The 69,455-nt window shown below is 54.6% G+C and overlaps 2 protein-coding genes across 5 annotated transcripts; both read right to left on the minus strand.

Annotated features, from left to right (window-relative positions):
• Positions 1-8,362: 8,362 nt before the first annotated feature.
• On the minus strand, positions 8,363-11,970 carry CD79B (CD79b molecule). 4 transcript variants are annotated; one of them, XM_012501412.1, is made up of 6 exons: positions 11,817-11,970; positions 10,959-11,009; positions 9,697-10,008; positions 9,393-9,511; positions 9,057-9,098; positions 8,363-8,947 (listed from the first exon to the last, which is right to left on the minus strand). In XM_012501412.1, the coding sequence occupies exons 1-6, from the start codon at positions 11,881-11,883 to the stop codon at positions 8,849-8,851; spliced, it is 690 nt and encodes a 229-aa protein (XP_012356866.1). In that variant the 5' UTR covers positions 11,884-11,970; the 3' UTR covers positions 8,363-8,848. The 4 variants fall into 4 exon arrangements, with proteins under 4 accessions (XP_012356866.1, XP_003262692.1, XP_003262693.1 ...); XM_003262644.4 differs by having other exon boundaries at positions 10,959-11,012; positions 11,817-11,952; XM_003262645.4 differs by lacking the exon at positions 9,697-10,008 and having other exon boundaries at positions 11,817-11,947.
• A 6,206-nt stretch (positions 11,971-18,176) lies between these two features.
• On the minus strand, positions 18,177-52,566 carry SCN4A (sodium voltage-gated channel alpha subunit 4). The gene is made up of 24 exons (XM_030799590.1): positions 52,217-52,566; positions 51,999-52,117; positions 51,784-51,873; positions 51,370-51,498; positions 50,811-50,902; positions 47,659-47,991; positions 46,121-46,184; positions 45,745-45,886; positions 44,112-44,321; positions 43,316-43,469; positions 40,803-41,041; positions 38,901-39,074; positions 36,809-37,165; positions 31,060-31,536; positions 29,020-29,155; positions 28,243-28,397; positions 27,521-27,694; positions 26,677-26,799; positions 25,008-25,286; positions 24,663-24,716; positions 24,329-24,466; positions 23,415-23,519; positions 22,489-22,759; positions 18,177-21,639 (listed from the first exon to the last, which is right to left on the minus strand). Exons 1-24 carry the CDS (start codon positions 52,487-52,489, stop codon positions 20,417-20,419), a joined length of 5,511 nt encoding a protein of 1,836 aa, XP_030655450.1. The 5' UTR covers positions 52,490-52,566; the 3' UTR covers positions 18,177-20,416.
• Positions 52,567-69,455: the final 16,889 nt, after the last annotated feature.

The following is a 69,455-nucleotide window of genomic DNA, read 5'->3' on the forward strand; positions in this document are numbered from 1 at the left end:
GCTGGACTGGCCAACATGGCAAAACTCCGTCTCTACTAAAAGTACAAAAATTAGCTGGACGTGGTGGTGTGAGCCTGTAATCCCAACTACTCGGGAGGCTGAGGCGGGAGAATCACTTGAACCCAGAGGCAGAGGTTGCCGTGAGCCAAGATTGCGCCACTGCACTCCAGCCTGGGCAACAGAGCAGAACTCCGTCTCAAATAATAATAATAATAATAATTTTTTTTTCTCCAGAGCGGGTAGTGTGATGCTACTGAGTTATTTAGTTATTTTAGCTTCTTCCATGTTCTTCCAATGTCAACTGGGACAGGGAGCCCCTGATGACAGGGCCTTTTTGCTAGTGCTGGGGACTTAAATGTGGATTTTTGGCCATGGAAGAAGTCTCCAGCCTCCCTTAGGAATGAGGGTGGCAGGGGCCCTAGTTGGGGACCACTGCATAACTCCGCAGGTGGGCACAGGGGTGGCGAGGCTCCCCAGACAGGTTACTGCCAGGAACACGTGGGAGCAGCCAGGGCAGGGGAGTGTCTCCTCTCACCTCTCCACTTCTGTTGACCCCAGAATTATGGTGACTCAGAGGACTCTAGGGACCCCTGGGGAAACACCTTTATAAGGGGTTACCATGGCAACCATGGACCAGAGGGAAGAACTGAGGCCCACAGGTGTGGGTAGAAGTCGGTGATCCTTTTCTCTAGTCTAGGTCTTCCCAGAGCCTTGAGCAATGGAGACCATGTCCATCATTCATTGCTAGTAAAAAATCAACTTTGAATTAGACTTGGGATTCTCCTGACAGTACTGGGAAGTCACCCACTGTTGGGGCGTCACTTGAGGCCAGATCCCTGGCTCCTGCAGGCTGGAGCCTCTCCCCACATGGCCAGTGGGGAGAGGCTGGGCTTCGCACCTCTGGTGTCAGCCTCAAAAGGCTCAGGAAAGGTTGGGCGCAAGCCTGTAATCCCACCACTTTGGGAGGCCAAGATGGATGGATCATGAGTTCAGGAGTTCAAGACCAGCCTGGCCAAGATGGTGAAATCCCGTCTCTACTAAAAATACAAAAATTAGCCAGATGTGGTGGCAGGCGCCTGTAATCCCAGCTATTCAGGAGGCTGAGGCAGGGAATTGCTTGCACCCACGAGGTGTAGGTTGCAGTTAGCTGAGATCATGCCACTGCACTCCAGCCTGGGCGACAGAGCGAGACTCCACATCCAAAAAAAAAAAAAAAAAAAAGCTCAGGATAAATCTCAGAATCATCTTGGTTCTTTTAAAGAACCTCCCTTTATAATTTAGGATCCATGGTTTTCTCTGTGTGTTTGGAAGCCTTTCCTATGTCCAACCTCGACTAACTCTAGGGTTCTGTGTGCCTGCCGTGGAAAGTCACAGATCTGCTGTTGACCCTAAAGTGGTGTCTTTCAGGCTTTGCGGTCTCCTGTTAGGCTCAAGACTGTGGGGTTGAGGACAATCACATTTTTCGAAGCCATTCTCACCGGTCTTAGGGCTCGCCTCCGAGGGACTGCTGGGTGCTCCTTCCACTCCCACTTTGGTGATTTGAGGCTCACACTTCTCACCTGCAGCTCTGTTCTTTCTTCCTTGAGATCAGAGGCTGGTTATTGTACTGGGACATACTCTACCTCCTTTTGGCTTCTAATGTCCTTTCTATGAGTTTGCTACCAAGTCAATTACTCGGCTCATTGGATTAAGGTCTTCAGAGAATATTATGTGGGTCTTCCCAAGGGCTCTCCTAGGGGAGGTGAGGAAGATGATCAATGCTTCTGCGTGTCCACCATGTGCTTGGCACTCTACTGACCATAGGGATGTGAGTGAGGATACTGAGGCCCAAAGAGATAAGGTGCTTGCCTGGAGCTCTCCCAGTTCCTAAGTGACGGCTCTCCAAGGGCCCCGGGCTTTCCTTCCATGCCAAGCTCTTTAGAAACCTCATCTAGTAAAGGTGGTGGCACTACTAGGCATGGATAGAACTTGCCTCGGTGCAAAGCTAGCAGGACAGGGGTCAAGTCCCTGCACAGAGGATGTTCAATGAAGATGGGGGGAGTTGAACACAAGGAACTTCAGCTGCAGAATGAGGTGTCCATAGGCATTAAGGAAAGTGGTAGAAAACAAGCACCCAGCGTAGCTCGGGTTAGTGAACCGAGGCACTTCATGCTGCATATTTGTATTGCACGTTTCAGTGTACATCGTGTTTCACTTCCTGTATCTCGTTGGACCCTTCAGTTTGCCACATGGTATGTCCAGGGGGTTCAGGCACGGAGGAAGGGCCTCGGAAGGCTTGGGGAGGAGAGGGGCAGGCACTGCTGTGTATATTGATGGGGGGATTGTTTGCACTGGTTGATGATCTCTGAACAACCAAGAAGTACACAACGATCTACCTAACCGGACGTGCTAAGTAATTTCACTTTGGGGATTATTCTCCAGGGAGACAATCCATTGATAGAGAAGTGAAAAGCATCGAGATGTGTCTAGTAGTTGTAGGAAGTCTAGGGTGCTTTCCTGATGGGGTGCCCTCAGCTGGAAATAGTCTCTCCTTCCTTTGACCTGTCCTGTGGCTATTTGCAGACATTTTATTCCGCTTACCAGACTGTAAGCTCTTTGAGGCTGGATTTCTTTATTTTTTTGAGACTGAGTCTTGCTCTGTCACCCAGGCTGGAGTGCAGTGGTGGGATCTTGGCTCACTGCAAGCTCCGCCCCCCCAGGTTCATGCCATTCTCCTGCCTCAGCCTCCCAAGTAGCTGGGACTGCAGGCACCTACCACCACGCCCAGCTAATTTTTTGTGTTTTTAGTAGAGATGGAGTTTCACTGTATTAGCCAGGATGGCCTCCATCTCTTGATCTCGTGATCCACCTGCCTCAGCCTCCCAAAGTGCTGGGATTACAGGCGTGAGCCACCGTGCCCGTTCTGAGGCTGGATTTTTGCCTTTCGTCTATTCATTCATTCACTCATTCTTCTGTTGGTGCATTCACCGATTCTACAAGTAGTTGTTGCCTATAACATGTGTGAGAGATTGTACCAGGCAGATGGCATATCTAGATAAACCAAAGACACGATCCTTTCTCTTCTGGAGCTAACAATCTACTGGGGGGGCAGAGAAAACATTTTACCATTACGTAATGTATATATATATAAAATGGTAAAAAAAAATACATTATATAATGTGTATATATATATATAAAATTGTAATATATACATATTTTTTTTTTTTGATGGAGTTTTGCTGTTGTTGCCCAGGCTGGAGTGCGATGGTACCATCTCGGCTCACTGCAACCTCCACTTCCTGGGTTCAAGTGATTCTCCTGCCTCAGCCTCCCGAGTAGCTGGGATTACAGGCATGTGCCACCATGCCCGATTAATTTTGTATTTTTAGTAGAGATGGGGTTTCACCATGTTTGTCAGGCTGGCCTCGAACTCCTGACCTCAGGTGCCTGACTCCACCCGCCTTGGCCTACCAAAATGCTGGGATTACAGGCATGAGCCACCGCACCCGGCCAGGTATATATATATGTTGGTAATATAATGGTAAAATAGAAATTTCTAACTGGGGACATTCCCATGAAGAAATTGCTAAGATATGGAGGGAGAGAATAAGCCAGGAGGTGAAGGGACGAGGCAGCTGGCACAGCCCCAGCCCCAGGCATTCAATAAGCATCTACTGAGTGGACCCAACGCATGAGAGGACAGTGCCAAGCAAAGAACTCAAATGTCCAACCGGCTGGGCATGGCCAGGTAGCCCATGCTGTGTCTGGACGTCCTCCTGCTGGTATAATTATTTTAAAATGACAAGGACAGGGAAGGGCGCAGTGGCTCATGTCTGTAATCCCAGCAATTTGGGAGGCCGAGGCGGGCGGATCACCTGAGGTCAGGAGTTGGGACCAGCCTGGCCAATATGGTGAAACCCCGTCTCTACTAAAAATACAAAAATTAGCAGAGCCTGGTAGTGGGCACTTATAATCCCAGCTACTTGAGAGGCTGAGGCAGGAGAATCGCTTGAACCCAGGAGGTGGAGGTTGCAATGAGCCAAGATCGTGCCATTGCACTCCAGCCTGGGCAACAAGAACAAAACTCTGTCTCAAAATAATAATAATAATAATAAATAAAATAACAAGGGCAGGAACTTGATTGTCAAATGCAAAGGGTGACAAGGCAGAGTGCCCAAGTTCCCAGGAATGTTCTATACAGACTCATAACTTACACGAAATTCTGCCTTCCCCTCCTGCCACATGGGGAAAGTGGTATTAGGTCTGGAGGGGTAATGCCTTTTTTAAAAAATTGAAAATTATATCAGGATCAGTCTAAGTGTGTTTTAACAAACTACACTCTGATTTAAGTCAGGAGATAATGCTCATTAATTTTTGTCCTCTGCAGTCACCTGTTTCCAAGTAAAGGCTTTTGGGTGAGAGAGGCGGGTGTCCCAAGTGGAAGGTTTATGGTTGTTTGCAGCTGAGTCAATGGCAGGACCGGAAGATGACATACAAGGAGCAGCTTGTAGATCTGAGACACACTCAGGAATGTCGCAGATGTGGGCTCTGAACCCACTTCTTGAGGTGAACAAAAGAGAGCAGACAGGGATCCAAATACCATGTTCCAAGATGGCTTTTTGTTGTTGTTGTTGTTGAGATAGAGTCTCACTCTGTCGCCTAGTCTGAAATGCAGTGGCATGATCTCGGATCTCAGCTCACTGCAACCTCCCCTTCCTAGGTTCAAGTGATTCTCCTGCTTCAGCCTCCCCAGTAGCTGGGATTACAGGCATACGCCACCATGCTTAGCTAATTTTTTTTTTTTTTTTTTGAGACTGAGTTTCGCTCTTGTTGCCCAGGCTGGAGTGCAATGGCGTGATCTCGGCTCACCGCAACTTCCGCCAGGTTCAAGAGATTCTCTTGCCTCAGCCTCCCAAGTAGCTAGGATTACAGGCATGTGCCACCAAGCTTGGCTAATTTTGTATTTTTAGTACAGATGGGGTTTCTCCATGTTGGTCAGGCTGGTCTCAAACTCCCAACCTCAGATGATCTGCCCGCCTCGGCCTCCCAAAGTGCTGGGATTACAGGTGTGAGCCACCACACTGGGCCTAATTTTTTTTATTTTTAGTAGAGATGGGGTTTCACCATGTTGGCCAGGCTGGTCTTGAACTCCTGACATCATGTGATCCACCTGCCTTGGCCTCCCAAGGTGCTAGGATTACAGGCGTGAACCACCGCACCCGGCCCCAAGATGGCTTTAGCGGCCCCTCAGAAAATCCTCAGCCAGACCAGATACCTACTAAGGGACCGAAATAGCCGCCGTTTTTTTGCGTTTTGTTTTGTTTTTCTGTCATTTCCAATTCTGCTGGAAAAACACCCAAAACCTCTGGTCATATCACCGCAACCCTAGCAGCACCTGCAGCAAGAGGGGAGGAAGTCAAGCTAGAATGGAGGAGGAACCAGCCTGTGCTTCAACCAGGGTCCCCGGGGAGCTGGCTGGATTCCCCCAGTGGGCAGTGGGGCATGTGCCCACCAGGGGCCTCATAGCTGTGTTCTGGGGAGGAGGCAGGCAGAGGGGGCAGCTGCAGAGCTGGGGTCCTGGAGGGATGGCACAGTGGCTTCCTCTCGAGGGTGCTCAGAGGCCTCCTACTAGGCCTTGGCAAGAAGGGGTGGGGCCTTTGGGGCCTCAAACCTTGTGAATCACAGGAAAAGCAAATCCCCCTTCAAAACACAAACATTTGAAGATAGCCAAAGTTGTCCCCGGATTCCCTCCTCCTTTTCCTCCTCCTTCAGTTCAGGGTCTTATTGCTGCAACGCCCTTCAAGAGGGGCGGCCGTGATGTAGTGGGGAGAATGCTGGACTTGGAGCCAGAAGGTCTAGGTGTGATTTTGGCCAGTTATGGTAATTTCCCTGGGCCTTGATTTCCTTGTTTGTAACAATCAGATAGTGCGACCCCCTTCCAGGGACATCAGGCAGAGTGTAAATGAAGATGGAGGTGTTCAATCCAGTTTTCTTGCATTTAAGAGGTGCTCAATATGTATTTGTTGGGCCCAATAAAAGCTTTTGGTTCATATTCTGTGTTCTGATTGTGGTGGTGGTGATACAAATCTGTACATTTGCCAAAATTGTGTACACCCAAAGGAAACAAACTCAATTTTTTTTTTTTTAAGATGGAGTTTTGCTCTTGTCACCCGGGCTGGAGTGCAGTGGCACAATCTCGGCTCACTGCAACTTCTGACTCTCAAGTTCGAGCAATTCTCCTGCCTCAGCCTCCCAAGTAGCTGGGATTACAGGCACCAGCCACCATGCCCGGCTAATTTTTGTATTTTTAGTAGAGACGGGGTTTCACTATGTTGGCCAGGCTTGTCTCGAACACCTGACCTCAGGTGATCCACCCGCCTAGGCCTCCCAAGTGCTGGGATTACAGGCATAAGCCAATGCGCCTGACCCTCAATTTTATTGTGATAATGTTTTACAAAACAACGTCCGGTCCAAATTCTTTCCCTCGGATGGGGTTTAGGATTCCCATTTCGCAGATGAAGCAACCTGAGATGTTTCTTGTTCCCATTGCCTATGTCAGTTCTGGGGAGACAGACATGATGTCCCCCAGAGTGTAAGCCCTTAAAACAGAAAAACAGACCGGGGAGGGCTCCTACGTTATAACCCATGAAGTCAAGCCCTTTGGGGTGTCTGGTGGAGGGGCCAAGGTCTATGCTCAAATGATTCTCTGTTGACAAGAACTTCGGGCTGGGTGCGGTGGCTCACGCGTGTAATCCCAGCACTTTGGTGGGAGGCCAAGGTGGATGGATCACTTGAGGTCAGGAGTTTGAGACCAGTCTGGCCAACATGGTGAAACCCCATCTCTACTAAAAATACAAAAATTTAGCCAAGCATGGTGGTGTACGCCTGTAATCCCAGCTACTGGGGAAGCTGAGGCAGGAGAATTACTTGAACTCAGGAGACGGAGGTTGCAGTGAGCTGAGATGGCGCCACTGCACTCCAGCCTGGGCAACAGAGTGAGACTCTGTCTACAAATAAATAAATAAGTAAATAAATAAATAAAACAAGAACTTCAAAGTCTCAGGGAAACTGAGTTGTTCAAAGGTGTTAAAAAGTCTTTAGGTAAAGCCAAGGCCTCCCCCAACCCAGGGCAGCCTCAAGCAGGTGGAGACCCTGCTTGGGGGAGAAGTGAAGCCTCCTCCCACCATCTACCCGGCTGCCTAGGTCCCCGGTGGAGGTAGGAGGACGGAATTAGTGCCATTATGCAAAGCAGCAGGAAAGGAAGGGCTCCGGCTCAGTAGAGGCTGATGCCAAAACAACCCGGTTCCCTCCAGCAGCCCAGAGACTGGGGAAAACACAGGGGCCGCCTGGCTTGGCCCAGCCTGGCCCAGGGTGGCGGAGAGATTTACCTGAAACCGCAGGCGTGGGGGCCTTACCCACCTGCCCCACCTGGAATTCCAGAGGGAATCTGGTGAAAATTGGCACTTTTCTCACTAGTTCCCATGTGCTGGTCTTGATTCCCCAGTTAAACTGGCAGCTGCCACAGCATAGGGGCTCCCTTGCTGGAATTCAGAGCAGGAATAGCAGAGGGGCCTCGAAGGATTCCCTCCAGGGTCAACAGGAAGTGGAGCACAGCCTGGCTTGGGAGGGAGGCTTTGCACATGCAGGTTGATTGCACTTGGCCTCCCAGCTGGGAGCTGTTCCCAGTACTTCCCACAGCTGGTGGGCTGGAGGGCCCTAGGGACCATTTTTTGAGGACCCTGGGGCCATAGGGGACCTCCAATGTGAGGCTGGGAAAGTCTGAAGGGGTCCCCTAGCTAAGAACCCCAAAGCTTCACCATACAAAGCTCCACTCTTCAGGATCTCACTCTTGATGGCTTTGCATCAAGCTTTCCTAGGCTTCCTGGGAGGTGGGGGTGGGAGTGTTGTAGAGGCAGGGAAACCCCTACCCTCAGGGAGCTTCCAGTTTGACTGGAGAACCAAGGCCACTGTGAGTAGCACAAGGCAGTAGCTAAGTCGCCGCTGCATAGGCTGGTCTGAACAGGGCTTGGACAAGGAGCCAGGTGCTTTGGGAGGGCTTCCTGTAGGTGGAGGCAGAGTGGGACTCAATTGCTGCTTTTTGGCTGAATGGAGTGCAAGATGAGGGCGTCCCTGCTGACGGGAAGGACAGGCCCAGTCACTGGCCAGCTGCTCTGGGTCCAGCTAGGGCCTGGCATGCAGCCCCGTTCCAGGGAGAAGAAAGGGCGATGTGACCACAGGCTCCAACTGGGTCTTCAGAGAGAAGGGGTGGCTGTCACCTTTCCCACACACTTGAGGGCTCACAGGTGCCACATTCAAACAACAGAAGTGCCCACATAGATGTTCCTATCCACCCCAAACCCATAAGATGCCACGAGCCTGTGTATGGTTTCTCAGGACACACCGTTTATTCCACGGGGGAAGGCAGTGGAGGCCAGGGCCTCCCTGGGGTGGGAGCGGTTGCGGGAGAGGAATGATGTTCCCGTGGCTCTTCTGGGGCCCAGTTGGGTCCATGGCCCCTCCCAAGCTCTGCTGGGAGGCCCTCGGCTCCGAGTCCATTTGCGGGTTCTGGACCAGTCTCTGCCTCCCCCATCCCATGCGTGGGGATGGATCCCCTCATAGCACCCCCAGAAGCCTGGGTCCTGTTCATCCCCAGAGAACTCCCTCCAAGTTGCTGCCCTGTTGTCCTTCTACTCCAGGCCCTTTGGCAAGAGCTGGGGACCAGGGGCTGGAGATGATTGGCAGCTCTAGTGGGCCAGCTTCAGAGGCCAGCTGGGGGTCCGGGAAAGGGGTTGGGCCATGAGCCAGGCAGCTCCGAAGCAGTCACTGAGGCCGGGGAGCCTGCACCCAGGGCATGGGGATGACCTGGCTCTCACTCCTGGCCTGGGTGCTCACCTACAGACCACTTCACTTCCCCTGTCCGCAGCGTCACTATGTCCTCGTAGGTGGCTGTCTGGTCAATGTCCAGGCCCTGGAGACATTAAGTGGAGCTCAGGCCGGGGCCACACCCTGACCACACCAGCAGATAGTGGCCACTGACCCCAAGGACTCAGAGCTGCTGGGCCTGCCCTGCTCCTTACCTCGTAGGTGTGATCTTCCTCCATGCCAGCCTTGCTGTCATCCTGGGGACGGAGAGGGATGGAGATCAGAGTGTTAGTGTCCCCCAGCCCCATCCCCTGCTGGGCCAGGCTGGGGAGGGCCAGGGAGAGGGGTAAGGGGTCAGGAGTGAGGTGTATTCTGCAAGAACAGCTGAATGAATGAAGGAAGGAAGGAATGATTGAATAGGTGAGCCAGTGGGGACAGGCTGGGCCAAGAAGGCCACAATGAGATCTGGGGAGATGGAGACCCTGCATATGCCTGGCCTATGCAGTGGCCTCCTCTGCAGCCCCCCAAGGCTTCCCCCGCCCCCTGATCACCTTGTCCAGCAGCAGGAAGATGGGCACGATGATGAAGAGGATGATCAGCAGCGTCTGGATCATGATGATACCATCCTTCAGTGTGTTCCTCTGCTTCAGCTGTGCCAAGGTGCTGAATCCTGCAGGGACAGGGGTAGGGTTGCGAGCCTAGGCCAGAGTCCACCTTTTAGGCCTATAAGGGCAGCTCCCTCAGGTCCCAGTGGCTCTCCTGAGTGCTCTAGGGCCATGACCATCGCCACAAGAGGCAGGCCGGGCTAGGGTAGGGTGGACAGCTACAGGAGCGTTGCAGCCTCCTGGCACACACCCATGACTCGCAGCTCCGTGCCGCAGCCCAGGTAGACCTCCGAGGTGTTGTTGCACTCCTGCTGGCAGAAGTAGATGCCATTGTCCTCAAACCGGATGCCTTGGATGGTGAGGGTGGTGACAGATTTGTTGTGGGTCTTCTGCATGTGGCCCGGTTCCAGCTTCAGCTGCCGGGGCTCCTCGTCCGTCTCCCGCTTCCAGAGCCAGGTCACATTGTCGGAGGCGCCGTTCACGTAGCAGTGCATTTTCACCGTGAAGCCCCGTTTCCTGGCTATGAAACGTGGGGTCTGCCAGATCCGAGAACAAGCACTACCTGTGGGTGCCAAGGCCAGGCTCAGCATTCCACTTGGCATCTTCCTGACTGCCAGCCCCAGCAGCAGGCCCCTGCCCTGGCTGGCACAGACTCCCTGGGCTTAGTCGTTGCTTCTCAGGGTGTGGGACAGGCAGGAGGCTGAGGTTGGAGTTGGGAAGCAGAGCCACGTGAGAGGCTGAGCCACATGAGAAGCCACGGCCAAGCTCTCAGACGCCACCTCTTCCTGACTGCCCCACCTCCCCTTCGATTTTCCTTTGCAAGAGCCCTGGGGCCTTGCCATTCCTTCCTATGACTATTACAGCAGCCTGACCCAGGCCACACCCCCAGGACCTGGAGGCCCACAGGCCTGGCCCCTCCTTTCACTGGGCTGCCCTGCACAGGCCTGAAATCCTCAGTCTTCCCCGTTCCTCTGGGGATAAAGGCCAAATTCCTAGCCTGTCAACTGACACCTTCCTCAGTTGACCCCCTCCCTGCATGACTTCCCTCCATCATCCCCCTCTTCCCTCCTGCAGGGACTGGGTCCACTTCTTGTTCTAGAACCATCTTTCCAGCTTCGACTGCCTTGTTCTTAGCGAGCACTCCCTGGGAATCCCTGAGCCCCTCACATAGTGACCCTGCACTGGAGGGCTCACCTGAGACTCAGCCAGATTCCCAACTAGACAGGCCCGGGCCTGAGTCCTAGAGGAACACCCCAGGCTCCCCTGCTGTGACCCAGAGTTTAGCCCAGCCCTTCAGTGGCCAAGGCTGAAGAGCATGTGTCTGATAAGGATGACAGTGGGCTGGGGGTGGGGCTCAGAAGAGGTCCTAAGGAGGCCTGGGGATGGGAATCCTGGATGGGGAGATCAGACAAGGGTGGGAAGGTGGGCCGCCCCCAGGACAGGGACCATAGTCGGACACAGGACATAGTCGGACACAACTTGCCCTCAGAAGCAGCAGGCGAGGCTACTGACCTTTGGGATTCGGGTACAGGTGCTCTGATCCGGGTGCTGGCACTGGCTCAGCTGCTGGGAGGGAGGAAGTGGGCGGGGCCAGGTCAGGCCCTCTTCTGGCCTGGGCTGCCCCACCCCTGCATGCCCTCTATGTTCCCGGAGCTACTTCCTCCTTCCATGACAGCAGCTTAAAGACCCCTCCGTCCTCCCTGCCCCCTGTACTTGGGAGACAGGCATGGGGTGGGGGTACTGGAAGCCCCGCCCCCAGCCCCCTTTCTGCCTTTGACCCTCAGGGTGGCTTTGAGCAGGCATCTGAATGAGACAGGAGGGACAGGGAAATCTCAGTATTTTGAGAGGCCAAGACAGGAGGATCGCTTGAGGCCAGGAGTTTGAGACCAGCCTGGGCAACACAGGGACACCCTGTCTCTGTTTTTTTTTTTTTAAAGAGAGACAGGAGGAAAGTCACAGCCCGGAGGATCTTTCATCTCCCAGAGGAGGGGACTACATTTGGATCTTGCATCTTCAGGGTCCGGTTGGGACAGCCTCTCCCCTCCCGACCCCCAGGCAGTGCCCTCAGCCTCTCTTCCTTCTGAGCCTAGTTCTTCCATGGTCCTGGTTGCTAACTCTGGTTTGCTCCTCATGCCCAGCTCAGCCTGATGCCCTCCAGGCAGAAGAGGAACCAGGGCCACAGGCTCCTGAGCCCATCACCATGTGCAGCTGACACCCACAGACCCAGGCCCCAGGGCCATGAGAGGGAGATAGGCGGTAAAAAGAATGAGAGACAGAGGAGGAGGGTGGAGCAAGCAGGAGGCTGAGCTGCAGGCCCCAGACAGCTGGAGATGAGAGCAAACCCCACAGGCCTCGTCCTGGGTGCTGTACCTGAGAGCAGCAGCAGCAACGCCACCATCCAGTGGCCGGGCACAGGAGACAACGCCAGCCTGGCCATGGTCACCGCTCTGTCCCCGACCCCAAACCCGTGACAACGTCCGAAGCTCCTTGGAGAAAAACGTGTAACTGCACCGGCTGCAGCCTGTCCCCTCCCCGCCTCTTCCTCACCAGGCCCCTTCCGGCCATGCAAATTGGGACCCAGGGGAGGCACCAGCTCTCCGGGGACCCTGGGGGAGGGCGGGCTCTTGTCAGCTGGGCCGCTAAGGTTTGGCGGTCGCCCAGCTTGAGCAGCACAGCTGGGGTCCTCTCAGTCTTCTGGGGGAAGCCTGTGCTCCCCTCTGTCTGTGCTTACCCCACCGGTGGTCATCCCCTGGGCCAGCCAGCCTCCCCTCTGCCGTCTGCCAGCTCTCCGAAGGGCCGAGCCCGGCAAGTCTTTATTCCTGGGCCATGAGCGAAATAGGCACCTGTCCTATGCATGAACCTGAACTTAACTCCTCTGCCCTGAACTATTCCTCACCCAGTGGGAAGAGGAGCACTGAAGAAGGACAGGGCAGCCACAGACCCAGGTCAGGCACCTGGAGGGGCCCAGAGCAGAGCCTCTTGGCTGGAGTGCAGGCAGCCATGTTGGAAGTTGACTCTGTGGAGGATGGGAGCCACAGAGGTTCTGGAGCAAGAGCAGGCCAAGTGTGGCAGCCACTGGGAGAAGATTCAGTCCAGGTCTTGGTGAGAGGCCTCCCTTCCTCATGCTGTGAAAGAGTATGTAGGGGCTGCCAAACAGGGTAGATGTAGGTGGAGACAGCTTTGCGAAAATCCACCACACAGCCACTGGGGGCTTCTTCAGGGAGTTCTTAACTGTGGGACTCTGAGTGCGTTGAATTGTTGTCTGCAGGTCCAGGGGGTCTTGGGCAGGGAATGGGAGCTGGTGTGGGGGAGCCCTCAGGTCCTCCAGCTGTACCCTGCCTGTCCGCAGGGTGCTGGATGGAGCCACAGTGCTCAGGAACTGATATAGGCTCACCTTTGGGCCCCTGCCCCTAGGTCCAATGCAGCCCCTTCAGAGATGCCCTTGTGCAGGGCACAACATGCACAACTGTACACAGCATGCTTGCAGACCTCAGCCCTGCAGCTGAGCCCTCTTTGAGTTTTATGTTTCCTGGCAGCTTCTTTTTTTGTCTCTCATCCTCAACCCCCAGGAGAGGAAGAGATGCTAAATTGTCGGTGCCCTCTGTCCACATCTCACTCTCCTCACGACCCTCCATTTTCCAGTCTGTGCTGGGGCAGGTCTGTCTGGATTTAGGGAAAAGCAGAACCACCTCCCATGCTGTGGTTGGAAGGCAGAGGGTCTGGGTGGTCCCTTTTTAGATCTTGGCCTAGGCCTCGGACCTGATAAGGTGGGGGCCACTCTCAAGGGGTGCAGGCCAGGACCTGAGCCACGGAAATCAGGGGCAGGAGGGTTATGGTTTCATCCGAGGAACAGCCCGTTCCGGGCAGCCCCAGATGTTCTTTCTTGTTTCCAGATGTTCCAAATGAAAAAACATTTCTCTGAAAAGGTGTCGGATGTTCAGTTCATGGAATAAACAGCTCAGAAATATAAACATCACCTGAGGTCAGCTTGAGGACCATGGGCCCCCATGCTGGTGAGGGTGGCTGGAGAGAGACTGACCCAGGGGGAGTGGGGCAAAATCTGGGAGTCTCAGGGTTTAGGAAGTACTCTTCCCGAGCCCCTAACGACAGAGTCCTTCGTTAACTTTGGGGCTAGTGTCTCCCCAAAGTTGGGGGTATAACTGGGAAAGGGTTGGGGCACACGTGTTTGTCAGGTGTGTGTGTGTGTGTGTGCATGCTCACACAAGTGTGTTGCCTGGACCCTGTGGTGTGGGGCCTACTCGGGAGCTGGTCCTAGGGCCCAGCGGACTGTAGGGGGCACAGAGGTTGGTGGGGGGCAGTTGGCATCCATCCTCAGGTGACAGGTGCACTAAAATCTCAGAAATCACCACCAAAGAACTTATCCAGGTAACCAAAAAAACTACCTGTACCTCAAAAACGATTGAAATAAAAAATTTAAAAAAACAAGTGAGAAGCAGCTCCCACTCCAGGGAGGAAGACACACACATCCCGTGGACAGGGATGCAGATGTGGCCTTTGGGCTTCATTCCCATTCATGCCGGGCAGGGATCTGTTTTCAGGAGAGGCGGAGGCAGCGGGGGCCCCACTGCCTGCAGGGTTATTTGTCACATTTTGAGCCGTGCTGTTCCCTCACTGGTGACAACAGCCCTGAGCCCCATCTTGGGCTCATGATGCCCTTTTCTTCCCAGAACAGGAGGCCTCACAAGCCTACCCCCGCCTCTGCCCTCGGCTGCCCCGGGCTTCACATTCTGACATCTGACGACACCTCCCTTTCCAGGAAGGCAACATCAAAATAAGGAATGGGGGCCGGGGTCGGGGGAAGGGACAAGGGGCTCAGGGGGTAGGGAAGCAAGAAGGCAGCGACCCCCAGCCACCCTAGGATGCTGGGAGGGGGAAGAACTTCAGGGAAAGAAGAGCTGAGATCCCTGCCTCCTTCTCCAGCCCAGGCGTCCTGGATCTGCTGGGCTGCTGTGACTGGGAAGAGACCTGCTAAGAAGGACGTGGGTTTGAGTCCTGACCCAGCAGTGTAGCAGCCAGGAAACCTCCCCAGGTTACCGGTGGTTCTCTACTAGGGGTGGCTCTGCCCCCACGGAGGGAGCGTCTGCACATGCATCAGGGCAATCGCGCTGGTCTCAATGACCGGTGGGTGCCCGGGGTGGAAGGGGCATTGGCTGGCAAAACAGAGTTCCCTGCCCCACATGCCAACAGCACCCATGAGGCAACACCCATTCTTAACCTCTCAGTGACCAAGGTTCCTCATTTTTGTTAAATAGAAATAAGCCCAATAGCGCGTTTTTTTGTTGTTTTCTGGGGTTTTTGTGAGACAAGATCTTGCTCTGTTGTCCAGGCTGGAGTGCAGTGGTGCAATCTCCATTCACGGCAACCTCTGCCACCTGGGCTCAAGTGATTCACCCACCTCAGCCTCCCGAGTAGCTGGGACTACAGGTCATGCCACTACACCTGGCTAATCTGTGTATTTCTTGTAGAGACAGGTTTTACCATGTTGCCCAGGCTGGTCTCAAACTCCTGAGCTCAAGCGATCCACCCGCCTCAGCCTCCCAAAGTGCTGGGATTACAGGCGTGAGCCACTGCGCCCGGCCCCAACAGTGTGTTCTTCAAAGGGCAGCTGTGCACATTGAAGGCCATCCTGCATCTGAGGTACTTGGTGAATGTGGCGGACGGCACGCCCTGAGGAGGGCGAGGAGTGGCATGGATGCCTGGGGAGGTGGGTAGCTGTGCACTGTTGTCCCATGTTGTCTCTGTTTCTCACCCAATATGAGGCCTTTTTTCTTCCACCATTCAAGGCTCAAAGGATGTGTGGGCAGAGCACCCTGCGCTCTGCAAATCTTCCTGTCCCTGATGCCAGAGAGGGCTCCAGGTGAGGTCTGGAGGAACTTAAAGTGAAAAGAATTATCTCCAGTTTCATTTCTAATAGAGCTTATTTGGATCTTCTCTCTTTTCTTGGTTAATCTTGCTAATGGTCTATCAATTTTATCTTTTCAAAGAACCAGCTTTTTTTTTTTTTTTTTTTTTTTGAGACGGAATCTTGCTCTGTTGCCCAGGCTGGAGTGCAGTGGCACAATCTTGGCTCACTGCAACCGCCACCTCCTGGGTTCAAGTGATTCTCCTGCTTCAGCCTCCCAAGTAGCTGGGACTATAGGCGTGCAACACTGCACCCAGCTAATTTTTGTATTTTTAGTAGAGATGCGGTTTCACCATGTTGACCAGGCTGGTCTCAAACTCCTGTCTTCGCGATCTGCCTGCCTTGGCTTCTCAAAGTGCTGGGATTACAGGCATGAGCCACTGTGCCCGGCCCAACTTTTTGTTTCAATTGATCTTTTGTGTTGTTTGTTTCAATTTCATTTGGTTCTGCTCTGATTTTTGTCATTTCTTCTCTTCTGCTGGGTTTGAGTTTAATTTGTTCTTGTTTCTCTGGTATCTTGAGGCATGACCTTACATTGTCTATTTGTGCTCTTCCAGAGTTTTTGATGTAGGCATTTAATGCTATGAACTTTCCTCTTACCACCACTTTTGCTGTATCACAGAGGTTTTGAGAAGTTGTGTCATTATCATTCATTTCAAAGAATTTTTAAATTTCCATCTTGATTTTATTGTTAACCCCCAAATCATTCAAGAACAGATTAATTTCCATATATTTGTATAATTTTGAGGGTTCTTTTTGGAGTGGATTTCTAGTTTTATTCCACTGTGGTTGGAGAAGATACTTGATATAATTTTGATTTTCTAAAAGACACATGCACACGCATGCTTATAGCAGCACAATTCACAATTGCAAAGATATGGAACCAACCTGAGTGCCCACTAACCTAAGAGTGGATAAAGAAAATGTGGTATATAGACACCTCTTTATGGAATACTACTTAGCCATAAAAAGGAATGAAATAGGCTGGGCATCGTGGCTCACGCCTGTAATCCCAGCACTTTGGGAGGCTGAGGCAGGTGGATCACGAGGTCAGGAGATCGAGACCATCCTGGCTAAGCAGGTGAAACCCTGTCTCTACTAAAAATACAAAAAAATTAGCCGAGCGTGGTGGCGGGCGCCTGTAGTCCCAGCTACTTGGGAGGCTGAGGCAGAAGAATGGCGTGAACCCGAGAGGCGGAGCTTGCAGTGAGCCGAGATGGCACCACTGCACTCCAGTCTGGGCGACAGAGTGCGACTCCGTCTCAAAATAAAATAAAATAAAATAAAAGGAGAGAAATAGCATCTTTTTGCAGCAACCTGGTTGGAGCTGTAGGCCATTATTCTAAGTAAAGTAACTCAGGAATGGAAAACCAGATATCATACGTTGTCACTTATAAGTGGGAGCTAAGCTATGAGGATGCAAAGGCACAAGAATGATAGAATGGACTTTGGAAACTCAGTGGGGAACGTTGAGGGAGGGGTGAGGGATAAAAGACTACATATTGGGTATAGTGTACACTGCTCAGGTGACAGGTGCACTAAAATCTCAGAAATCACCACCAAAGAAATTATCCAGGTAACCAAAAAAAAACTACCTGTACCCCCAAAACTATTGACATAAAAAATTTGAAAAAACAAGTGAGAAGAAGCTCCCACTCCAGGGAGGGAAGACAGCACCCTGGGGGCACTCAGACAACCCTGTGGAGATTCTCCGCACCTCCCCTCGCACTTCACGCACAGAGAGCTGCAAGGTGGAAGATGCCGCAGAGACAATGGAAGGACACAGGGGGGCAGCCTGAGGGCCCCTCCCCATCCCCCACACCAGTGCTACATAACCTTAGGACCCAGGAAGAGAGGATGCAGAAATCCTGAAAAGAATTAAGTGTTTACTTGTCTGGAAGAATACAGCCCTGGGAGTCAGAAGTTGTTACAGAAAATAACATTTCAGGCTAGGTGCAGTGGCTCATGCCTGTAATCCCAGCAACTTGGGAGACCAAGGCAGGAGGATCACTTGAGGCCAGGAGGTTGAGACAAGCCTGCGCAACAGAGCAAGACCCCATCCCTATAAAAAACCATCCAGGTGTGGTGGCGTGTGCCTGTAGTCCCGGGCTCAGTGGGGAGGCTGAGGTGGGAGGATTGTTTGAGCCCTGGAGTTCGAAGCTGCAGTGAGCCATGATTGCACCACTGCACTCCAGTTTGAGTGACAGAGTGAGACCCTATCTCAAAAAAAAAAAAAAAAAAAAAGAAAGAAAGAAAAAGAAAATTACATACAAGATTATATTTCATTCTCTGCGGGCTGTGGGCTAAACTTGCTGCATAAGAATATTCTTAGTCACAGGTCCACGTGACCCTGGGCTATCTGGGGTCAGAAGTCAGTCCTGGGGTCAGAGCCTCTGAGGAGAGGGAGAGGCTGTGCTGTGTGCCCCACAAGCACCTTGAGGCCTCTGAGAGGGGCAGAGAAGTGAAGGGGCCTCTGGAGAGGAGGAGCTGGGGACACAGAGTCCCAAGTCCCAACATGGATCACCCGGAAGAGAGGGAGTGTGGTGCTGCCTGTTGTGGGAGCCGGGTCTTGACCCCGATCCTATCTGGTCTCTTGGATTCCAGCTAAGGGGCTTTTGTAAGGAGGAGGGAGAGAGCTGGACTGGGTCAGAGTGGGGACCTGGGGCCTCCTTATCCTGCCCGGCCCCCTGAGAGGCTCCTGTGTCTTCCACGTTTGGCTCCAATTCCCGCCAACCCTTTCTGCTTCTCACTGCCCTCAGCCCCCATCCACATCCACACTCTGACATGCAGAAGGGAGAAGCCACACACCAGAGGCACCAAGGAGGGTTTATTGTAAGAACTGTACAAAGGAGCCCCCCTGCTGGCCTGGCGTGGGGCCTGTTCCCCACTGGACCGGGCAGGAATGGGCATCCGTCTGCAGGGGAGGGGCCGCAGGCAGGGAGAGGCCGGACCAGGCTCATCTACTCTTCCTCTGCAATCTGCACACAGTCTAGGAGAATATCCAATCAAACAGATTTCTGAGGCTCGAGGGACTGTGCCAGCCCAGGGCCCAGGAGGGCAAGGCAGAGGGGCAATGTGCCGGGCAGGGGAGACTGCCCCCATTAGACAAAACTTCTGAAGGAAGAGATGGAAGGAGTGGAGGCCTCCTTCCATAGAGGAGACACAGGCAGGAGGCAGGGAGCAGGGCTGCGGCCATGGGTGTGACGACGAGAAACAGGAAGGGAAAGAGAGAGGAGTGAGAGAGAGGGCTGTTTAGGCAGGACCGGGAGCAGGTGAGAGAGCATGGTGGACAGTAAAGACAACTCTGGCCCATAGGCATGGCACATAGATGTGCACACACACACACACGTGTGCACACACTCAAGCACGCATACATGTCTTGTTTTGAAGGTTTTGCTGCTTCCTGAATTTTAATCAAACTTTTCATGAGAAACAAGAAGAAAAAGAAGAGGCACTTAGGCCAACAGAATGCCCTGAGTACACAACTTAACACATGCGTTCATACTCATCCACACACTCACAGCACAGATCCACTCTCCCAGGCACGGGAACCACTCCCAGGGACAGGCCTGCACAGTATGACACACCAGCCGTACTCCATGGACCTTGAAACAGTCCAGGGCACACTGACACACATATATACAAAGATACCCAGACACATATGCATAATGCAGGCACCAGTACACAGTGGTTCACACACACATGTACAGTCACGTACTTGTACACACACACGGCTATACACACAGGCCTATAAAAGCATACAAGCAGACACACAGCCACAGGTACACACACAACTGAATAAATCCAGTGACACCTGAGCAGGTCTCTCACCCCTCCTCCTCCGGGCACAGCCTCTGTTCTCCAGGAGTCAGCAGAGGCCTGGCCCTCCCGTGGCCAGAACAGCGGTGCAGCAGAAGTGCTTCTTCAGGCCACAGGAAGTTGGAAGGTTGAGCCTGAACCACTTGGGCCTTCCCTGCTGCATGCCCCAGGGTCAAAATATCTAACCTGAGCTCAACTGTACATTCTTAGGATCACTTTGGGGAGAGAGGTGGAAAAGGTGAGAAAGAGATGGGCGTGGGGAGATGAGAAGGGAGATCTCTGAGTCTGGATGAGGCTCCTGGGGCCCTGGCAGTGCTCACAGAGGAGTGAGGCAGGGAGAGAGGGAAGGGGCGAGAATCTTCTTACTGAGCAGCAGGTCCCTGACCCCCACTCAGGTCTGGATGCTCGGGCCACGTGCAGCAATCCAGCTGGCAGGACCCAGCCTGTGTCACCCCACCGTGCTTCCTAGAGAAGGACAATTCCCAAGTGGCATCCTTCCTTCTGCTCTTCCCCTAGGGGCCAGCCAGGGGAGCTATGGACCTGGACGTAGCCTGGGAAAAGGTTTCAGGAGTCACCATCCCAGCCCAAGGCAGCAGGATCCAGTGGCCAATCAGGTTTTGAGGCTTTGAGGAGCTATTTCTGAACCAGTCACATTTCCCTTTTCCAGGGAATTCCTGAGCTGGCCTGGTGGGCGAATCTGCACCCCAGAGTCAAAGGGGGTGGGCTGGCAGTGCCCTGGGGTTAGGTGTCTGCACTCCCTGAGGTTAAGACATCTTTGTCTGGGCTGGGGCTGAGGGGTCCGAGCCACTTCCTGGGGAGAGGCGAGTGACCCTTAAGACTCTGGTGATGGGGGGCAACTGATCCCTCCACCGCCGGCCAGCTCCTCCCCCAAGTGAGGGGCAGAGATTTGAATGTTCTGACCTCCCCCAGGCCAAAAGGAGGGGCGACAGGGCCCAGAGGAGGTCAGAGCAACTTGAAGGTTAAATCATGGAGGCAGGGGCCTCAGACCCAGCATGGAGCCCCTGAGTGCAATTCCCATTTCCCATGGTCTGGGAACGCAGGCGCTCGGGCCTGGGTGTCAGCCCCAACGTGGCCAAATCCTGTCCCCCATCAGGGAGCCAAACACAGTCCCAGATTCAAAGCCCTCCTCCCTCACTCTGTGTGCAGGCACGACGGGGGAGCTTTGGGGACTATGCCAAGACTCAGCGGGCCACCCCAACGCTGCCTGCTAGACAAGAGACTCCTTGACCCCTGGGCGCACTGTCTGCCCTGGGGGAGGGGCGGGAGGCCAGGCAGTGTCTGAGGGGCTGATGGGCATCAGCCCCAGAGTGGGTCCGGCGTTCCCTGCCTCGCCCTTCTCCTCCGGGCTCGGCGAGCTGCTGTTCCCATTCTCGTGGCCATACATCTTGCTCATGGTGTTGGCAAGCAGCCCCTCCTTCTCAGGGGCATCGTCCCCGCTGCCGTCGTGGCTGTGGCGGTACATGTAGGATGCCTGCTTCACAGAGCGCTGTAGCAGGTGCCGGCGGTAGGCCCTCTGGATCTTGATGGCGCACACCTCCTCGTGCTTCCTCTTGAGGGTGGTGGTGATGGGCTCGTAGGATACCTTGGAGGGGTTGGCCGCCATGAACTTCTCCTCCATGGTCTGCTTGAGGGCGTCCATTTCCCCAGAGTCACCCAGGACCTCTTTGGTCAGGGCAAAGAGGATGTCCAGGCAGTGGATCTTGTCTCCTGGCACCATGGGCAAGTCCAGCGTGATGAGCTTGATCTTGTTGGGCTTGGCGATCCTCAGCGGTTCCTGCAGGGTGTCCACGAAGTCTGAGAGGCGGCTGTAGGCGATGAACTGGGTGGCATCGGGGTCGAACTTCTCCCACGTCTCGTAGAACATCTCAAAGTCATCCTCACCAAGGGGCTCGCTGCTCTCCTCTGTGGCCACATTGAAGTTCTCCAGGATGATGGCGATGTACATGTTGACCACGATGAGGAAGGAGATGATGATATAGCTGCAGAAGAAGCAGATGCCGATGGAGGGGTTGCCGCAGTCACCCTTGACACTAGTGCCCGGGTTCTCCAGGTTGGGGTCACAGTCCGGGGGCCCGCTGTTGAGGATGGGGTTGAGGAGCCCGTCCCAGCCAGCCGACGTGGTGATCTCGAACAGGCAGATGATGCTGTTGCCGAAGGTCTCGAAGTTGAACATATCATCGATGCCTGACTCCTTCTTGACGTAGGCAAAGTTAGACATGCCGAAGATGGAGTAGATGAACATGACCAGGAAGAGGAGGAGGCCGATGTTGAAGAGGGCAGGCAGCGACATCATGAGGGCGAACAGCAGCGTCCGGATGCCCTTGGCCCCGCGGATCAGCCGCAGGACACGCCCGATCCGCGCCAGGCGGATCACACGGAACAGCGTGGGTGACACGAAGTACTTCTGGATCAGGTCGGAGAGCGCAAGGCCTGCGGGGAGGAGCTAGTGAGGACGCTGCCATTGGGGAGGGGGGCTGGCACAGGGTGTGGGGAGCATGCGGGGCTCAGGGGGCCCAGCCTGGTGTGCTGTGCTCAAGTCTCAGAGCACAGCCCAGATGACTGACAGGTGAGGCTGGGCTCTCCCATGGGTCTTGGGTCCAGGGGCTGCAGCTTTGTCTTGATGGAACTGGGGGTGGGATACCCTGAAATGGGGGAGTGTAAGGCCCATTCCCAAGGCTGTTTGCAAATGCCACTGGTGTGTGTGTGTGTGTGTGTGTGTGTGTGTGTGTGTGTGTGTGTGTGAAAGAGACAGAGAGAGAGACAGAGATAGAGAGAGAGGGAGACAGAACAGCTGTGCGACTCTGGGTCTCCACTTCACTTGTTTGTGCCTCAATTTCCTTACCTGTAAAATGGGAACAACAGTTCCTGATCATGACATTGTTATGAACAACAGGTGAGATAACACCTGTCAAGTGCACAGCACAGTTGATGATAAATGGCAGCTAGTTTCTATCATTTAAGTGCATGCATGACCGTGCACTTCTCAGTGCACACAGACGTGGAACCATCTTTTACACTTTTCGCTCAGTACGTGGGCACCTGAGTGTGCGTCTTCTGGTCAGTTGTGTGTCCTGAGGTGCATCCATGTGTGCGTGGGTGACGATCTGCCTGTGTGCACACCCGTGTGCCTTTGTGCATTGAGAGTGAATGGCAGGCACACACAGGCGTGTGTCTGGGTGAGCATGTGAGGGTGCAGGGGCAGGTGTGTGCGTACGAGGATGGGTCTTCCCGAGTGCCTCAGCTCAGTGCTGCCCTGCTGGTCCAGCCCCCCCCGCTCACCCACAATGGACAGGATGACGACCACGAAGTCGAAGATGTTCCAGCCGACGGTGAAGTAGTACTGGCGCAGGGCGAGCATCTTGAGCACGCACTCCCCTGTGAAGACGATGATGAAGATCATGTTGATGTTGTACAGGATGTCCACCTTGAGCTGGCTCTGGTCATCTGTCTCCACCATCATGGTGACCATGTTGAGGCAGATGAGGATCATGATGGTGATGTCGAAGGCCTGCTTCGTCACGAGGTCATATACCATGCCCTGGATCTTGTTCTGCAGTATGGGTGGGAGTGGACGTGGGGGAGTTGGGGTGGCCAGGCCCAGACAGGACATGGACAGGCAGGAGACACAGGACGGCACCACAGCATGACAGAGATGACAGAGACAGAGAGAGAGAGAGAAAGGAGGTGTTGGGGGTTGTGGTGGAGTCAGCCAGGGGAGGAGGGGTGACCCATCAGATCATGACAGGTCTGGGACCAGGTCATTTTATGGGGTTCATGGTCCTCCTTCCTCCCCCGGGGACCCCCTTCAAGGTCCCCTAGATGCTCCTCCCCTTTCTTTCAAAGTCATTGCTCCTGGGGAGGGTGTCTGGACATCCTCCTCCTTCCACTTGTGGGAGCCCTTGCCCCAGGGGCCACTGGGGTCCCAGGTGGGAGGTAGATGGGCACTGAGGATCTTCGCAGGGCCAGGTGAGGGTAAAGCAGTCACTGGAGTTTCATGGACAGCCTCTGTGCATATGGCGTCTCTGTGGCACTACAAAGAGGTATCCCTTCTTGCAGGTAGACCAAGTCCCCTGCCCCTGGGGTGGGCCTAACCTCACCCAGGGACACAGCCTGGTGGGTGGAGGGCAGGAAATCTTTTACTCCCATCAGTCCCCTAGGCAGGAGCCTGGCACCATACACAGGACAGGGGGCCCAGAGGGCGGTACCTGGGGCCGGGGAATTGGCTTCTGAGGCTTCTTGGATCCAAGCTTCTTCATGGCGTTATAGTATTTCTTCTGTTCCTCTGTCATAAAGATGTCTTTCCCTCCTAAGTATAGTGGGATAGGGCTTGTCAGGGTGAGGTGCAGTTCTCCTTTCTGCCTCCAGGACCCCCCACCTCAGGCACCACCTTTAAGGCAGCCCCCGCCCCTGTAGATCGGCCTGGAGGAACGGGGAGGGTCAGAGGTGGAGGGACAAGGGGAGAATGGGGGACCCAGGAGAAGGGAGGGAAGGGGAGTGGGGATCAGTGCTGTCTTGCAGCCTGTTTCTGGCTACTTTTCATAAACATCTCGCTGAGTCCTAGAGTAACCCACAAGGCAGGTTGTAGCAGCCTCTTTTTTTTTTTTTTTGAAATGGAGCCTAGCTCTATCGCCCAGGCTGTAGTGCAGCGGCGCGATCTCGGCCCACTGCAACCTCCATCTCCTGGGTTTAAGCGATTCTCCTGCCTCAGCCTCCTGAGTAGCTGGGATTACAGGTGCCTGCCACCACGCCCGGCTAATATATCTATATTTGTATTTTTAGTATAGACGGGGTTTTACCACGTTAGCCAGGCCAGGCTGGTCTCGAACTCCTGACCTTGTGATCCACCCGCCTCGGCCTCCCAAAGTGCTGGGATTACAAGCATGAGCCACTGCGCCTGGCCCAGCAGTCTCATTTTACAGATAAGGACACCGAGGTTCGTGGAGGCCAAGCCACTTGTTCAAGGTGGCCTGGTGGGACTGGGACCCAAGCTAGCTGCCTGAACCAACAACCTGGTAGGTGCTCAGGCAGCATTTGTGGATTTGCGCAATGGAGAGTGGACAAGGGAGGCAGGAGGGAGACCCAGCACGGGGAGGGCCCGGGGGGCTGGGCTGATACTCATCTTCTTCTTCTGCTGGTTGAAGTTGTCAATGATGACACCAATGAAGAGGTTGAGGGTGAAGAAGGAGCCAAATATGATGAAGATGACAAAGTAGAGGTACATGTAGAGGTTCACCTCGTACTGCGGCTGCTCCTCCTTCTGCGGGAGCCACAGGGTGGGACGGCATGGGTTTGCACGCTGGCTTCTCCCTGTCCCCCACAGCCCTGAGGGCAGGACCCATCCACCCCCAGGGCTGCCAAGTCTCAGGGACAGAATGTGCTGCCGTGTCTCCCTCCTGTCTTAAGTCCTCTTCCCTGGCTGGCTCACCAGTGACATCTCAGCGACCCCGACTCACCTCCCGGGAGTCCACGGCTGCATACATGATGTCCATCCAACCCTTGAAGGTGGCCTGAGAGAGTGTGGTTGGGGAGTGAGCCGGGGGGCTGCTCCCTGCTTTCATCAAACATGAGTTTCCCTCCCCTGCCCAATCCCTTCCAGAGGCCGCCTGCCAGAGCCCCACTGGGCAAGCATCAAATAAAGACCAGAGAGGTCTAGACACTGCCTGGGGATCCCACAGCATTGGAAGCAGGGTGGGCGGTCCCCTAACCAGGAGTGACATTAGGGTTGGGTACAACGAGAGGGACCGGGGTGGGGGGCGCCTCCATCCAGGTTCCCGGCAGGGGTGGTGGGTCACACTCACCACCTGCAGGAGGGAGAGGTAGCCCAGACCCACGTTGTCGTAGTTGACCTTGACATTGAGCCAGCGGACCTGGCCCGTGTGCATGAGGCTCTCGCACTCAGACTTGTTGTTGACCTCGGAGATGTCGAACCTCTCAGAGGTGGTGGTGTTGATGCAGTAGTAGAACTTGCCGGCAAACAGGTTGACACCCATGATGCTGAAGATCAGCCAGAAGATGAGGCAGACGAGCAGCACGTTCATGATGGAGGGGATGGCCCCCAGGAGAGCGTTCACCACCACCTGAGGGCCAGGGGGTCCATTGCCAGTGCCTCTCCCAGCCTCTGAGAGAGGGCTCCCCATCTCCACGCCACCCAGGGGACCAGGCAGAGCTGGGCATTGTCAATTAGGGAGGGCTTCCTAGAGGAGGGCCGACCTGCTGGGCTGTGTGTGCGCAGGTTGGGGGTGGTAAGGGGAAGGGGGAGGGAGCTGCAGGCCTGGTGGTCAAGAGGGCTCTCTGCTTGGCTGGAGCCATCAGCCCAGAGTAGGGGTGCTGGGTTTCTCTGGAAGCAGCCTGGTCACGGGTCACCAGGCAGGAGACAAACACTCTTTGCTCAGCCCCCATAGGAAACTCAGCTCACGTGACCCAGCCCCTGCTCATGGGTTTTCAGCCCCAGAGCCCCAGACACAGGCACAGAAAAGAGGGCACCAGGGTCTTTGAAGCAGCAGGAACTCTAGGACAGAAGCCCCATCCCCACCAGCCCTAGTCACACAGCCCACCTGACCACTGCAGACGGGGCTGGATCTGACACCCCTCTCTTTTTAAGGAGGAGCCATTTCATGACCTCTAGATCGGGTGGCACAAGCCTGGTGTGCCCAGGGGAGCTCTATTCCTGGTTGGGGCACTGACCAGCTGCATGGCCACAGGCAGCTTGTTTCCCCTCAACGGGAGGGCTCCCTGGCTCTGGGGGGTCAGAGGGCCCAGCATTCGGCTGGCCTCTTGCAGGGACAGGAAGGGACCACTTGGGTGGGCTCGCCACGGCCTCCAGATTTGCCGAAATTTGTCCCGCTGGAGCAGGTCTTGCTCCCGGCAGACCTCTCTTCCTGAGGAACTCCCATTTTTCTTGCCCCCAACCCTGTGTTTACCTGCCACTTCTGCTCTCCAGGGCCTGAGTGGAGCTTCCCCAAACTGACCCCAAGCTCAAGGGCATGGCCCCAATCGTGACGCCAAGCTCATCAGTGGGGGGTGAGGGGGAGGCTCAGAGCCAGGGTGCAGGCACCTTGTTTCAAAGCCCTGGGTGGCTCAGTCTGAGGCTGGGGAGGGCCACCCATAAACCCACTCATAAACCACTCATAAACACCACATAAACCTGCCTTCCTTCCTCCTCTTCCCTGGCTGTGGGGCCCGCCTGGGTGCTTCTGCAGTCTCTGCTGCCCTCAAGTAGTGGCAGAGGTAAGCTAAGGGCGGGCTGGATCGGGGACTGAGAGTGGGAATGGGGCAGGCAGAAGATAGCCTGCGGGGAGGACGGCTAGCGGAGGTGGGGGCCAGACCTGGCCTTAGGCAGGGCCATGGGTCCAAGCTCTCTGCTTCCCTCTGGTGGTGGTTGGAGTATAGACCTGCACCCGCCACCCTGCAGTGAAAGTGGCCGGTCCCCCATCCCCAGCCCACCCCAGAGGCCCCTTCAGCACCCACCCTCATGCCCTCGAATCGGGACAGTGCCCTCAGGGGACGCAGGGCCCGCAGTGTCCTCAGGGATTTGATGGGTCCCAGCTCCGAGTAGCCCAGCCAGTTGGCCACCAAGCTGATGATGGAGACCTGCAGGGGAGGGGTGAGGAGGTCAGTGCGTGCAAGGCCCCCAGCCTCCCCTCAAGCCCAGGCCACGGGGGTCTTTCTGGACTCACAGCTCCTGGCTGTCTCCCTCAGATCCCCTCCCTAGTGGGTGGTCCTGTCCGGTGGGAAGAGCAGCCCTGGGACCTGTCCCAGTACCTGTAGGAGGCTGGCACCACCTCAGTGATGTCATCAACTAACTGGGGATGACTGTGAATAGGAGGGATGGTACCCGACTCCTTCAGGAGGCCTGTGAGCCCATCTAAGAGGCTAAGAAAATCCTCCATTCCTGGCCGGGCGTGGTGGCTCACGCCTGTAATCCCAGCATTTTGGGAGGCCAAGGTGGGAGGATTACTTGAGCCCAGGTGTTCGAGACTAGCCTGGGCAACATAGCAAGACCTCATCTTAAAAATAAATAAATAAAATGTATGAAGTAAGAAACTCCTCCACTCCTATTGGCAGGGATGGTAAGTAGCCCTCCTGCCTGCTGTCCTCCCCCAAGGCCTCTTTTCCCTGAGGAGAAGGGAAGGCCTCCCAGTCCCTAAACCCTCCCTGGGCAGCTGTGTCCGAGAAGGGCAGTGCTGATCGAGGGTCTGACTCTGGGGGTGGCCTCGGGCAGGTCCTGCCCTTCAGGGCGTGGGCTTCCTGAGGTCCCCGCCACATTGACAGCCTCTGGATGTAGCTACGGGGCCAGCATGGGGGGACTCACGTCCACGATGAGGAAGTCGAGCCAGCACCAGGCATTGGTGAAGTACACCTTAAAGCCGTAGGCCACCCATTTGAGTAGCATCTCCATGATGAAGATGTAGGTGAAGACCTTGTCAGCATATTCGAGGATGGTGCGGATGACTCGACGCTGCTCAATGTAGATGTCCTCGAAGGCCTGGGGGCACCAGCACCACCAGGGTGGCTGGGGTCCAGCAGGCTGGGGCAGCAGCCAGGTCCCCTGCCCTGCTCTATGATGCTGGTTCCCTGGGGTCTGCCGTGGGGGTCCAGCCCGAGGGACAGGCTGTCTGCATCTCCTGGACTCCCACCACCCATCATGGGGATGAGCGCGTTTCCCAGTGGGTAGAGTCCCTCAGCCCCCCTTCCCCAAGCCCAACAACAGCAAATTGCAATCGTCTGCTGGGCAGGTCCACAGTGACACATCTTCAGTCCTGCGCCCCCAGTTCCCAGGGTTCTCCTGCCTCCTCATCAGCAGAGACTGCACAAAAGTCAGTGCCCATGTAATAAGGGAGGCACCTCTGCCATGTTAAGAAAGTCAGCACATCCTATAACCTATCCTGGAGGCACAGCGAGTTCCTTTAGGATTCTCAGGGTTTGGGACTGACCAGAGCATGGCCCTTCCTGTGCGTGGAGATGGGGAGCCCCAGGAGGACCTGCTGTGGGCCTGGCCCCTGCCCCTGACCCGTGCTCCCAGGCAGTGCCTACCAGAGCCCCGCTGCTGAGCAGGATCATGAAGACAATGAAGGTCTCAAACCAATTGTGCTCGACGATCTTGAAGCAGGCTCTGCGCAGAGTCCACCACTTCTTCCCGCGGCCCTGGGAGATGTCCACGTAGAGGCAGGGCCAGCGCTGCACGCAGGCTGATGGGGGGGGGCAGGGACAGGCACCACATCATGGGCCTGGGGTTGCCTTGGGGTGCACAGTCAGCGCCCTCCCACGGCGTTCCAGGATGCCCCTCTCCAGTTCCCAGACCCAGGGCCCCCACCTCCTCCCTCACCCAGCTCCATCTGGCTCACATGGGGGACTCAGGGCCTCCCTCCACAGCCGGATCCAACATGCGACAACGGCTGCTGGGGACGGGCATGCAGAGGAAAGGCCTCCTGGCCCCCAGCCCCAGTGCTGCCCCACCCCCCACCTCGCCCAGGCAGTTTCCACCCTGCACAGCCCAGCAAGCTCTATGGACAACGACATTTCTCCAGTGCCATGTCCTGAAGGCCTTGCTCCCTGAAGACGGAGGGGAGGATCTCAGGAGCTGACACCCACACTCCTGCACGTTCGCTCTAAGCTAGGTCTGCACCAAGGGCTCTGCATGGATCTTGCGCCACAGTTCTGGGCACGCACTGCCGCCACCCCTAGACACGTGAGGCATGAGGACGGCCAGGCAGCCCCAGGTTCGTGTGCTTTTGGTTCTGGTGTAGCCTACTCCTTGCAGGGGCTGCAGGCCTGGGGCAGACACCCAGACGAGGTGGGGGGTGCCCTCACCCTCCGTGAAGCACTCCTCAGGCTGCTCCCCGTCGGGGTTCTCCTCTGCCTGCTCCTCAGGGTCCTCCTCGGGGGGCTTGTAGTCAGCCGTGCTGCAGACGGACGAGTTCCCATCATAGAGAGGCTGCGGTGGCTTCTGTGGAGGCCACAGGGTCACATGACACCTGGGTCCCTGAGAGACCCCCTCATCCTCCCACCAGATGGGGCAGGATGGGAGACCAGAAGGGAAGGGAAGAAGAGAAGGAGGAGCAAACTCATTCATTCATTCATTCATTCATCCAGCCCTGGATGGTCGAGGAACCATGGGGACGTAGGTGGCCCTGGTCATGCCCGCATGACACTTACATAAGGAGTAGGGCGGGGCTGATGCCTGCGAAGGGATGGTGAGGGCATGAGGACACATGCGAAGGCCTCAGATAAGGGAGGAGGCTGGGACCCCGGCCCGAGTGGGGGGTCTGGGCGGCATGGGGGGCCTGAAGGTAGCTCTGAGTGGGCAGGGGTATGAAAAGGGGTCAGGATGGAGCCAGCCTGTCACAGCCCTCAGAGCATGGGCGTGTGGTGCCCCTAGTGTCTGAGCCTTCCCACCCCCAGGGTCTGTTTGGCTGAGGAATCCAGAAAGGGTGGAAAATGTTCCCCAGCCAAAGCCTCCATCCCGTGCCAAGGGAACCTGATCAGTGTTGGGAGTGGGGGAGGCGGGTGCTCCGGTCGGGCCAGGCCTCCTCCCACCTCCTCCTGCTGGGCCAGGCCAGCTTCCCGGCCCCAGCCTCCACCCCGCAAGGGACCCCTTCAAGGCTGAGGGTGAGGCCTCTGAAGAGAAGGAAGAAGAGGGCAACTTGGGGGGCAGCTCTGTATCCAGAGTGGTGACCAGCAAACCACCATGGTGGGGGGGCGTCCTTGTTTTCAGTGGACTAAAAGGGAAACTGAGGCACAGAGTGTTAGGTCAGCCAGGGCATCCACTGAGTTGCTTGCCCCGATTGTGCACCCAACTCCCTAAATCCCCCATGGAGTTGTGCTCGCCCTCCTTGAACAAGTCCTCAGGCCCCGGCCCCAGCCCTGGCCCCGGCCCCGGCCCCGGGGAGCCTGGGACTTTGGTGCTCTCCAGCTCCCCTGCCACCTGAGTGCCTCATACCGAGGTCCGTGCCACAGTTGCCTGGGTATTTATAGCTCACAGGCACTCGGTCCCTGGTAAGCCAGCATGCCACGTATTTGGGGGGAATAAGGAGTCAAAAGCTTTCAGGGCAAAGTTCATTAGGCTCAGGCTGATGGTGCAGGGGTGGGCAGGGGCCCCCGTCTTAGCTCCTGTACGAGTTCTTTCCCTGCCAGAGGTGGGGAAGGGGGCTCAAGACCCAGGCAGGGTCCCAGCCTCAGCCTCAGCTGCTGGGGGTGACCACCACTGCGTTCTTGTCCCTTCCTCCCCTCTCAGTGGAGGGCTGGGGAGGGGCATCTGAGCCCAGCAGCATACCCCCTGCATGGCTGAGGGGTCAGGGCTCCTGCCCGAGGCTTCTGCCCTCCTTGTCCCCAACTCCCATTGGCCCCTGGCTCCTCTCCTGAGTCCCCTGCCTGGATCTGGCACTTTGGCCCACACTGGGAGATTGGGAGCAGACCCAGGTGGGGTCTAAACAGAGGTAGAGGATAAGTGTGAGGACTGGGCAAGGGGCCTCAAGCCCAGAGGAGAGTATGTGAGAGAGGCCTCACAGGTCCTGGTCCTGGAGCTGCGGTGCCCAGGCAAAAGCAGCATGTCCAAGGGCACCACCTGCTGGTGAGAGGTGCCCAGGTGTTCCGGTCCGAAGGAATCAGGGTTTCCGGACAGACAGGGTTGATCATAATAACCACATCAATAACGATAGTGACAGCCGCCACTCACAGGGCGCGGACTGCATGCTTTACATACAGCGTCTCACATAATGCTTGCAACAATGCCATAGGGCACCACCCCCATTTTACAGCTGGAGAAACTGAGGCTCAGAGAGGACTTAGGACTTGCTCCAGGTCACAGGAGAATTTGAAGCGGGGTCTGTCTGAGCCCTGGCCCCGGCTCACCTTGCTATCCTCAGGCTCCGAGAACGTGTCGGTTTCCTCCTCGGTGGGCATCTCCAGGTCGGACTCCTCAGAGGCGATGGGCACCTGTATGGTCAGGTAGGGGTTGTTGATGAAGTTAAGGTGGTCCAGCTCGATGCTGGATAGGGGGCTGTCAGCCAGGCCCATGTGGTTCAGGATGTGATTGTCCTTCTTCAGGTCCTCCTCGGGCGGCTCCTTCTTCTCGTCCTCGGGGGCAGTCTCCCCTGCCTCTCCAGCCTCCCCGGCCCCGTCAGCCTCTCCGAGGCTGAGCATGATGTCCTTGGGGCTCAGGATCTTGCCATGCAGCAGCCCCAGGAGGAAGGCCTTGGCAAAGCCGATGCCCAACTTGATGCGCCCGATGGCAATCTGCAGGTTGTTCATCTCGCCGTCCTCATCTGAGGCTGCCAGACTGTCGGCGCTGAAGGAGCTCAGCAGCAGAGCCAGGAACAGGTTCAGGACCTGGGGCATGGGGTCAGGGGGAGCCTCACATCAGTCCCTGGGACCCAGAGGGTGCCACCTTCAGCTAGCACAGGGGCCCTCGGTCTACAGATCCAAACTACCACATGTTGGGCATTTAAAAGAACGCCACCTAAGAGGTGTTCACAACTACTCATGGAGGTAATGGTTATTATCATCCCTTCTGCAGATGGGGAAACTGAGGCTTGGGCTTCTGAGAGGACTCTGCTACCCAGGGCAGAGGCAGGGTTTAGGGAGGCCTGCTGGGGGACAGGAACTCTCTCCATGACTGTCCCTTTTTTTTTTCTTTTTTTTTCTTTTGAGATGGAGGAGTCTCCCTCTGTTGCCTCCAGACTCCAGGCTGGAGTGCTGTGGCGCGATTTCGGCTCAGTGCAACCTCCACCTCCCAAGTTCAAGTGCCACCATGCCCGGCTAATCTTTGTATTTTTTGTAGAGACGGGGTTTCAACATGTTGCCCAGGCTGGTCTCAAACTCCTGACTTCAGGTGATCTGCCTGCCTCAGCCTCCCAAAGTGCTGGGATTAGCATCACCACCATGCCTGGCCCATGACTGTCCTTTACCTCCACTTCCGGAGGATGCAGAACAAAGAACTGGGCTCAAGTCGCCGAGCTTCCAGGACTTACTGGGAACCTTTATCTTTTGTGCCTTCTTCTCCACCTCTGTTAAGTGGGACTTTTTAGACCCCGCACTCCTGGAGTGCAGAAGCTTGGCCCCTGCTACTCTGGAAGGGACATCTGACCTACTATTTACCCTCTTTTCTCCTCTTGGGGTTTCCGACTCCATCTATTCTGGTTCTTGTCCCACATCCCTAAGGAAAGAGACTTAGGAGGCTACTGCCCTTCTCCCCCAGCACCCCCACCCACTTTATTTTCCAGTGGACAGACATTTCCTGAGCCCCCGTCACTGCATGAATGGCCTCAGGGAGCTCACAGACCAGCAGAGACAGAGAGCAGATCAAACACATGCAATACTGTGGGTTTGGGTGGCAGCAGAGACTGGAGTGCACAGCTTTTGAAACCATATTGCAGGGCTCTGAACCCCAGTTTATTAGCTGTGTGCTCTGAGGCAATTTGCCTCACTGCACTGTGCCTCAGTTTCCTCATCTGTAAAAAGGAGATTATGCCAGTGTTCCTCCCATTGTTGTGAGGATTAAAAGATCAATACAAGGCCAGGCGCGGTGGCTCACACCTATAATCCCAGCACTTTGGGAGGCTGGGGCGGGCGGATCACGAGGTCAGGAGATCGAGACCATCCTGGCTAACATGGTGAAACCCTGTCTCTACTAAAAATACAAAAAATTAGCTGGGCGTGGTGGCATGCACCTATAGTCCTAACTACTTGGGAGGCTGAGGCAGGAGAATCACTTGAACCTGGGAGGCGGAGGTTGCAGTGAGCCGAGATCACGCCATTGCACTCCAGCCTGGGCGACAGAGTGAGACTCCATCCCAAAACAAAACAAAACAGAAAAACAAAAAACAAACAAACAAAAAAACCCATCAATACAAGTAGAGCACACAATAGGCACTCAACACATGTTGGCTGTTATTATGCTTGAAATAATAGAAAGCTATACAAGGTGCTCCAGCCTGGCCAACATGGTGAAACCATGTACTAAAAATACAAAAATGAGCTGGGTGTGGTGGTGCACACCTATAATCCCAGCTACTTGGGAGGCTGAGGCAGGAGAACCACTTGAACCCGGGAGGCGGAGTTTGCAGTGAGCCCAGATCGCACCACTGCACTCCAGCCTGGGTGATAGAGCGAGACCCTGCCTCGAAAAAAAAAAAAAGAAAGAAAAAGAAAGAAAGAAAGAAAGAAAGTTATACAAGGTGTAAGGAAGAGTGTGGTGAACTCTGAGGCCAGCTCAGCATTTTATAGATGAGTAAACTGAGTCCTAGAGAGGTGGTGTGGCATGCTCTAGGACACAGAGCATAGCCAGGACTCGAACCAGGATTCCAGTCATTGTATAACTTTAGAAGGCATCATTCACTTAGCCTACAAGGTGAATGGCAGCCCTGAAGGTCTTTAATGTGGTCGCCCTTCCTTCTACCAGTCTGCCTGGCCCTGGGCAGTGGGACGAAGGAGAATGCTGGCTGGGGTGAGGGTCCTGGCTCCTGTCAGCCAGAAGCACAGCCAGGTTCTTCCTCGGAGGCCTGGGGGAATGAGAGGGCGTGGGGAGTTGGGGAGCCTGCACTTGCAGATCCGCCACCCTTGGCCGTCTCCTTGGCGGGTCTCACTCCTGGCTCTCACCAGCCTCCTCCAAGGTCTTCTCGTCATTGTCTTCACTACATTCTGTTGATTATATTCTGTTAATCACATTAAATACTCTCTTTAAAAAATATCTGAAAACCCTCTTTGAGAGAATGTGCTGGGGGAAATTCCACGGCTCCCTTCCTCCCCACCATGTCCCCTAGAGGCTTTTCTGCCTTTGCCCCCCACCAGAACACATTAGTCTTTCTTCTCCCTCTCTGGAGGGAGGCATCCAGTTGCCAGAAACACATCTGAGATGGGAATTAGCTGCTCTCTGGGTCAGCAGGGTTTGCACACGGCTCCTGCCCAAGACATAAATAGCTGCCCCAGGCATGGGGGAAGGGAGGAGGGGAGGGGGCCGACATCAATTTCCCTGGGGGTTCTGTGCTTTGGGTTACTGGTGACCTAGTCACTTCCTCTTCTTCACAGTTACCTGCAGGAAGTGATCAAGTGCCATGGGTGCAGGGGACGCGGGTCCTCACACTCTCTGGCAGGGTGCCCTGGTGGCCTCTGGCAGACACCTGCTTCTCTGAAGCCTGGGGAGGTGGTGGGAGGGGACAGTGCCCAAGGAGCTGACAGTGCCATGTCCCTGGGCTGTTCCACTCCCTCTGAGCAAACTGGGAGAGCCACAGAGCTGGGCTGGGAAAAGATGTGGTGTGTGCGTGTGTGCATGTCTGTGTGATGGGGGTGACATGCACACAGAAGCAGGGCCTGCACTGGTTCCAGACTGCAGCCAGACTGCAGGGGCTCCCGTCCCACACAGGGGACAGATTCACCTCCCTGAGCCTCTGTTTCCTCATCTATAAAAGAGATGAACCAGCACACCCCTCACAGGTGGGTGTGAGGATGAGGTGAAATGAATACACGTGGAGCACCCAGAATGCTAGGTAAATGCTAAATAAATGTCAGCTGTCACCATGCTTCTGCTGATGCTGACGTTATCATTATTACGATACTGTTGTCGTTGATGTTATTGTTACTGGAGTTATATGGACCCAGTTTCCAGTACCAGCTCTATTCTCACTAGTTGTGTGGTTCTGGGCAGTGCCTCCTCGAGAGCGTGGAAATAACATTACCTGTCTCATGGGGTGGCTGAGAGAATTAGGGGCAATGCCGGTAAATCCCTTTGGCAGGGACTGACACACAGTAGGGCCCCCACTGCCAATACAGGAGCATCACCCTGGTGGCGAGAACCTAAACCAGCACTGCCCTGCCGCACGCCTGCAACACCTGCACCCCCAGCCACGTGGCCAGGCACTTTGGTAAGCACTTGTAAGCGCATGCATCACATAATCCTTGCAACCATCCAGTGGAAGAATCAACCCCATTATCATCCCCATTTTTCAGGTGGGAAAACTGAGGCCCAAAGGGTTAAATAACGGGCTCAAGGTTTCCCAGTCAGTGAGTGGCAAAGTGGGGGCTTAAAACATTTTTGAGTTTCTGCACATAGAAACAGCAACTCCCTGAAGACTCGGTCACCCCCAAGTCCTTAGACTGACATCCACACACTCCTACTCAGGGTCTGCTGTCCCCATCCCCAATCCTGCCCCAAAGTTGGGCCCGGGCACCTTCCCTCTCTCTCCCCACTCCCTAAGACCCTCCTTTCAGGGACGGGAGGCCTGGGTTCTCTTCTGTAGCTGCAGCATGGTCTTCTTCTGCAGCCGAGGTGACACCCCCTTCCCTCTCTTGGTGCTGCCCCCAGCCGGAGATCAGCAATGTCTGAGAAGCTCTGTCCCTGCAGCTCAGGGATTCCATAGGCCTTTGGGGAACATGGGGACAGGAGTCTTCCCAGTCCCTGTTGCCCAGGGCAGCGCCAGCCACTGCAGGGGGCAGCTGGGCACAGCACTGCAGGGCTCGGGCAGGAGTGACCTCCACTGCCACCCCAAGAAGGGGAGGAGTCAGGGTCACATCCAGGGGCCCTAGCCGCAGAAATGCTGGCCAGCTGGACCATGGCCCTACACCCTGGATCTCACCTCCTGGCCCCTTCCTCTGCACCAGCCCCGCATGCCAAGCCCTGAACCACAGCAAGCGGCAGAAGAGATGCAGTTTATGCCATCTCTGCATTTTCCCAATATCTGCACCTGTTTCTTTTTTGTTTTCTAGAGATGGGGTCTTGCTCTGCCCCCCCAGGCTGGAGTGCAGTGGCAGGATCATAGCTCACTACAGCTTTGAAGGGCTCAAACCATCTTCCTGCCTCAGCCTCCCAAGTAGCTGGGTTTGGTGTGTGCCACCATGCCTAGCTAATGTTTTTCATTTTTCCATTTTTTTGTAGAGATGAGGGTATCTTGCTATGTTGCCCAGGCTGGTCTTGGACTCCTGGCCTCATCGGCCTCCTAAAGTGCTGGGACTATGGGCATGAGCCACCACATCCAGCCTGATTCTCTTTTTCGGAGCCTGGACCAATAGGCCCTGGAGCAGAGGAGGTCAAGAGGGTGGGAGAAGGCCAGGAGGCCCAGGTCCCCCACAACACTGTGCCTTTGTGCACACTATGGCATCATCTTTGCAGTGACCTCATGAAGTCCCTGTTGTTTTTCTTCTATGTGAGGGTTAGAGAACCCAGCCCAACTAGAGAGCAGCAGTTAGCTCAAGGTCACACAGATGATGGCAAAGGAGCTGGGACCGGAATGTGGGTCCGTCTGACTCATTATCATGTTGCTTTACTCAAAACACTAGGTTCCAACAGCGCTACTCATAGCATGGTCCCAGAACCACCACCAGCATCCACTGATCAGCGTCACCTCGGAGCTTGTCAGAAATGCAGATCCCCAGGCCTAGGCCCAGAGCTGCTGAATCAGACACTCTGGGGGTGGGGCCAGGGATCTATGTTTTACATAACTCCTAAGTGATTCATACACAGGTTAAAATTTGAGAACTGCTGGGTTAAACCACATAAAATTGCCATTTTGGAGAGGATGCGTTGGGGAGATAGAAAACAGTCAAACATCAGGCACATCTTGTACGCTTCCCGGGCGAGGGCAGGGGCCACCCAGACAGCCTCACTCACCACGAGGTTGCCGATGACCATGACCATGAGGAAGACGGTGAGGCACATGGCTTGGCCGGCCACCTCCATGCAGTCCCACATGGTCTCGATCCACTCCCCGCACAGGATGCGGAAGACGATGAGGAAGGAGTGGAAGAAATCGTGCATGTGCCAGCGTGGCAGGTTGCAGTCCAAGGCGATCTTGCACACGCACTCCTTGTAGCTCTTGCCGAACAGCTGCATGCCCACCACGGCGAAGATGAACACGATGATGGCCAGCACCAGCGTCAGGTTACCCAGCGCCCCCACTGAATTGCCAATGATCTTGATGAGCATGTTCAGCGTCGGCCACGACTTGGCCAGCTTGAAGACCCGCAGCTGCCAGGCAGGGAGGGCAAGGGTAAGTGAGGCCCAGGCACCACCACCCAAGGCAGCCCCAGCCTTAGGAGAAAGAACAGTGTCGAGTAGCTTGAATCTCCAGCCCCCTGCACAATCTGAGTCCTCAGTTTGACCTTCTGTTAAATGGGAACACTCATTCTACCACCTCAGGCCCTTCATGTGTTAAAAAGAAAACAAGTCCAGGCCAGGCGCGGTGGCTCACGCCTGTAATCCCAGCACTTTGGGAAGCCGAGGCGGGTGGATCACTTGAGCTCAGGAGCTGGAAACCAGCTTGGCCAACACGGTAAAATCCTATCTCTACTAAAAACACAAAAAATTAGTCGGGCGTGGTGGTGAGTGCCTGTAATCCCAGTTAGGGATTCCTCAGGAGGCTGAGGAAGGAGAATCACTTCAACCAGGGAGGTGGAGCTTGCAGTGAGCAGAGATTGCACCACTGCACTCCAGCCTGGGCTACAGAGCAAAACTCCATTTAAAAAAAAAAAAAAAGAAGAAAAAAGAAAAAACGTCATTATCTGTTGAAGATACAGACTATGGCTGGAAGCAGTGGCTCACACCTCTAATCCCAGCACTTTGGGAGGTCAAAGAAGGTGCATCACTTGAGCCTAGGAGTTGGAGACCAGCCTGGGCAACATGGCGAAACCCTGACCTACAAAAATTACAAAAATTAGCCAGGCGTGGTGGTCCCAGCTATGCAGGAGGCTGAGGTGGGAGAATCACCTGAGTCTGGGGAGGTCAAGACTGCAGTGAGCAGTGATTGTACCACTGCACTCCAGCCTGGGTGACAGAGAAACCCCGTCTAAAAAAAAATACAGACTAAAGGATTTACAAGTGAAATTATATGTTGGGATTTGCTTTCACAATAAAAATTGGGGGACAGATGCAACAGGAATTGTAGAATGTTGATAGTTGTTGAAGCTGGGTGATAGGTACATGGAGGTTCATTATACTTTCTCTATACTTTTGTGCATACATGAAAAGATCCCTTGATAAAGTTTGTTGTTGTTGTTTTTTTTGAGACAGAGTCTCAATCTGTCACCCAGTCACCCAGGCTGGAGTGCGGTGGTGCAATCTCGGCTCACTGCAACCTCGGCCTCCCAGGTTCAAGTGATTCTCCTGCCTCAGCCTCCCAAGTAGCTGGGATTACAGGCGCTTGCCACCAAGCTCAGCTAATTTTTGTGTTTTTAGTAGAGACGGAGTTTCACCATGTTGGCCAGGCTGGTCTTGAACTCCTGACCTCAGGTGATCCACCTGCCTTGGCCTCCCAAAGTGTTGAGATTACAGGCGTGAGCCACCGGGTCCAGCTGATAAAGTTTTAAAAAGAATAATAGTGTTCCTTATGGGGTGGTGAAAAGACAGAAATTCAGAGGTCCCAATCCTACTCCTAATGAACTTCCAGAACCTCCGCTTTCAGGTCTGCAGTATGGGGCTGGAGTTCCTGCTCACTGCTGCTCAAGGTCATTAAGGAATCAAACCCAGTGTTGGCCTCTGTCACCTTGGTCCCCCCAGCAGCCCTATGAAAGAAGACAGGGCTCTCCTTTTCTCTGTTTTACAGGTAAGAAAGGCTCTGAGAGGTAACAGGTATGCACAAGGCAGAGGAGGCCTCGTTTTCAGCCCTCTAGCTTCCTGGGGTTTCTCCTCCCATCCCTGTGCCCACCCTCCTTAGTCTCCTCAGCCCAACCCCATCCCAGCCCCTGGCCCTGGGGCTTTTGTGTACCAGACGGAAGGAGCGTAGCACAGACAGTCCCTGTACGTTGGCCAGGCCTAGCTCTACCAGGCTGAGGGTGACGATGATGCTGTCGAAGATATTCCAACCCTGCTGGAAATACTCGTAGGGGTCCATGGCGATCAGCTTCAGAACCATCTCTGCTGTGAAGATGCCTGTGAAGACCTAGGGGGTGGGGTGAGGCCCTGTCACAGAGCCTTGGGGAGCCCAGGGCCCTGGGAGTCTCCCACCCAACTCCCACCTCCTGGCAGAGGCTGCGGGGGCTGAGGGGAAGGGGTCCAGAGCCCTGAGAGGAGCAGGAGTGGCATGCATGGCCTGGAGGCAAAGGCCAAGCCATAGGGCCTAGGTGGGTACAACTCTGAGACCTGTTCCCATTCATTTCTGGCCTCGTGACAGTGGGCAAGGCACTTCACTGCTTGAAGCCCCAACGCTGTCATAATATTCAACATTTGCAGGGCGCTTTGGTTCACTTTATGACTTCATTGGTATCCTGATCTCTACAATGTTGGGAGGGATTCTCACACGCATTCCACACATGAGCAGTTGAGGCTCAGCTAGCTGGGCAGCTAGCTGGCATCACAGCACCCACACGGGAACGAGCCACATCTCAAGCCCAGTTCTCAGGTGCTCAGTTCAGCATCCTGCCTCTATGCCTACAGCCTCTCCACAGGGACCAGTCCCAGGATCTTGCAAATCTTGGCAGACTCAAAGCTCTAGGGCAGGGACCAAACGGAGCAAAATCAGTGAGAAGAAGACCAGAGCTGCCCCTTCCAACCCTGGACATGGGGTCTGAGGATTGCACAGTCCCTGAAAGCTCCCTGGGCACGGCCCCCCTCCTGCTGGGCACCAGCTGCCCTGGGTCCACAGCCTGCCCGGGCACATGCTGAGCCCCTCCCAGAGGCTGTCACTGGCCACAGCAGGTGCCAAGACAGCAGCATAGTGTGGGCAGGGGGTGGGCAGGCGGGCAGGCCCAGTCCATCACGCACATCCCAGCAGCTGTGCCACGAGTCCAGAGCACGCCTTTACCCCTCCAGCCCAGCCTGCCCATGGCTGCCTCGGCACCTCGATAGGACAGACGTGCCTGCCTTGAAGGCTGGGGAGCCCAGGGTTTGATTCTCGTGCCACCCACCCAGCCCCGGTTCTCTTCCAGACCCCAAATCTTACTCTCCCTGGCTTCCCCTAACCTTCAGGGTTGGGGAGCATCTCGCCCATTTGCCGTCCTGGAAAAATTGCAAAGGGAATTGGGAAGGGTGGGGCAGGGCTGGAGGAGGAGGCGGCTTTTCCCTTTGTCAGGCTCCTCTGGGGCTGGCAATGAGGTGATAATGCTCCTAATGGGCCTGGATAAGCGGGTGGATCAGTGGTGTCAACAATAGTGGAGCAGGAAAGGGCTGGAAAGAGGAGAAGCCTGGCCACGCTGGAGAAATAGGTGAGGGCTGGGGGAGTAACCCCTGCAGCCCACTGGTCCTGGGTAGCCAGGGCTATAGGTCCCACTGCCAGATCCCTTAGCTCCTTTCAGGCCCATGACAACTTCTGGAAGTGGACAGACTTGTCAGCTAGCCCCTTCACCCCTATCTCCACACCCCCAATTCCTTATCCCTGCTTCCAGGGCATGGTCTGGATCCCAGATCCCCAAGAATCTGGACCTTAAGAAGCCCAGCGCCTCACCCCCATCTCCCTGCCCCCAAATGTCCTGAAACCCCAGTTCTGTGTGCCACAGATCACCCCAAGTACCCCCCCACATCAACTCATGCCCCCATATGCTGGGAAAATAACCCCAGCTTTCCGCACGTGTCCCCCACCGTGCCCTATATTTACATACAGCCATACAGCTTCACTGGGCCCCATCCCCTCCTATCCTGCCCGTGAATGATCCCCTCCCCCGCCCCTCCCTACCAGGTTGCCCACAGTGAGCACGTTGTCAAAGTGCTCCGTCATAGGGTAATGTTCCATGGCCATGAAGAGGGTGTTGAGCACGATGCAGATGGTGATGCCCAGGTCCACGAACGGGTCCATGACGATGAGGTGGATGATGTTCTTGAACTTCAGCCACGGGGTGCAGCAGTTCCATATGAGCACTTTGTGGGCGCACTTGTACCACCATGGTGGGCACTTCTGGTGGGCCTCTTCCAGTTCTGGGAGAGGGGTGGTAGCAGGTATCTGGTGAGGATTATCCCCTCACGTGTCCCCGGCTCCACCTAGAGCTTTGGTTCCACCTTCCAAGCCCCGCCCCTTAGCACTCCACATCTCAACCTTCCAGCAAGGCCTATTCCTAGTTCCACCGCCTCTTGCGTCACCCTTACTGTCACCTCCCCTGTAACCTCTGCCCCACATGGCTTCACCCCAAAGCCCCGCGCTCTGAGCGGGCTCCAAGCTCCACAGCCTCCGTGAGCACCCTCCAGATCCCGCCCTCTAACCCCCGCCTACAGCCCCACCTCTGGAACGCCTGCGTCCTCACCGCCCCGCCCCCTACTTCAATCTCCACCACCACTCACTGCATCACCCTCCGGACACACCTCTCCAAACCCCGCCCACTCAAAGCCCCGCCCCTCAAAGCCCCGCCTCCTCAAAGCCCCACCCCCGGCTCCATGCTCCTCCGCCTCGCAGAGCGCATCCTCATGTCCGGCCCCTCTAAATCCCGCCCACATTCCCCCCCACTCCTGAGGAAGCCCCGCCTCCTCCCGAAGCTCCGCCCCTTAGTGCAGTAACTCACAGGCCCACCTCATCAGCAAACTTTTCCCCAAGCCCCGCCTTTCAATGGCCTGCCTCAAGCCCCACCCTCTTGACTCACCCTACAAAGCCCCACCCCTCAGGGAGCTGGACAGGACGCCCACCCCCTCCCAGAGGCCTAGGGCTGCGAGCCTGGCCTGTGAGATGCCCTAATCTGTCTGGGTCCGAGTTCCCAGGGAGAGGCGGGAGGCCACTGCAGGGGCTTGGGTTCTAGCCCCATGAGCTGCTGGTTAGTGCCACTCTGCACAGACAGATCTCTCGGGGATGCACTGTGGGTAATACCGGCTCCTCCAAAGTGTCCCCAACCAGTCCATCCTTTCCCACCAGGGTGGCCTTCAAGAAACATCTCTTGTTCTTGCCACCCCAAAGCCATGAGTGCTTTGTAAGGACCGTGGGATGAAGCTGCTCCTCCTCCTCCTGGCCTTGGTGGGCTGTTTGGCTGTGTGGAAATATGGGGCACGGTGGGGACACATGCGAAGTGTCCTTGGCCCAGGCGTGATCTCACTTACTCATCACAGCAGGTAAATACAATCAGTGCCTCCAGGTAAATACAATCAGCGCCTCCCATTTCAAAGACGAAGAAAAGGGACTGGAGTGGGTGGCAGCCCCATGGAGACCCTGGATTCATGCCGGGGAGGGTGGCTGAACCTTCCCCCCCACACCCAGTAATTAGCACAGTGAGTCTCACTCAAAGCCTCCCCAGTCTGCACCTCCACCCCTACCCTGTGCTTCTGCAGGTGCCCAAACAGTGTCTGAGGCCCAAAACTTCTCACAGTGGTCCCAGGAACAGCAGGGTGGAGAGGCCTCCTCCCCCAGCATTCCCTGGGTACCCTCTGGCAGGGCATATGGGCACCTGGATACCTGTCATACAAGGTCAGGTGACATGATGACCTCTAGAGATCTGCAAAGTCCTGCAGGGCCCCCAACTCCCTGGCACAAGACAAGCCGACCTGGGGAGGGAACCAGATCTCTGTGTGTCAGAATTCCTTTACTCTATTGTCCCTTTTTCCTGTGCTTCCTCCTTCCCTCCTGCCTTTCCACTTCCCTCCCTCTCATCCATCCATCCATCCGTCTGTCCATCCATCCGTCCGTCCGTCCATCCATCCATCCATCCGTCCATCCATCCATCCATCCATCCATCCGTCCGTCCGTCCGTCCATCTGTCCATCTATCTGTCGTGTCATGTCTATTCACCCTCTCTTATCACGACATCCTTATTCTTCTGAGATTCAGCATGTGGCACAGGGATTGGGGAGTCTGTCACTCTGCTTGGGCAGAATTTGACTTTTGGCCTTTAACTTTTACCCAGAGAACACTTGAGGAGCAGGATGTCTGGTTTCCGGAACACTGGGCCTTCTGGTTAGTATTATTAGCCTGTGCTTCCCATTGGGCAGCCCCCAAGGCCCTCCCGGAAGCCCCCAGTTCCCATAGCAGCCTGGCCTTGCAGCTAGAACTGGGCCAGGTTAAGACAGGACTATATTTATCACAGCCATTTCTTCTATCCAATATTAAGTTACTGTCCTGAAGCTGGTCCAGCCAGGCCCCACCCTGACCTCAGGGGCCTGAATGGGTAGAGGGGGCACAGGGCACTCACCTTCCATGGCATCCCTATCCTCCTGAATCCAGTCCAGCCAGGCTCCACCCCTACCTAAATGGGCACGGGGGCACAAGGCACTCACCTTCCATGGCGTCGGAGATGCCGCTGTCTCCGCTGCCGCTCTGCCTTGGGGCTCCCTTCTCCCCTTGCGATGTGTCCAGGCTGCCATTGCAGTCTTTGCCATGGGCTGGGTCCCCATCTGCCTCCCCACCTTCCAGAGCTTGGGCAGCCTTGGCCTGTAGACCAGCAAGAGTGACTGGCAGGAAGTACAGCTCTGAGCCAGAGGGATGGACTAATTGACCCTCAGAGCTTCTTCCAGAGTCCTTCAGGTTGGCAGCCCCTCTTCCTGGCCTGTGTCAAACTTAGTGCAGGTGGGGGAGGGACCAACCTCCATGGTGGTGGGGGTGACAGGGTAGGGACCAAAGTGACTAAAGACCCTCTGCCCTGAAGACCCTTGACTCTGATGCCCTGACTAACCCTCCACTTGTTGACAGAATGAGAAACTGGTCAGCTGCTCCCTGGGGCCTCACCGGGACCTGCCCCTCCCTCAGTATGGATTCTTCCACTACCCAGAAAGCATCACAAAACCAGAAATATTTGAGCTGGAAGAATACTTCAGGTTTAGCTACTCCAGATTCCTTGTTATAGACAGGGAAACTGAGGCACAGAGCAGAGAAATGCTTTTTCTACTGCTTGGATCCCTCCACCCCCCTGCCACCAGCAAAGCTCCCAGCCCAGGGCCTTCTGCTCCTTCTGCCTCAAAACCCCTACCCCCGTGTCCTCCCTCACCCTCAGCCCCCCAGGGAGAAGCCAGTGGCAGCCCCAGCTGAGGGCAGGTAGAACCCTGGGTCCTCTATCTCCTTTCCCTGAGTCCAGACCTTCTCTAGCTCCTCCTGGTGCTTTTTGAACTTCTCAAGCATCTGCTGAAACTCCTCCTCTTTCTCCTTATCCTCGGCCAGGGTGGCCTCGTTCTGCTCGGCATATGCCATGGCCACCACGGCCAGGATCAGATTGATGAGGTAGAAAGAGCCCAGGAAGATGATGACCACGAAGAAGATCATGTAGGTCTTGCCAGCTGCTCGAAGGGTCTGGGAGTGGAGGGAGAGGGAGTGGAGGGGTCCCATGACATCCACCTCCTTTGACCCAGTGCCCCTTTCCATACATCCATTGCCCGGACGGGTAAGCAGAGCCCCTCCCTCACAGAACCTGGGGAATTGATGGCCGTCATTGGCATGCTGAGCCATGTTCTGGGGAACTTCAAAATATCTACTTGGGACTCAAACGTTTCTGGTCTCCTGGCTCAGAGGAGGACCGAAGCCAGGCATCCTGATATCAGAGAGCCAGGACAGAAAATTGGTGAACATGGGTTTGGGGTCAGCTTGAATTCTAGCTTTGCCACAGTGCCTGGCACCTAGTAAGAACTCAACAAATAGTAGCTATTATTATTATCTAATCAATTTATTTATTTTTTTTAGATGTAGTCTCGCTCTGTTGTCCAGGCTGGAGTGCAGTGGTGCCATCTCGGCTCACTGCAACCTCCATCTCCCAGGTTGAAGTGATTCTCCTTCCTCAGTCTCCTGAGTAGCTGGGATTACAGGTGTTCACCACCAAACCTGGCTAATTTTTGTATTATTTTTAGAGACGGGTTTCGCCACGTTGGCCAGGCTGGTCTCAAACTTCTGACCTCAAGTGATCTGCCTGCCTCGGCCTCCCAGAGTGCTAGGATTACAGGCATGAGCCACTGCACCCGACCAGTAGCTGTTATTATTTTTGTTATTGTTATCAACACCATCAATGTTAGAAACATCACCAGGCATTAGAAGGCACTGTCACTCCAGACTCAGCCTGCCTTCCCTGCAAACAGTAGAAGGCAAATAAAGTATGGGCAGCATTGAATTTCTTTCTTTCTTTTTTTTGAGATGGAGTCTCACTCTGTCACCCAGGCTGGAGTGCAATGGCGTGGTCTCGGCTCACTGCCACCTCTGCCTCCCAGGTTCAAGCAATTCTCCCTCCTCAGCCTCCTGAGTAGCTGGGAATATAGGCGTGTGCCACCACACCCAGCTAATTTTTGTATTTTTAGTAGAGACGGGGTTTCACTATGTTGGCCAGGCTGGTCTTGAACTCCTGACCTCATAATCCGCCCGCCTCCGCCTCCCAAAGTGCTGGGATTATAGGAGTGAGCCACCGCACCCGGCAGGCAGCATTGGATTTCTAAGCTGCCCTACTGGTTATCGTGAGGCCTAGGGGACACTGGGCTTATGCCTGTGCTAGTTCCAGACCTTGGCTCTGAAAGCAAAGGTGTGGAAAGAATTAAAGCTGTGGCTTGGCTCGGGGCAGCTGTTCAGTTTCAGAGAGCACAAGCTCCTATAAGGGCACTGTGGGAGTCCATGAGGAGATGGCCCAGCTGGGGGGTTGGCCATCCTGTGTTAGACCCCATCAGGCCCTGAAGAGGCTGCAGGGATGGAGGGGGAGTGGCTATAGGGTTGGGGGGCAGGGTGGGGGCAGCTGTACCAGCTGGAAGAGGTTCTCCCAATAGTCCTGTGTCATGAGGCGGAAGAGAGCCAGGAAGGCCCAGCTGAAGGTGTCATAGCTGGTGTAGCCATAGTTGGGGTTCCGCCCGGTCTTGATGCACTCATAACCCTCGGGGCAGTGCCTGGGAATAGGACAGGGGGCTGGGTTTAGGGTGGGAGGAGCACTCCAGCTGGGGACAGATGGGGACCCCAGGGGAAAAAAATCCATCAGTTCTGCCTGTGTCCCACAGAAAAGTATTCCATCCATGCCCACAGGTTTCCCTGTACTCCCATCCACCCCAGGTCCTCGTCTCTAATCAACTCCCACCTTCCAAAACCCCTGGGCCGCCTTTCCTGCATCCCTTAGCATCACTTACCCAGCATCACTGCTGTTCCCACAGAGCAGGGCATCATTGGAGCCCTCCAGGAAGTAGAAGTTCCCTTTGGGAATCAGAGGCCACAAAGGAGGCAAGTCACCCACATGCACACAGTGTGAGCACCTGCGCCCATTGCACACCTGTGGACAGGTCTGCGTGTACCACATAAACCAAATGGATGTTCCCTGGCTGCCTCTTCCCCGTCCTTTAAGGACAGCTCCAAGTTCCAAGATCTCTGGGTAGGGACTCGGCAGGGAGCTCAGCTTGAGCCCTGTCAGCCCAGTGCCCAGTGTGGGCAAAAAGTCACGACGCAGCAGCGGCACAGAGAGGGAACGTGTACGTGTGTGCATGGGGCTATTGTGTACCTGTGTAGGGCCCCTGAGTGAAGGGTGAGTGGGGGCTGGAATCCAGGTGCCAGGGTGAGAAGGGTTACCTTTTCCTAATTTTCAAGAAGGCACTATGTAGACTAACAGTAGCTGTGTGAGAATGTGTGTGTTTCTGGCATGTGTGCCTGTGAAGATGCATATGTGAATAGGATGTGGGTGTGTGGGTGGGTGATGGTGACCCTGCCAGGGTGTGAGCATGTGAACATGTGGTGTGATGAAGGAGAACAGGGGGTGCACAGGTTAGGGAATAGGAACTATAGACTCTTGCTTTGCATAGTGAGAGCTTTAGGATATTTTTTTTTAGACTGAGTTTCACTCTTATTGCCCAGGCTGGAGTGCAATGGCATGATCTCGGTTCATTGCAACCTCCGTCTGCCAGGTTCAATCGATTCTCCTGCCTCAGCCTCCCGAGTAGCTGGGATTACAGGCATGCGGAACCATGCCCGGCTAATTTTTGTATTTTTGGTAGAGACAGGGTTTCACCACGTTGGTCAGGCTGGTTTGGAACTCCTGACCTCAGGTCATCTGCCTGCCTCGCCCTCCCAAAGTGCTGGGATTACAGGCGTGAGCCACCGTGCCCGGCACTTTAGGGTTTTCAAAACAGTTTGCCATTTGTTGTTGCAGTAACCCTTTGAGGAAGGTATTGTTATCTTGATTTTATAGGTAAGGATTCGGAGGGCTGGGGAGATCAAGTGACTAGTCAGAAGTGACACAGGCTGCCAAGTGCTGGATTTAAGCTCAGGTCCTCGCCATACTATTTGTCTCATAAGAAGTGGAGACAGGGCGGGGTGCAGTGGCTCACGCCTGTAATCCCAGCACTTTAGGAGGCTGAGGTTGGAGGATCACATGAGGTCAGGAGTTCAAGATCAGCCTGGCCAACATGATGTAACCCTATCTACTAAAAATACAAAAATTAATTGGGCCTGGTGGCACATGCCTGTAATCCTAGCTACTCGGGAGGCTGAGGCAGGAGAATCGCTTGAAGCCGGGAGGCAGAGGTTGCACTGAGCTGAGATGGCACCTTTGCACTCCAGCCTGGGTGGCAGAGAGAGACTCTGTCTCAAAAAAAAAAAAAAAAAAGAAAATGTGGAGGCAGAGGCTACCCTAGAGACTGGGATAGGATCCCCCTTGCCCGTCACCCTCCATTCTTACCTTCATCACTGATGTAGGCGTCCCAATCAAAGGTATCGTTGGTGGCCCAGCTTGCATGGCTGTTCCACGTGTCATTGGCATACCATGAGTCATTGCCATACCACATCTCATTGCCATACCATGTGTCATTGCTGTACCACGTGTCATTGCTGTACCACGTGGTGTTGGTGTCGTTGAACGGCGGGGGCCAGCGCACACACTTCTGCCTCAGGTTTCCCATGAAGAGCTGCAGTCCCACCAGTGCAAAGACACTCAGGCAGAAGACAGTGAGGATCATCACATCCGATAGCTTTTTCACCGACTGGATCAGGGCCCCCACGATCGTCTTCAGCCCTGACCGCAGAGAGGGCAAGGATATTGGCAGGGGGCGGGGCAGGGTGATAACAGAGCCCCCCGGCCCCCACCACCAAGCTTTTTCCTATTCCATCTTCAAGACTTGACTTACTGAGCACCACTACTTCCCCGAAGCCTTCTGAAATTAACCCCACCCTTCTCTGATCACATCCTCAATCTGGAGCCTTCAAATGGCCACAGACGCTCAGCCACTAGGAGAATGAACTATAAAGACCTGATGGGCTGTTGCCTGACCTATAGAGCAAACAAAGGCATACAGCAGAGCTTAATACATGTCACTAGGTTAGTGCTCTCAAAGTGTGTTCAACAGAATGCTAATCTCCCATGCTGTGCCCTTAAAAAGGGGGCGTTGATAATGTTTGGGAAAAGCTGCATTCTAGATTCTGCTCTTGGAGAGTCATTATGTAGTTGATCCTATCAAAGGCTCTGAAAAGTCCTGCAGAAATAAACAAAAACTTTATTTGTATTTATTTATTTATTTAGAGACAGAGTCTCATTCTGTCACCCAGGCTGGAATGCAGTGGCGTGATCTTGGCTCACTGCAACCTCTGCCTCCTGGGTTCAAGTGATTCTCCTGCCTCAGCCTCCCAAGTAGCTGGGATTACAGGTGCGTGCCACCACACCCAGCTCATTTTTTTGGTACTTTTAGTAGGGATGAGGTTTCGCTATGTTGGACAGGCTGGTCTCGAACTCCTGGCCTCAAGTAATCAGCCTGTCTTGGCCTCCCAAAATGCTGGGATTACAGGCATGAGCCACCTTATCTGGCCTATTAAACAAAAACTTTAATCCCACGTATCCTTAACATATTTGACCACAGAACCCTTTTCCTTAAAATGCCTAGTAACACCCGAGGAACAGCAGAAGCTCTAGACTGACCTTGAAACGTCATTATATTCTTTAGACAGAGAAAGGCATAAATGATGCTGAAAGAATCCCAGGGGCAGATTCCCATCACTTATGGAAGAGCCATAACTTCTTCCTTGGGCCTAATCATAGTTCCTCTTGCATTAATAGGACTTCATTTCCTTTTCTTATCCTGATATGGAAAACAAATTCTCGGCAGCCTCCTTATAAAAGCCCTCCTGTGCCCCAAGAATGCTGGCAGCTGGCACAGAGGAAAGGCAACGCCGTCTTGGCTCAGTGGCCAATGTACAGTGTGGAATTTGGGAAGTGCTTCCTCTCCTGGGTCTCACAACTTCCTCGTTTGCAGTCAGAGGGCTTTAGACTAGAAGAGGGCTCAGGTACTTTCTTTCTGTCTTTTCTTTTCTTTTTTTTTTTTTTTTTTTTTTTTTGAGATAGAGTCTCGCTCTGTCGCCCAGGCTGGAGTGCAGTGGTGTGATCTGGGCTCACTGCAACCTCTGCCTCCTTGATTCAAGTGATTCTCCTGCCTCAGCCTCCCAGGTAGCTGGGATTACAGGCACGTGCCAACACGCCCAGCTAATTTTTGTATTTTGAGTAGAGACGGGGTTTCACCACGTTGGCCAGGCTGGTCTCAAAGTCCTGACCCCAAGTGATTCACCCGTCTTGGCCTCCCAAAGTGCTGGGATTACAGGCGTGGGCCACCACACCTGGCCTCAGGTACTTTCTCACATTAGGATTTAACAATTTCCCCTCTTCCCAGAGCCTGATCTCTATCCCTTTTCTTTCTCTCCTTTACTGGGAGAGAATCTCCAGTTTCTCTACATGCTCTTTTGCGGGTCTGAATGATCGGATTCTATTGATTTCATGCTTCTTGATGAATTACTTTGGAATTGCTCTGACCCTATTGCTCAGCAGGTGCCTGGTGTGTTCCTAATTGAGCTCTCAGGGCTCGGACTTTTCCTCATGGAGCCTTTTGTGTCTCTCTTTGCTCTGCTCGGTCTGCTTATTTTATTGAGCACACACGTATATACCACAAACCATGGGCCAGGGGCTGTGAGGGCCTTACAGATATTAAGGCATTTAATCCTTATAACAATCCAAGGAGTGGTACTATGAGTCTCCATATTCTACAGATAAGGAAACTGAGACATGGACAGGGCGAGGCACTTGCCCAAAGTTAAAGTTAGGAAGTGGTAGAGGTGAGAATTGAACCCAGGCAGTCAGGCTCCAGAATCTGTGCTTTTTTTTTTTTTTTTTTTTTGAGACAGAGTCTTGTTCTTTTTCCCAGGCTGTAGTGCAGTGGCAAAATTACAGCTCATAGCAAAATCACAGCTCCTGGGCTCAAACTATCCTCCCGCCTCAGCCTCCCAAGTAGCTGGGACTATAGGAGAGCATAACCAGGCCCAGCTAATTTATTTTCTTTTTTTTTTTGAGATGGAATCTTACTGTGTTGCCTAGGCTGGAGTGCAGTGGCATGATCTCGGCTGACTGCCACCTCTGTCTCCCAGGTTCAAGTGATTCTCCTGCCTCAGCCTCCTGAGTAGTTGGGACTACAGGTGCACATCACCATACCAGGCTAATTTTTGTATTTTTAGTAGAGACAGCGTTTTGCCTTGTTGGCCAGGCTGGTCTCAAACTCCTGACCTTAGTTGATCCAGTCGCCTTGGCCTCCCAAAGTGCTGGGATTATAGGCATGAGCCACCATGCCCAGCTGAGTGTGTGCTCTTAACCAACTTGCCATGCTGCCTCTCAAATGCCCTTCCACGTAGGACCCCATCTGCCCTCTGGTCACGTGGGCCCCTCTGTGTCCAGGCTTTGCTTTGAGTTCTACAAAAACACCAGCCTGGGAGTGTTATGACACTGAGTCAGGCTCCAGGCCTACACATGGTACGGGGGTCTCTCAGCTCAGGTAGAGGGTCCCTGCACCTCCCCAGTACCTGGGATGACCGTGATGGTTTTGAGGGCCCGCAGCACCCGGAAGGTCCTCAGGGCTGAGATGTTGCCCAAGTCCACAAACTCTGTCAGGTACCTGGGTAGGGGGTGGAGGGGGATGGGGACTGTCAGAGCCCAGAGTGGGTGGTAGGACAGAAATCAGGGCTTCTCCAGGCCTGGGATGAGGATTCCCAAGAAATTGGGGGTACCACAGGGTCTGGGGGCAGGGTAGACAGGCCCAAAGCTCCTCTGGGAGCCCGAGGGTTAGGAAGGACGGTGCAGGAGCTCTGAGGGAGTGGGGATGGCAAAGATAGCCCGGCTCGCCCAGCAGATGAGGACCCATGGGTCTGTGGGTCAGAGCTGCCTCATGTGATTATCAGGAGTCCATCAGGAGAGTGCTGAGCCAGACCCTGAGAATGGCAGCTTCTAGAATTGTGCAGCTCCCTATCTGCACAACTGACCAATGTCCCCTGCAGCCCTCAGCCCAGGCAGCTGCCCTCTTTGAGGCCTGGCCCCCTCCCCTCACCCACCCCAGCCTCAGGATGTCCTGGGGCCCCTGCTCACGCCATCATGATGACACTGAAGTCCAGCCAGTTCCAGGGGTCCCGGAGGAATGTGAAGTCATCGACACAGAAGCCTCGGGCCAGTATCTTGATGAGGGACTCAAAGGTGTAGATCCCTGTGAAGGTGTACCTGGGGGGGAGAGGGCCGGCCGGGGCAGGCATGTCACCTGGGCAGGGGTGAGTGTGGCAACGACAGACCCCTAGAAGGGAGGGACACAGAAATGAAATATGCCACTCAGGTGGCTAAGGACACTAGCAAATGATAGTGTGGCCACCCCAGGGACTCAAGGTGTGGATGAGGGTCACAATGACAGTGTGTCTCCCTGAAAGACAAGAGCAGCGCCACACAGAGGTGCAGACACCTGAGATGGACTGTGTCCCAGGGCTGGGGAGCTCAGGGAGTGGGGAGACTTACTCCACATTCTTGGACCAGGGAGGCGGGTCACTCATGGTCATAAATACACAGTTGGTCAAGATGGTGATCATGATGAACATGCTGAACAGCGTGGGGCAGGGTCAAGGAAAGTGAGGAAGCAGCTAGGATGGGAGGTGACAGAGGTCTCCTGGGCCAGAGCACCCCATCTCGCCCATCCCTAACCCCTCCCACCTCTCCCATCTTGGGCAGGATATGCGTGGATGAGCACCTTGATGGCCCCGCGCCTGACCACGCTGAAGGGGCTCAACAGGTAGAGAGCAGGTGTGGCAGAGAAGCGGAAGATGGCCTTGCCCTTGTTGAGGACGATGAAGGTCTAAGGTGGGGAGAGAGGCTGTGAGACCCGGGGACAGACAGACAGACAGACAGACGGATGGGTGGCAGACAGACAGAGGGAGCCTTCCCAGGCCCAGACCTTCTTATTGCTGTAGTAGGGATCCAGGTCCTCCAGGGGGATGCCGATGACCTCCGGCGGGGGGTCTCCATAGATCATGGGTAGGTTCTTGCCAGCCTCCAAGTCACTTCGTGGCTTCCGTTCGGGCTCCTCGATCTCCATCTGCTTGTTCCGCTGCAGCCGGGCCTCCTCCTCCACCGCCCGCTGTTCTATGGCTGCCAGTGACTCCCGGGTGAAGGGGCGCAAGCACTCAGGGCCCAGAGGCACCAGGGTGCACAGAGATGGTCTGGCCATCCTCGCATCCTGGGCTCAGAGACCAGAAGGGTGGCGGGTGCCCTGCGGAGCTGCAGTGCGCAGCCCCGGGGTGCTGGGCGGCCGCCCCTCCCTGGGCCAGCCGTCCACTCCTCACCTCCTGCTTGCCCAGTGGCCGAGCCGGGGAGGTGGGCGTGCAGGCTCTCTCGGGACTGGGAGATGTGCCTGCAAGGTGCTGCTGCTGCACAGGTGCTGGGCACAGAGCATCACCCCTGGCCCCACACCACACTTTCCCCAGCAGTGGCAGGGGCCGCCCCCAGGACCGACAGCAAACCAACCAGATTCTTTGTGGCCTTGGGACTTGGGGCCAACACCCCAGTGCCTTCGACTGCCTCCTGGGCCCAAGCTCCGGGAACTGTGTGGCTTCAGCCTAATGGGACAGAGAGAGAACCACAGCTGGCTGTGCTCAGGCGACCTCTGGATAGGCCAGGATGAGGGGATTGGTTGGGGGTTTAGACCAAAGTGGGACTGGCACAGGGACTTCACCCTGAGGGCCGACGTGGATCCTGATATTGGCCACCTGGAGATGTAGGTGGAGACCATGAAGGTGGCAGCCAGGCTCTGTACAAAAAGGTTGCTGTGATTGATTAGTGATGTCTGCCAGGGGCGCAAGGAGGAAGACCATGGTGCCTCTGCCTGTGTTTGCCATCCCTGGCCTGGAGGGAAGGGAAAAGGAAGATGGGGGTGGGTGTGGATTCCTCTTTCCTGACCTTTGGGGTACTTGGTGTTGGGCTGGGAGAGGGAAGAAGGAAGGGCCCTGGCCCCTGCAGGGGTCTCCCAGCAGTTCCCTCCCACAGCCCTGGGGGCCCTAGCCCACTGGGCAGGCAGGGTGAACTGGGAGAGGAACATTGCATCTGGAGAGCTGCAGGTGCTAACATGGAAGAGAAGATGTACAGGGAAGGTCACAGGGAAAAGGAGATGGACAACTCCAATGGTGTGGGCAGGGCAAAAGCTCCTGGGGACTGCTTTTGGCTGGTGGTCCCAGCACAAGCTGGATTGGGGGAAGGGGCACCCACCAGGAGCCTTTGATGCCTGTGAGCATTGTGTGGTCTGGGCCCCACCTGGCCCCTCTCCCCTTTTCCCCAGCCCTCCAGAGCCTGTTCCCTGTGGACGGGAAGGGGGATCACTTATTGCAAATGGCCCTGGGGGAATGATCACATCAGCAGGCAGTTGCAGAGAGACCCCAGCAGCCCAGCCACATGCAGCCACTGCAAGACCCACATGGACAGACCTGGAGCCACCCCTGCACCACAGAGACCTGGACAGACCCCTAGAGACCCCTAAAGCCACACCTGAGGGTGGCCCTCTCCCAGTGGGCCTTGACCCCTGCAGCAGCGCCCCCGCCCTGGTCAGCACGGGCACTTCTCAGACTTGCTCAACAGGTGGGGAGGGTGGCCAGGGAGAGGCCAGAGCCATTGGGCAGAACTGGCCACGCCCTCGTGCCTGGCTCCCCAGCTGCTCCCTACAGCACCCAGGGAGTCGTGTTTCCACGGGGATGACTCTGTTTATTCCTGCCAACCCTGCCCTCAGCTGCTCATTGGCCCCCATCGTGAGCGTGAGCATGCACGTGCACACACACTTGCACACACACTTGCACACACAGGCACACGCACGCACACCTGGCCTGGAGCCACCCTTCATGCAGACCTTCCCAGTTGCATCTCACAGCTCTGTCATATACCTTGCCACCTTCCCCCCTTCACCCACCCCACGTACACCCCCACATGCCGCTTGTCACTACACAGAAGGCGCCAACCAGCCAGATGGCCTTGAAGAGAGCCCAGGACTGCTGAGCACCCACCCAGTCCGTAGTCACTGCTGCGATGATCCTCCTGTCCTGATACTCCTCACTCTCTTCATTACAGGAGCCCAAGTAGGGCCACAAAAGCCCACAGACACATAGTCTGGCTCCTAACCCCAGCACTCGAGGAAATGACTCTCACCCTAGTCACCAGAGCTCCCCAGGGGACAGATCCAGTGTTTTCTTCCCCGCTGGCCCTCCTGAGCTTCCCACACTGTGCACCGCCTTTCTTCTTGGGAGCAGGACATCACCTGCGCATCCGGCCACTCTCCCCAGCTCTGCTCTGGGACCTGCCCCTTCCCTGCCCCTGGAAGATGCTTCTTCTCTGGGGCCTGTTTTGCAGCCTGTTTTCTTTGCACAGCGCACACCTCTCCCTTCAAAATGTTTACTTCCTCCTAATTTCCTCTTCTCCTACCCCTCCATTACCCCTGAGGTCTGGCTGTTTTGTAATGTGAGGGGAAGAATGCCCTCACTGGTTCCACTTGTTGAAGCTGGCTTTGGTTGACGGCTGCCCGAAGCATCTTGGTGGTAGATCTGGCCAGTTCCACACCCAACTGATGTTCCCTCTCTAGTGTCACTGCCCTCTCCACCCTCCACCCCTCACTTGTTCTGTTCAAATAACCTCCCCAAGTGGTGACATCCTCCTGTAGTCCCAGCTACGGAGGCAGAAGGATCCCTTAAGCTCAGGAGTTTGAGGTTGCAGTGAGCCACAGTGGTGCCACTGTCCTCCAGCCTGGGTGACAGAGTGAGACCCTGTCTCAAAAACCAACCAAAAAAACACCTCCCACCAGGCTCTCCCCTAGACTGCCATAAATATTTGTAAAATTGCAAATTTCACCCCCTGCTTAAATCTTCAATGGCTTCCCACTGCTTAGGAGTACCTCCTAAGCCCTACCCAGGGCTCCCAAGGCCCTCCATGATCAGATCCCTACCTCATTGCCTACCCTTCCTGCATCCTCTGGCCATGCTACCTCCATTTTCACAAATGGGCCAAGCTGTTTTCCACCTCCCTGCCCTAACCCCCATGTCTTTGCTTGTGGTTTGCTCTCCTCCCAGAGCACCCATTTTCTTTGTCTCCCTGGAGAGCTTCCATTCATCTTTTTAGATTCAACCCACACAAGAACCACCTCCTCCAGGAAGCCCTCCCTGGGTACCCTGGCTGGGTGGAACTCTCTCCTTGTTTGTGTCACCAGCTCAATAAAAGTTTATCAAATGAATAAGTGAGTGAATTACAGGGACACTCCACCTTAGCTCTTTTCTCCTTTAAGCATACCCTGAACCTAAATCGTAACCAGAAACCATATCTCCTCTGAAATCACCACTTCAAACTCTTCCTTTGCCCCTGCCAACTTCTCAGCTCCTGGCTCAGGGGCCCAGTTGCTATAATCTTTGGGCACCTTCAGTTCTTTGACCCTGCACTTTCTCCCTTTCTATCAGACCGCTTCTGACTTCATGTCCCTCCTCATCCAGGCTTACTTAGAAGATCATCATTCTGGTCCCTCCTCCACAGCTCCCAGGGAGAGATCCCAGAAGGAGGGATCTCTCTCCTTCTATCACACTGTCCTGGGGAACCCCTAACCTGCATGTCCCCAGCTCTGCTTTTCCAAAGTCAGCCCCCGAGCTGGAGAAATGTGGCTGGGGAAATGGTATGACTAGGCTGAGCTCACCTTAAATTCATGGTCACATACTCTGGGTTTGTCCTCAATCCTGCCAGCCCTATAGTGTGGATTTTCCTGGTAGGCTCACTTCTCCACTTTTTGAAAACAACTATTTCATGCCTTCTCCTCTTTCCTCAGACCTCCGCACTCCTCCCCATGAGCCTCCCAGCTGATGGTCTTCCCTGAGGAAGGAAGAACCACCACACACACACTGTCAAATCCACAGAACCATCTCCCCATCCCACCCCGTCTTCCTCTATCCTGTTAGAATAATAATAATAAGCAAGAGTCAGGCTTTCCTGGGGCTCAGGACCCCAGCCCCTCTTGCTTCTCAAAGACTTCTCCAGGTGTCCTCTCTCTACTGCCCATCCACCTCTCCCCATCTGTGAACAGACTCTAGTGTCCCCCGCTTTAAAAACAATGGCAGTGGTGACAAAACTATTCTCCTGGCCCCACACCTCCCTGCATCTATTGCCCTATTTTTCTTTCCTCTTCACAGAAAAACTTCTTGGAAAGTGTCTACACCAGCTGTCTTGACTTCCTTACCTTTCATTTTCTCTCCAATCCATTCCAACCTGGCTTCCCTTTCCCCCTCAACTGAAACTACTTTTGTCAAGTCACTAACACCCTCCCTGCTGTCAAGCCCAGTGAACATGCTTCTGTCCTCAGCTCCCAGAGCCTCTCAGAAGCTGCAGCCCAGTTGGCCACAGCCCCTTTCTGGAAGCACCTGATTCTCACAGCCTCCATGGAAGCTGCTCGCTGTTTCCCTTCCGCATACCTGGCTGCTCCATATCACTTTCCTCTGCTTGTCCTGATTTCTCTCCCCAATCTCTAAGGTTTTTCAGGGTTCGAGCTGGTTCAGGGTGGCATCATTCCTATGACTATAAATAATGTCGTGGGGCCAGGCACGGTGGCTCACGCCTGTAATCCCAGTGCTTTGGAAGGCCAAGGTTGGAGGATCATTTGAGCCTAGGAATTGGAGACCAGTCTGGGCAACATAGTGAGACCCTGTCTCCACACAAAAAAAAACAAAATAATTAGCTGGATGTGGTGGTGTGTGCCTATAGTCCCAGCTATTCAGGAGGCTGAGGCAGGAGGATCACTTGAACCCACGGAAGTGGAGTCTGCAGTGAGCTGTGATTGCGCTACTGCACTCCAGCCTCGGTGACAGAGCAAGACCGTTGTCTCTAAAAATCAATAAATACAATAAAATAATAAATTAATTATAAAATAATAAGTTCATGAATAAAATAATAGTAATGTCATGGGAATGTGATAAACGTTTCCCTTGAAGTCCAGGCTGGTATATTCAACTGCCCCCAGACGGCTCCACCGGGATGGCTCACACCCTCCCAACTGCAATCAGATGTTTGCGTTTTCCACTGTTCCACCCTTCAACCCAGGAAATGGCATCACTGCTATTGGCTGCTCAAATCAAAAATTAAGGTGTCTCCCTGAATTCTTTTCCTTCACCTTCCACGCCCAGCTTGTCCAAAGTTCTATTAATATCATCTTCAACATACTCCTATACTTGACATTTTTCCATCTCCCTGGGTGCATACCACAACAGTCTCTTACAGAAGCCTGTTTCCTGCTATCCGCTTTTGCGCACACGCCCTCCGAATCAGTCCCCTAAAATAGCTATTGATCTTTTAAAAACAAAAACTAGTCATGCTGTTTCTCCTTTTAAAATTCTCCAGGCTGGGCACAGTGGCTCATGCCTGTAATCCCAGCACTTTGGGAGGCTGAGGCAGGTGGATCACCTGAGGTCAGGAGTTCAAGACCTACCTGACCAACACAGTGAAACCCCGTGTCTACTAAAAATACAAAAATTAGCCGGGCGTGGTGGCGGGCACCTGTAATCCCAGCTACTCAGGAGGCTAAGGCAGGAGAATCACTTGAACCTGGGAGGTGGAGGTTGCAGTGATCCAAGATCACACCACGGCATTCCAGCCTGGGTGACAGAGTGAGACTCCGTCTCAAAAATAAAATAAAATAAAATAAAATATAAAAAATAAAATTCTCCAGTACTTTCTCGTTGCATTTAGAGTAAACCTAACCTTACCATAGTGGCCTCTCTGGCCTGGTGATCGAACCTTTCACCTTTGTCTCCTGATCTGCCCCCTTGTCTCTCTACTCCAGTCCCACTGGCCTCCTTCCAGCTCCTTGACCACTGCGTTGGCTCCTGCTCTTGGCCTCCACCCAGCTCCTGTTCCCCCTAGGTCCCTCTTCCCTCTCCCCTTTCACGTGGTTTTTCCTTCTCATCCCTCTGTGCTAAGCTCAAACGATCCCTCTTCCAAGGGGCCTTCCTTCTCCTTTACTCCCCGTCACAGGCCCCTGTATTTTCCTTGACATCATATATCATAATTTGTAATCACTTGCTTATTTGCCTTATGTATTTTTCTGTCACCCTCACTAGGCTGAAACACTAAGAGAGCAGCGACTGTGTCTGTCTTGGTTGCCCTGGCCAGTCCCAACACTGTGCACACAGTAGGCACTTAATAAGTGTCTGTTGAATGAATGAACGAATGGGGCCTTGGATACAGACCTTTCCAGGGATACAATGGATTCTGATATGTTTCGTTGATTCATTCATTCATCCACCCATTTATTCATTCTGTTTGTGGGCTGGAAGCTGAGCTGGGCATGAGTAGGACAGAAAGCTGCTGCAGCTGACAGTCCTGGGGGAGGTGGACATGGCACATGGCGGCCGAGACACAAGGAGAAGGCGAGGCCTGCCCTCAAGGAGGGAGTCGACTGTGTTTTGGGAGTTTGAGTGGATGAGGGTTACTTCCAAGTAGGGGGAGGAAAGATGTGGCTTTTCAGTTGGGCCTCGAAGGATGAGTGAGTTAGGAACACAGGGAAATGGAGGGGAAGGACATCCCAGAGGGTGAGAATAGCCAGAGCAAAGACAGAGGCAGGACGCAGATAACTCACTCATGTGTAGCAGAGAACTCACTCATGTGTAGCACAGAAGCTGTTTAGGGGTTTGGGGGCAGGGAAGATGGCAGCTGGGCCAGGGCTTGCTGCAGGCCTGAGGGTCTGGACTTCAACCTGCAGCCCCGGAGAGCCCCTCACAGGGCAGGCAGGTGGGCTGGGGTGGTGCCATCACTGGCAGCATGTGTGATCCACCGGCCCACAATTTCCGTGTGTCTAGAATAGAGAGCGTGAGCTGTGTTGTTTCAACAGGCAGCAGTGAAGGAATGGAAGGACGTCTGGGATGTATGAACCGTGACTTCCTGGCAGGGACAAAGCACCAACAAAGCTCCCAGAGATAAGGCAGGTGATGGGCTGGCCATCTCTATGTGGCTCTCTAGGCCACAGGCAGTAGTAATGGGGGCCAAGATGACGGCTCCCGCTCTCCTTCAACTCGCCTCCACCCCTGGGTTATCCCCTGAGATGTGGCAGCTGAGGGTCTGGGGGAGTTCCAAGCAACCTCCTCCCAGTGAATTTAAGAATGTTGGAGTCTGCCGGGCACGGTGGTTCACGTCTGTAATCCCAGTACTTTGGGAAAGCGAGGGAGGAGGACTGCTTGAGTTCAGGAGTTCAAGACCAGCCTCGGCAACATAGCGAGACCCCGTCCCTACTAAAAAATGAAACAAATTAGCCAGGGATGGTAGCATGCGCCTGTAGTCTCAGTTACTCGGGAGGTGGGGTGGGAGGATCACTTGAGCTGCAGTGAGCTATGATTGTGTCACTGCATGCCAGCCTGGATGACAGAGTGAGACTCTGTCTCAAAAAAAAAAAAAAAAAAAGAATGTTGGAGTCACAAGGACTTGAGAGCAACATTTTGCAGATGGAGAAACTAAGGCCCAGAGACGACCAGAACCCACCCAGAGCTCACATATTTATTCATTCAACAAACATTTTCTGAGCACCTGCTACAGTGTGCTGGGCTGTGGTCTGGGTGCCAGGGCAGACTGCAGCAGTGGCAAAGTCCCTGTCCTCACTGAGCTTGCATTCCAGAGGGAGGGGGCAGGCAGTAAATAGGGAAGCAAATAAGATAATTTTAGAGAGTGATAAATGAGAGGCTGAGCCAAGACTCAAACCCAGCTCCTCAGGAGCCAAGGCTGGAGTCTGTTTCACAAGCGAAAAGTCCCATGGAACCTCCATTGAAATGGAAGTTTGGGCGGAAGTGGTGGGCAAATTCAGGCCATCCTGGGGGCCTGGAAGTGGTGAGCAGACAGGGATGGGGTTGGGGGGGAGGGGTTGGGAGTCAGAGGGCCAGGCTGGGGCCAGCTGTCTGCGGGCAGGGAGCCGAGGCTGAGGACGCTGGAGGGCGAGGCAGCTCTTCTCTGGAGTGGGTCCAGCCCTGCATTGTCTCTCTCTGTGGTGCAGCCAGATCGGAACACCCAATTCCAGATATAGTCTGATCACAGAGGCCTTTTCTCCCTGGCCTGGACACCCTTTATGTTCATTCACTCCGGGATGGCATCACTTCTTCTGCAGCCCAAACAAAGGTGGGGTTTGCAGTCACTCCTAGGTCTTTTCCCCATGAGCTGTGATCTAATTAGGTCTTCCCCTTCTTATGCACTGTGCAACTGATTTTTTTCTTTTAAACCCAAGTGCACCTCACAAAATATTAGCATCTTGAATCCAACAATGTATGAAAAGAATTATACACCATGACCAAGTGGAATTTATCTCAGGTATGCGAGGCAGGTCCAACATTTGAAAATCAGACTGGACACATTGGTTTATCCCTGTAATCCCAGCACTTTGGGAAGACGAGGTGGGCAGATTGCTTGAGCACATTTCAATAACAACCTGGACAACATGGTGAAACCTCAACTCTACAAAAAGTACAAAAAGTTAGCTGTGTGTATGTGGTGGTGCCCACCTATAGTCGCAGCTAACCAGGAAGCTGAGGTGGGAGGATCACCTGAGCCTGGGAGGTCAAGGCTGCAGTGAGCCGTGATCACACCACTGCACCCCAGCCTGAGTGACAGAGTGAGACCTTGTAGCCAAAAAAAAAAAAAAAAAAATCAATTAATGTAATCCATCACATCAACAGGCTAAAGAAGAAAGATCACATAATCATATCAATAGATACAGCAAAAGCATTTGACAAAATGCAACTCCCGTTCATGATGAAGTCTCAGCAAACTAGGAGTAGAGGGAAACTTCCTGAAGTTTGAACAGAGTGTTTACCAAGAAACCTACAGCTAACATTGCTTTTTCTTTTTCTTTTTTTTTTTTTTTGAGACAGAGTTTCATTTTTGTTGCCCAGGCTGGAACGCAATGGAGCAATCTCGGCTGCAACCTCTGCCTCCTGGGTTCAAGCAATTCTTCTGCCTCAGCCTCCTGAGTATCTGGTATTACAGGCATGCACCAACATGCCTGGCTAATTTTGTATTTTTTTTTTAGTACAGACGGGGTTTTACCATGTTGGTCAGGCTGGTCTCGAACTCCTGACCTCAGGTGATCCACCTGCCTCGGCCTCCCAAAGTGCTGGGATTACAGGCATGAACCACCACTCCTGGCCTAACATTGCTCTTAATGGTGAGAAACTCAAAGCTTTCCCACTAAGATCATGAACAAGGCAAGGCTGTCCCCTCTCACCACAGCTTTCCAGCATCAGACAGGAAGTCCTAGCTAATGCAATAGGACAAGAAAAGGAAATAAAAGGTATTCTGACTGGGAAGGAAGAAATAAAACTATCTTTGTTCACAAATGATGTGACTGTCTAAGTATAAAATCAGAATCAACACGAAAATTTCTAGAACTAATCATGATAACAGCAGAGTTGCAGGATACAAGGTTAATATAAATCCAGGTGCAAGATTTTACATCTTCCTTTACTTAAGTTCCCTTTGCTCATTGCACCTCTTCACCTCCAGTCCTCCGAAGGTCAGCTGGATCTTGATTTTTCCTTCAGTTCAAGGCCATCCCTCACAGCTAAGTGTCTCTGATCCTGTCCCAAATTATTGGCCAAGCAAAGCTCAGGACAGATCTCCCTCCCTATCCCCATTATATCCTTCTAGAACCTTCCCTCATGGGACAACTACGCTTTTGGCAAGGGTTCTTCAAACATCCAGAAATCCACCCAGCTGAAGTGCATCAGCCTGAAATCCCCCAAATGGTCTCAGCCATGCTCCTGCCAGCCTGGAATATAAAAGCCACTGTAGGGGCCTGTCGTGGGGTGGGCGGGGGAGGGGGGAGGGATAGCATTAGGAGGTATACCTAATGTAAATAACGAGTTAATGGGTGCAGCACACCAGCATGGCACATGTATACATATGTGACAAACCTGCATGTTGTGCACATGTACCCTAGAACTTAAAGTATAATAAAAAAAAAAAAGCCACTGTAAGGTACTAACATGGTTTGACTGTATACCCACTCAAATCTCATCTTTTAGCTCCCATAATTCCTACATGTTAGGAGGGACCCAGTGGGAGATAATTGAATCTTGGGGGGATCTTTTCTGTGCTGTTCTCATGATACTGAATAAGTCTCATGAAAATCTGACGGTTTTAAAAATGGAAAGTTTCCCTGCACAAGGTCTCTCTCTCTCCTTTCACCTGCTGCCATCCACGTAAGATGTGACTTGCTTCTCCTTGCCTTCCACCATGACTGTGAGGCCTCCCCAGCCATGTGGAACTGTAAGTCCAATAAACCTCTTTCTTTTGTAAATTGCCCAGTCTGGGTATGTCTATCAACTGTGAAAACTAATACAAGTACTCTCTTGGAAGACTGAGAATGAATGTAATCTGCCCCTCACTGCCTTCCCTGTTAACTCCAGGGCACATCCTTCCAGATGCAGAGGTGGCAGGTTGCTTGCTGGCCTTGCTTAGGCACCAGCCACCTTCCCTCTTGCCAACCAAGCATGCTCTTCATCTCTAGCAAAGCTGCTAGCCACCCACAAGGATATAGCCGTTTTATTTCTCTATGGATTGGGAGCAAAATGATCCAGTGCCATCTGTGGCCAGTGGAGACCCCACCCCCACCCTCAAGCTTCACCTGAAGTGGGGGCTCAGAATTGGAACTTCCTGGGAGTCTGAAACAGACCAGACTTCTTTTTCCTGGCCAAAGACAGCACCGGGCATCCGGGTGGCCCACTTCCCAAATTCCTATGTTCCTGCTATGGCCCAGCTCCAGGAGTGAAAATTCCATCCCTATGTCCCCTGGGTTGTAAGTCTCAAGTCCAACATTTTCTCAGCTGGGGCAGGCTGGGGGTGGAGACGGGAAGAGGGTAGCTGTATTGTTTCTCTGCCAGCACTTAGGGCCTGGAGAGGAGGAAGAGTGGTCTGTGCCTTGGCAGGCAGGGGCCTAGAGGAAGTCACCCCAGGTGGCCCTCCCCTCCTGGCCTGACACTCTGCAGAGGAAATCTGCTCTGAGAGACTTTGGAGGGAGGCCTGGAGCCAGGAGCCTTGGACGGAAACCTCCAGACACTCAGGGGCCCAGAGAGTTCCGGAAACCAATTGGGGTGATGTGGGGGTGGGCTCCTGCGTGAGGGGTGAGCTCCTGTGTGAGGGGTGGGCTAAAGCTGATTGCATTTGCCATGGGGGCTCACTGGGTCAGAACAAGCCTCCCTGTTTTAAGCTCCTGATTCAAGAAGCCTAATAACTTGTCCTACCCAAGGGATAAGAGTAACAGTGGTGGCCATGTTTATTTCGTACCTACTGTATGCCACGGTTGGTTTCCTATTCAGGATGCATGGGCAGGCCCTCCTTTCACGATCAGCCCCATTCCTTGACAGTTTCCAAAGGCTCACCAAGAACACTGGTTAGTTTGTTTGTTTGTTTTCTAAACAAAATCTCACTTTGTCACCCTGGCTGGAGTGCAGAGGCATGAATGATCTCAGCTCATTGCAACCTCTGCCTCCTGGGTTCAAGCAATTCTGTCCGTCTCAGCCTCCCAAGTAGCTGGGATTGCAGATGCCCACAACCATGCCTGGCTAATTTTTGTTGGCCAGGCTTGTCTTGAACTCCTGGACTCAAGTGATGCACCTGCCTCGCCCTCTCAAAGTGCTGGGATTACAGGCATGAGCCACCGCACCCTGCCAACTGGTTAGTTTTTCCCCAACTTTCTTCCTCCTCTCCCAAATCTGACCCTTTTCCTCTGCCCAGAGTGCTTCTAGCAGACTCAGGTCTGATGAAATGAAAGCCCACAAACATGCTGGTTGGGTTTCAGGCACCGTGCCCGCTTCCCACTAACTTCTCCCACCTCATCTGTCGGCCCCAGAAGCCTTTTCTCCCCAGACACAAGGTTCCAGAGTGGGTTTCTCCTCCCAAGTCTGAGCCTTAAGTTAAAAGAATTTGTTGTAAGATGTGGAATTCTGAGCTTCAGTCAGCTTGGGAAAGATTTTCCTTAGCATGGGAGGGGCTGGTTTCTGGCCCCCAAATCTCCTTGCAGTCACCTGTCGTGCTGACGTGCACAGGCTCACGAGGTGGAGGCTTAAGAAATATTTCTAGATGAAAAGTTATCACGGACATGTTCATTTGGAGCTTATCACATGCCAGGCACTGTCCCAGGGACTTCGCTTTCATCATCCTAGCTAACCAGCGATGGAGCCAGGACTTGAACGCAGCTCTCTCTCATGCCAAGCCCCTGCGCCTGCTACTACAGACTCGGCCTCCCTCCAGCCCCTTGGGGAACTGGGCTGGGCATAGCTGCCCTCCCTCAGCACGGGGCCCGCCCAGGTTGAGGTCACACTCAGTTTGCTCCCTGGACTGGCCTGACCCTCAACCATCTATCCCCTTCTAAGGGCAGGCCAGATCCTTGGGCCAAGCCCCTGAGAGGCGTGGGCTGGGGTTGGCATCTGGTAGGCCCTGGCGGGGTCGTGCTCAGGCCTCCTGGGGTTTTGTGCTGGGAGCTGTGTGTGGCAGGGGTCAGTGGAGGGAAGAGAACCACAGGTCAATTTGGACCAATTGACCCTCATATATCCCCTGACTCCCATATGGCCTACTGAGATGCATGCACATGCCCTCACCAGTGCACACACACACACACACACACTCACACACACACATACACACACTCATTGCCTCTATGAGTCATTTCCCAGCTGCTCAGAAGGCTGGGGAGGCTAATCTGTTCCACTCAGGCCCAGGGCTTCCTGCCCTCTCTGTTGGCTTGGATCCTTCTTTTACAATCTTTTCTAGAGATAGGGTCTCACTATATTGCCCAGGGTGAGCTCAAACTCCTGAGGTCGGTTGATCCTCCTGCCTCAGCCTCTCAAGTAGCTGGGACTACAGGTGTGTACCACCATGCCTGGCATCAGATCTTTTTAAGGAGCCCCTGAGCATGATGGCCCCCCAAACTGGTGTGTGCACATCCTCTACACACACATCTAAGCCCACCTCCCCTACCCTTGGGCACATCGCCCCTGAACATAGAGCTACCTCCCTTCCCCTGCCTGCTCCTCAAAGCAGTGGGTCCGTGGAGAGGCCACCAAGAGGCCTGCTCACACCTGATCCTGGGCCTGGAGAACTCCAGGCAACCTGGCTCCCCATTCCCTCCATCCATCCCCAGCCATCCGGGGAGGGTGGCCTTGGAGTCCTCCCAACTTGAGACCGGAGCTGGGTGCACAATCACCAGCACTAGAGAAGAGGCTTTTCAGCAACAGCCTGAAACCTGGAGGAAGGAAAGTCTGACACCCAGCTCCCTTGCTCCCACGACCGCGAGCACGACCCCTTTGGGAGCTGCGCCCTGCGGCTCGCTCTAGGCAAGTCCTGCACCGTAGAAAGTACTCCGGGGGTGTTTCCTCCCCAGCTGCTCTTTGGAGAGCCTTCTCCAAAGCTAGACTGATCACGAACTTGCCAACCTCAAAAAAAGCTAAGTATTGACGGCAGAGCTTACTGAAAGGTGGGCTGGAAGGAGCCTGCTCTGCCGCTCTGGTGTCATGGCCATCATGGCCACATCTGCAAACCACAGGCCCTCATGGAAGGGGCTGTGCAGTCCACTTTATAGAAAGACCCTCACCCAGCCGGGCATGGTGGCTCAAGCCTGTAATCCCAGCACTTTGGGAGGCTGAGGCAGGTGGATCACTGGAGGTCAGGAGTTAGAGACCAGCCTGGTCAACATGGTGAAACCTCATCTCTACTAAAAATACAAAAAAAAAAAAAAAAAAAAGTAGCTGGGTGTGGTGGCGGACGCCTGTAATCCCAGCTACTTGGGAGGCTGAGACAGGACAGTCACTTGAGCCTGTGAAATGGAGGTTGCAGTGAGCCGAGGTTGCACCACTGCACTCCAGCCTGGGTGACAGAGTGAGACTATCTGAAAAAAAAAAAAAAAAAAAAAAAAAAAAAGGCCCCTCACCCAAGGGAGACCAGATAGGGAAAAAAAGCCCATCCCTGACCCCCAGCTCCAAAGGGTGCCCAGAACTGAACAAAGCCATCCTTCTTGTAACTCTTTCTCTCCTCTTTTCCCTGGGACGAGACATTTTATGTCAGGGTCACAGACTGGCAATAGCCACAATAATACTGGTGAACACGTATGTAGAGCTGGTTACATGCCAAGCACTGTTCCAGGCACCTCACATGTCCAAGAGCACATTAAATTCTCACCCTGATCCTGTTATCACCCCGATTTGACAGATGAGGACACTGAGGGAAAGGGGAGCTAAGTAACTCACCAGATGGTATTTACACAGTAAACTGGGATTGGAAGCCTGGCCCTCAGGGTTTGAAAGAAACTCGGGCTCTTAATCAAGAGGTGGACCGTGACCTTCAAGCACCTATGGGGTAGGTGGGGGTGCCTGGTTTCACAATCCAGTTCAAAAACAGGATGGGGGCCAGCAACTATTGGAGTTTCACTCTTTCCTTTTATGCGAGGGCTCTTGGCAGAGGGCCATGCCAGGACACTGTGGCTTCCCCACCACCCCTACTGTCCCTGAGCTCCTTGAGCCCCCCTCTCTCCTCCAGCAGCCCCATCCCCCAACAAGGGCTGTTGACTGAAAACTGCAGGGAATAAAAATAGCTGTTGCTGATGAGGCAGAACGGGGGCCAGAATGCATGAAAGGCTAGGGTGAGGGTGCTGCAGGGAACCTGGGATCCCCCAGCCCCAACGAGCACCTTCCAATGGAGCCACGGGGGACCTGGACTGTCCCTGCCACAGCAAGGCTGGGGACCCCTGCCAAAGTCACCAGAACTGCTGGGAGCCCCACACCTGCCCCTGCCATAGGGCTGCCCATGAGACCCACTGTCCTCTGCCCCCACCTGGCCTTGCACCAGTCAGCTTCCTCCCCAGGGAGCGGGGGCCTTGGCCTCTGTGGACAGAGCCCTGGCCACTCATGAGCTGTGCGCCCCAGGGAAGTGACAGGAGTCAAGGGCCCGACCGTTTCTATAACCTGTTCTCTGGTCCTTGACACCCTCCACCAGCGTCCCCTCCCTTCTCCCAAGCTGCTCTCTGGGGCCTCAGGGCCGGATTTTCCATTTGGAGAGAGCCTTTCCACCCCTCCCTGAAGGTTCCAATCCTTCCTGCTTCTCTGGTTATGCCTCCTCCAGGAGCCTTCTCAGAACCCCGCCCCTGCCCTGAAGATGCACTGTCCTCACCCCCACCACCATATCTGTCCTCCTTTCTGATAGCCAGAGTTGCCCCCAAAAGGCAGACGCCTTGTCAGAACCACCCCAACACTTGACAAGGAGTTCCATGCCTTCAGCATCAAACTCGGGGCTTCTCTGGGCCTGGCCTGGGGTCACGGCAGAGACCCTGGCGACGAAAGTCAGCAGAGCAGGTCTCGACCAACACTCAGGCCAGCCTTGAGCTGAGGAGAAGACCCCTGAAGCTGAGCTCGCACCCCATGCGGGTTTCCAACCAGAAATGATGAGCAGGGCCAGGCTGGGATGGGAGCCACCTAGGAAGGACCCTCCGTTGCCTTCCCCAAGACCCCTAAAATCCCAGCACAATTCCTTGAGAGATGCCAGGGATGGAGAGGGGGAGGGCTGCTGAGGAGCCCGGGGGCAGGGCACATGTGGCCAGGTGGCTGGGCAGGCCCTTACCCAGCTCATCTTTGCTCGGTCGCCCTGCCTGACACAGGTTCCAAGGCCCTTGGGTCTATTTACATGGTCCCGCACAGGTGATGTGGCTCCAAATGCTAGCACAGTGACCATAGCTGTCCATACCACCGCCACACAGAGTGAGGCCACTGGCCACAGGGAGGGGACTTGGGGATGGCCCGGAAGAATCCGGAGGGTCCTGGTAGAACCAGCCCTCCCTGCCTCCAAACTACATCCCCCCAACTCCACTCAGGCCACTCTGCCTTCTCCACCAGCCACGGCCCACCCCAGCAGGGAGGAAGGGAGGGGGCTGTGTTCTGTGCCAGCCCGACCCCCACTCTCCAGCCCTGTGTCTCCTCCTAAGGAGGAGGAGACCCCTTCTGGCCCCCTAGAGTACCCTTTTCGCTGTGGTCACATATTTTTCCCCTCAAGCTGGGCTTTCTGGCTCCCGTCCCCATGTCCCCCTCGCCTTCCCGGCAGGGCTCAGCACTCTCCACTTCTCTAGGAAAAGAGCCCAGCCGTGCCGGGTGGGCTGGGGGAGGGGCAGGGACGTGGGCAGAGCCTGGGATGTGTCCTCTGCTGGCATCTCACAGATTCCTGTTCTCAGCAGAGCAAAGGAGCCGCCGGCACCCCCCACCCCGGCCTCCTGCCGCACTCCTCCCCCCACAGCCCTGCCTCTGAGCCATGCAAACAGGCCAAGCAAAGTCACTGTTTCGGCTCCTTGCTCTCCTCTCCTGAAGAAACTGCAGCCCTGTTCTGCGTCCCTTGGGTCACCCATGCCCCTCCGGAGCCGAGCCTTAGCCCGTGGGCTGTTTGTGACCAGAACAAGGAATCTTGCTGAGGGCAGGGACAGCTCGCCAGGCAGGGGCAGAGGGAACAGATGACGGGACAGAGAGAGGCAAGTCTGGGGCCGGAGAGAGGGTCCAGGCACCAGAAGATTCAGCAGGGGCTGTGGGACAGAGCGGGGCTCAGGTCGCAGAGTGGGCAGGCGGTCGGCAGTACCCAGAACAAAGTGGTGACTTCCTCGGAGCCAGGCTGGGGTTCGGGCCAGAGAGGCCTGCCCCTCGGGGTGGCCTGCCCCACGGGGTACCCGGTCCGGGGCGGGGGTGGGGGTGCAGTACTCACTATTGGACGGGAGCAGAGCGGTTGCTGACAAGCCCAGAGCGCCGTGCCCACCTCACGCTGGGGCTGGAACTCTGGGGGACTTGGCTGGGGGGCCGGGCCGGCGAGGACAGCTGCTGCCGCTGATGTCACAGGGTCATGAGTGAAACCTGAGGACTGGGCCAATCTTCAGGTGGGAGCCTCGGCCACACTTCCCTCGCTGGGTGTGCTCTGGGCTCAGCCTGCAACCGCTTGGGCTCTGGCCTCACTGCTTTAGGAGTGACAGACTCCCGGGCACACGCACCCATTTGTGAATGGGTACACACACAAGGGCACACAAACACTCACTCACTGGGACACATGTATGAGCCCGTATGGGTCGTTCTTCTCCCAACCTCGACAGTTTACACAGGCTCATCTCACACTCGAATCTCCACACTTATTCC

This window comes from Nomascus leucogenys, chromosome 19, assembly GCF_006542625.1.
Source record: "Nomascus leucogenys isolate Asia chromosome 19, Asia_NLE_v1, whole genome shotgun sequence".
Taxonomy (NCBI): Eukaryota; Metazoa; Chordata; class Mammalia; order Primates; family Hylobatidae; genus Nomascus; species Nomascus leucogenys.

Bases quoted from the DNA above. Each gene is read 5' to 3' on its own strand.
- CD79B (XM_003262644.4), bottom strand. From the start codon at position 11,883: ATGGCCAGGCTGGCGTTGTCTCCTGTGCCCGGCCACTGGATGGTGGCG. The intron at 9,512-9,696 runs GTGTGTGCCAGG...CTGTCCCTGCAG, and splicing joins CACGGAGCTGCGAGTCATGG to GATTCAGCACCTTGGCACAG. The intron at 8,948-9,056 runs GTAAGGAGCAGG...TAATGTCTCCAG, and splicing joins AGGAAGATCACACCTACGAG to GGCCTGGACATTGACCAGAC.
- SCN4A (XM_030799590.1), bottom strand. From the start codon at position 52,489: ATGGCCAGACCATCTCTGTGCACCCTGGTGCCTCTGGGCCCTGAGTGC. The intron at 51,499-51,783 runs GTAAGTCTCCCC...TCTCCCCCCCAG, and splicing joins CCCTGGTCCAAGAATGTGGA to GTACACCTTCACAGGGATCT. The intron at 26,800-27,520 runs GTGAGTCCCCCC...CCTCCCCTGCAG, and splicing joins TCGACTTCCTCATCGTGGAC to GTCTCCATCATCAGCTTGGT.